The sequence below is a fragment of the Talpa occidentalis genome, unplaced genomic scaffold (assembly GCF_014898055.3).
Source record: "Talpa occidentalis isolate TD23 unplaced genomic scaffold, MPIMG_talOcc4v2.1, whole genome shotgun sequence".
Taxonomy (NCBI): Eukaryota; Metazoa; Chordata; class Mammalia; order Eulipotyphla; family Talpidae; genus Talpa; species Talpa occidentalis.
Window position 1 is genome coordinate 18985383 of NW_026555331.1, and position 72089 is coordinate 19057471.

The following is a 72089-nucleotide window of genomic DNA, read 5'->3' on the forward strand; positions in this document are numbered from 1 at the left end:
AAGGAAGTGAGCCTTGGTACCCATATTGTGCATTTGCCATGCAGATTGAGGTCCTATTATCATGACATGTCACTAAATTCAGAACCAAAACATCATCACTGTTTTCACCAAGTACTGTGAACTCTTGGAATACCTACTTTTCAGAACATTCTCGAACATTCCTAGCACAGTGGTTTCACTCCTCAATAAGACAGTGAAATATGATTCTTATAACCATGCCTCTAATGTCAATCTTTTGTCACTAAGTTACACGCCCCCAGGGCAAGTTATTTCACCTCAGTTCCTCATTTGTAAAATGAGGTTTTAATAAACCTACCTCATAGTAGTGTCTGTGAACAAAGAATATATAAGTGAGCAAAGAATATACTCATGGCCCAGAATCCAATGGTATACATTCCTTTTTCATTCAAATATTTGATTACCTATTATGTGCTATGAACTATTCTTACACCAGGAAAATACTCCCTTCCTGCTGAATGCAAAATGCTACATGAGAAAGATGTGTTGCCTGCAAGGCCTATTCCAAGTCTGCTCCCCAGCTCCTCCAAGTAGCTGCTGTTTCATCAGCAGTTTCCAACAGAAAGCACTGCCCTGGCTGAAGAAGGCAGTCCCCTCCCTCACACCAGGAGGTCAACTTCCTTCTCATTTTTTGCGCTCTGCAATCAAACCTGCTTGTGAGAACATTTCAAATCCTGCAGAGAGTCCTTGGAGCACAGGTCTCATTGAAGTTTTACATAACAGGCCCCATATGGTGAAGCACTGTGTTCAGCCAAAGCATCACTTTGATTTGCTAGATGCACTTGGTGTATGCCTTGGGTTGGCCTGGTGGCTTCTGAGCAAGAGTGTGTAACAAGAGAGAAGGGGAATAGAAGAAAAAAGGGTCAAAAGATATCTCAGGGCAAGGGATGTAAAAGATAATGTCAGCTCTGCTTTTTCCAGATACTGTGTTCTTTTTCCTTTCCATGACCTTCTTCTTTGAAAAAGTCCTTTATAACCCTGGAGGAGAAAATAAGATAAAGCATTCCAAATCCCCTTCTGTGAAAAATGACCCCAAGAAAACTAAGTACCATTTTTATGTCCTAGGGAACCATAGTTCTTAAGTGGTGCTGGTCATTCAACTACACCAGAAGGGAAAACAGCAGGTGCTGGGAGTACTTAACATCTACGAAGTGCTTGTACGAATGAGGCCCAGGCTAAGTGCTGAACAAATGTCACTATTTCTTCTTGGTTAGTGTCTTAGATAAGAGTTCAGCTGATTGATAACAGGATTTCAGGATGAGATGAGTCTAAATCTTCCAGAGGCTTTGAGATTTTAATATAAAATGCATCTATATTATACTCATGTTCTTGACTGGCTAAGAATGAGTACTCAAGCCAGGCTTGAGATTTTTTTTTAATTGAGGTAACACTGGTTTACAATACTACGTGTGATACAGAGATATAGGATCACAACTCCTGTTTACATGTCCCCATATCACACCCACCACCAAGGCAGCCACTGAGTTCTCCCATCGTCCTTTCTCTCCCCATCTTGTAGCCTCAATCTGGTTAGAATTCTAGGGTTTGTTATTGGTTTGATTTTGTCCAACCCTTTGTTTTGTTTCTCTATATTTCCACATGAGTGGATTTCATCCTCTTGGTGGCTGTGTAGTATTCCATTATATATATATATATATATACATTTTATGTGTATATATATATATATATATACAATGGAATATATATATATAAAAAATGGAATACTACACAAGAACAATGTGGGAGATATATATATGACCATCTGTATGTCTGTTTGGAGAACAGTCTACTCAGCTTTTCTTTTCACTTTTTTTTTTTTTAAATTGGGTTGGGCTACTTGTTTTCTTGAATTGTGTGAGTTCTTCATAGGTCTTGGGTATGAGCTCTTTGTCAGAGGTAAGATGTACAAATATCTTCTCCCATTTGCTAGGATGTCTTTCCATTTTAATGTTTTGCTGTGAAGAAGTTTTTAGTTTGAGGTAGTCTCTTTTGTTTATTCATATTCTTATCTTGCTGTAGGAAATAAATCCACAAGATATTACTGAAGCCAATATCATGGAGTTTATTGCCTATCTTTTCTCCTATATATTTTATGGCTTTGGACCATGTATCTTGTCTTTAATCAATTTTGACATAATTTTTGTGTAAAGTGTGAGATGATTGTCTGTTTCTTTTGAATGCACACCACCACTTATTGAAGATACTCTTAGCTCTTTTGACATAGAATAATTGTATATAAATATACAGACTTTCGATTCTACTTCATTGATCTGTTTCTTTTTTTTCATTGCAGTACCATACTGCTTTTGATCCCTGCAAATTTGTAGCATACCTTAAAGTCTGAGAGTATTCTTGTTTTGTTAGGATTGCTTTGGCTACCCAGGGTCTTTTTATTTGTATATGAATTTCATTAATCTTTGTTCATTAGTGTCAGAGGAATTGCATTGAATCTGTATATATTGCTCTGGAGAAGATGCCATTTTAACAATGTCATTGTTGATCCTTAGGACTGTCTTTTATTCCTATTTTGGTTATTTCTGCTCTAATTCTTATTTCCTTTTACTTGCTTTTGGTGGTGTTTGTTCTTTTCCCAGTACCTTAAGTAAGAGATGTTTACTTGGGCTCTTATTTCTTGATATGGGTCTGTACGGCTATATATTCCCCTCTTAGTACTGCTTTTGCTGTGTCCCATAGGTTCTGTAAGGGTGTTTTGTTTTTTTCATTTGTCTTAATGTATTTTTTAATTTCTTTTTTTATTAACTCAATAGTCAATTAGTGTATGTTCAGTCTCCAAATATTAAAGGCTGTTCCTGCTTTGTGAGCTAGCATATGGTTTATCCTGGAGAATGTTCCATGTGTTCTAATTCCTCACTTAAGGTTATTATCATTGGTGAAAATGAGGTATCCAAGTCTCCTATTGCTGTGTTGCTACCAGTGTCTGATTTTAATATGGTAATAGTTGCCTTATATTTTTTGATACTATTTTGTTTGGTGTCTATATACAGATGAGTATTATATCTACCTGATGGATTAATTTTGTATTATAGAATCTGCATCGTAACATTTTTAGTTGGAAGTCTATTTTGTCTGATGATGACTCTCCCTACCATTTAAGGGGTCCCATTTGCTTCTAGGTTTGCTTTCCAGTGTTTTACTTTGAATCTGTTTATCTCTGGAACTCAGATGGGTCTCCTGGAGACAGCAGAAAGTTGGGTTTTGTTTTCTGATATAATCAGCAGCTCTGTGCCTTTTGATTGTTGAATTCAATTCATTTGAATTTGGGTGATTAATAATATACAGGGATTTGTTATTGCCATTTTTCTCTTTAGTTTTTTGGTTCTATCTAAATCCTTGTTTAGTTTTTTGGGGAGATTTTATCATCTTTGATTTAGATAGAACAGCTTTCAATGTTTCTTGTAGGGAAGGCCTAATGTTGGCAAACTCCCATTCACAATCATCAAAATAATTAAATATCTTGGAGTAAACCTAACAAAAGAGATAAAGGACCTTCTTTTGCTATGCACAGAAAAAGAGAGAGAAATTTATTTTGAGTGCATAAGTATTTTTGCAGTCAAAATATTTGAATGCATCAAATGTATTTCTTGTATCAAATGTAATTTCAACAAAGAATAACTGCATTTATACAATGTAAGAAAGATCACCCCCTAATGGGTGGGAATTTATGAAGTAAAATAGGTTTTGAATCAAACAAATGACCACTAATAATTGAAAATCTGTGATGGTCATAGCATTGGACTGAATGAGGAAGAGGGGTAGTTAATCCCTACCCCTTATCAATCTGTGAGTCCCAGGAGCTCAGAGATAGTGGAATTCAGTGTGGAACCATCAAGGGCAGCTTTGGCATTTCAGATGAGCCTTGAAGAATTGTAAAGGATTTAGAGGAGGAAGCGAAGAGAGTGATCCAGGTGGAGGAAGCAGTTAAACTAACACTGGATTTGCCGACATGCAACATGGATAGCATAGAGGCAGAGCCTCCAGAAGGGCAGCCACTGTAGTTACCTGGGTGTGTCTCAGGCAGATGACCATTTAGTAAACAATTTTGGGATAAAAGATAACCAGAAATTGGAGACTGATGTGACTCAGTGAAGAATGTAAGAGGTGGGATTTAAAAAAAAAAAAAAAAAAACCTCAGGATAGGGTGAGGAGTTAGGGCTTTGCTAAGAGAAAATGGCAATGGTGACACCTCTAATTGAATTTTTGAAATTCCACTGAGTGTGAACTTTAGTGCTGCTTTGCTGCAGGCAGTTGGAAAAGCTGGAAAAGCTTGTTCAGGGGGGAGCTAAATGATGATGAATTTATTTTTCAAAATCTTTATCTTGAGCTGAAGTAGAGATAATGATTCTGACATCTATATATCCCCTTCTCTTCTCTGTGGGAGCACAGTGTGAATGTCTTATATCATCTTTATAAATGACTGAGTTTGTTAGCTAAGGGATTGGTAAATTTTAAGTATTTAGCTCCTTTCAATATAAGCTTTTATGTTTTCAGAGCTGCTTAAAAATAAAATCCATATGTGAGTATAGTATTTTTCCTTTTCTCAGAGTCATAAACAAATTGAAGTCTCAAAGGAACCAGCTAGTAAGCAGCAGAGCTGGGGTGTAGGCAATTTGTCTCCAGGGTGCAGACTACTTTTCAGGACAGTCACGTGAAATGGCACTTCTCTACAGCCAAAATATTACTATGACCATTTAATACAAGATCTTTCCCTACCCAGTCCCATCCCCCTCACCCAAATCGTGTGCTATAAACAATAACCCAATATTTGTTCCAAAAATCCTTCAACATTCCAGGGAAAATGGTGCTCCAAACAGGCTAGAGCTCCAGGACACACACCAGGACCTCACTAGGCCAACAGACTGGAGTGCTACAGCTTTGCATATTATCAAGAAAAAGCAGCATGTAGGAAAAAGCAACATGCTCATCTTGATGAGCATCCTAGGAAATAGCTTGCTACGACTTAATTCAAGTTCTGTTGCTACAAGTCTGTTTTATGCTCTAGTTATTTCTCACCTGGACTATTGTGGGTACCTTGGCAAGCCCTTTCTGTTCATCTGTCATGCTTTTACTGTCTACTCAAAACACAAAAACACATTTACTTTTTTCCCCACCAGCTGTAATTCTTAAACCACCCTTTTACTCAGGCAATTATAACAGTTTTCCGTTTCATCAGAGAATTCAATTTAGAATTTTAGTGCCAGTGGTTAAAATACTTACTTCATATATAACTTCAAGTTTGTATGGTTTTAATTCACATTTATGTTTCTGTTCACACTTTGCATTCTTTAATTGATTTGTTAGCAATGCCATCTGTAGATTTTAAGTACTGAGCTTCCACAATGACTTTTCTCCCCCTCCCAAAGTTGTTTGGGAAAACTATTTCCCTCACCTTATTGCAATTAAAACTGTGCTACATTCTCATCTTCCGGAGTTGGACATTTTTACAGTATTGCCTTCCTGTATCTTTATCCACAGTTAGATTGTTCTGGTCTGGGGCACACAATAGTAACTTTGAGCATGCGCATGAGACATCTAAATTGAACTCTGTGATCTCTTCTGTAAGGCACCATGAAAAGCTAACTCTTGGTGGAATAAAAGTGGTTCATTGGGTTGGCTGAATGTCCAGTTCACGACTGAAGTCTCCCAACCAGCTCAGAGTCTGACATGGATAGCTCTCTTCTAGCTTACATCCCAAACCCTTTCAGCCAAGGGTCCTTGCCATCTAGGTCTACAGCTTCTAGCCTACATAGTGCCTGGAGTTCATAGATGAATGATAAATGGCTGCTAGATGAGTAAGTTATAAATCTAGTAATTTTATCAGTCATGATATGTCAGTTATGACTGTGTTCAACATGAACTAGGGAATAAAGGCAAAGGTCTTCCTTTTCAGTTCGTTTCACCTCTAAGTTCACTTTGCAAGTACTATGTCCTTTAAGGATGGAAGACCACACAACAGTCCTCTTTTTTCCCTTTGACTATGAAAGTTGCTGACTGGATGGAATTATCTCTTCAGTGTTTTTCTGAGTGGTGTGACTGTGGACGGTGAGAGTGACAAGTCTCTGCTGTCCAAGAGTGCAGATGTTTGACTAAGTGGTCTTCAAAATATACATTTGGACATAGGTAAGTTTTAGGATTTTGTTGCCCTGAAGTTCTTTATTTGAAATACTTAACCATTGCTCTTAAAATAAATCCCTCAAGATTCTTTTCATGCCTATAAATCTTTGTAGAGTGATGGTTCTTATCCCAACTGCACATTGGAATCACCTGGGGAGCTTTAAAACACGTTGCTGCCTGGATCCCATCCCAGAATTCTGATTTAATTGGTCTGGGGTGTGGCTTCATCATAGGGGATTTTAACATTTCCCTGTTGATAATAATGTGCAGCCGCAGTGGATAACTGCTGTACACTGTGGTATTTTTATTTATTTATTTTTTGTGGGACCCTCGCCAGTGGCCGGGGATCGAACTGGCACTGCAGAGGCTGCGGGCAGCCTCGCAATCCAGCGCTCAACCGCCGCGCCACCAGGGGAGGCCCTGTAGTATTTTTAAATACTCAAAAGGTCAGAACTCTAAATATGGCATGCTATTATTTTATATCATTGCTATTTTTAAGTTTTTCATACTGACAAACAGTATCACTAAACTTAGAATATTTTTCAGTGTCAGTGAAAACTTATTGAATATGCAGACTTTTAGACCCAATTTCAGAAATTCTGATTTGATACATGTGTGCTAATTCCCAAAAAATATGCATTTTTCAAGGTGTACCAAATGTTTTGTATGCACGCTAAAGTTGAAAAGGTACACCCTATAAAGGTATCTGAAAACGGCAGCAGGATTAGTTCTAAGAGCACACTACTTGGTATGTTGTCATCACATGTCAGGGAAGATTAAGACCTCTGAAAAAAAAACAACAGGCTTATATTTGTGAATTTTCATTAGTTTTTGGAATTCAAATTATATATTTACAACAGTAAGAATTGCTGAATAACAAGTGTGAATCATCAATATGTCAGTATATTTACTGATGTGAATGCATTAGAGCCTAGTTGTCAACCTTACATAAAAACAAACAAAAAATACTTAACTGTCGAAATCTTTAAATATCTTTAGAGTTTAAGATTTTAACCGTGTTTACAAAAATACACCTACAATACTTGAAGCTTAAAACAATTCAGTCTGGGGGCCTCCCCAGTGGCACAGCGGTTGAGCGCTGGGTTGGGAAGCTGCCCACAGCCTCTGCAGTGCTGGTTCAATCCCCGGCCGCTGGGCGAGGGTCCCACATGGCACGCAGACCTCTCCTGCCACCCATTGCTCCCCTCAGCATTGTACTTCGGCACTCTGCCTGTTCTGCTCTCCACTCTGGCTCTGGTGAATTCTCTCACCCTCCCGCGCCTCTGACTATACCCAGTGCTTGTATGTATAAATAAATAGATCTTTATTAAAAAAAAAAAAAAATTCAGTCTGGGCTCTATGAATGTTCTAAAAAATAAAAAGAAATGTGAAGGTATCCAGTTATGTTGGACAAGGAATAAACAAAATTAAAACAATTCTTTTGAGCTTGAAGATCAGCACGCATTTTACTTTGGAAGACTCCTCGATCTAGCTTAAACTTCCTTGGGAATTTAAGGAAAGAAAATGAATTACTTAAACTGTAACTACATCAAAATGTCAAGTTAACACATTTTGGTTTGTAATGGTGCCAAGGGATCTTGTGTCTGCATGATCAGAGCCTTGGGTTTCCAAATTGTTTTAAAGATAATGTCATTACGGGATGCTGGTGCTTTCATTTTTGTTTTGCTTTTAGCTCTTTCCTATCTGTGTTTTAGGCCAGACTAACCAAAACTCGACAAAAATCATATTTTAATTAATTAAAACAGCTGCAAAGAAAGGAAACAGCTGCAAAGAAAAAATGCCCACACAAGTCCACAGTTTAAACAATTTTCTCAAGACAGTCACTGATGCATTTGTTATCCTGTAAACTTAACTAGGGCTTTTGAGAGTTGAATACTCCTATTACATCTGACAGTATCATAACCAAGGAAGAATGTATCAGTGAAGAGTGGTGGCTGACCACTGTTGACTTTTCTTGCGAATTTTCCCGGTTGCTGACCCCCTCTTTTTTTTTTTTCCCCTTTTTTAAATATTTCTCTCTCGCTCAGTAACTTCTCCATGAATTCCACACCCAATTCCTGGCCACAGGGAGGGCCTGTAACCTGGGTCAATCTCATCAAAGTGCTCATTTACACAGCTGGTCCAAAGGCTGGTTATATGACCCAAGCTGTGCTAATAAAGGTTCTTTTGAGTTAGCAATTTAGACTGGGAAAAGCAGCAGCCCCAACGCGGGGGAGAGAGCATGGAAAAGATGTAAGGGTAAGCCGGTGGCAGGTCATCTTTCCCCTCATTGAGGAAAGCCTTTGTGCAGTTATGAGTGGAAAGAAGCAAAATTAGGGGTGGGCACACAGAATCCTGGGACACTGACTCAGGCCCTGCAGCTCCCCTTGATTCTGTGCGCTCTTCTCTGGTATCCTTTCTTGCTCCAGGAACTAATCAACCCCCTTCTTGGGTAAAGCCATTTTGAATGGGTTTCTAACATCTGCAGTTAAAATTCTCACGTAGAATATCAGATCAACTAATCCCACTTCTCATTTTACAGACAAGCAAACTGAGATTTAACTTGCTCAAGGCCACACATTATTTGAATTACCTTTCTTTGCTCTTCAAGTTACTGGCATATTCTCCCTCAAGAAAAAGCTGGAAGTTTGAGTGTTAGTGGTGTCTGTGTTTAATAACCCCCACACATTCATAATTGGTCCCAGGTAGAATGTGAGTGACTAGGTAAACTGGTGTTGGCTTTCTGGGCTAAGAAAATATCCTCCCAGAATTTGGAAAATATCCTCCCCTTCTGTTAACCACAGTTCTGTAGTTGAGTGTTGCTGCTTCACAGGATAGATTCTCTCTAGGACAACAGCTCAAAGGATGCAATTTCCTCAAGCCCTCCAAGAACTGATTTTGTGGCACTTTGAATGATCTAAGGAGTTAAGTGGGAAAAGTAAAACCACACACAAAAAAAATGCTTAAAAGTTTTTAAATAACTTTCAGAATTAGAAATCAATAGTGAAGCACTAAATTCATAATAGTAACCAGGAACCTACCATGCAAAGAACATATTAATATGGAACACCTGTAAATATGCTGCTTGCTCACCTGGTGGTAGCTCAATAAACTACCACATTTGGAAGTTACAGAATACAGGGGCGGCTGAGTGTTAGGTCCTATTCTCCATTCCGGCTACATAAAGCTTCATATTCTGCTTTGTAACTTTAGGGCTGTCCATTGTGAACCAACTCAATCCCCATCCAACTAACATTGTCTTGTGCAGAACTTGCTTTTGCCTTACTGTTTGTTTTTTTTAATTGAAGTAACACTAACATGTTAGCTTCAGGTGTGCAACATTATAAATCATTGCCATAGACTACTTTAAATTCATAAAGTCACACTCTTATCCTTCACCATGAGTGACCCCTTTTACCCGACTGACCAACTTTCCTCCCCTTCTGGTAACCACCAGTTTCTTATAATCTAAAATTTTATTTTTTAACTTGGTTCCTTTCTTAGTTTTCTTTCTGTACCAATGAGTGAAATCATGGTATTTGTGTATCACCAAATATAATGAACGGTAGGTCCACTCTTGTTGCAAATGGCAGGATTCCATTGTGTAAAATAAGGGAATTTCTTTATCCAGTCATGTGTTGATGGATACTTTGGTTGTTTTCAACTCTTGGATATTGTAATTAATGCTGCAACGAATATCTGGGGTGACTATCTCTTCAAATTGGTGTATTCCTAATCTCTGGGTAAAAAGCGGACTAACTGGATTGTATGGTATTTCTATTTTTCATTTTTTGAGGAATTACCATACTGCTTTCTATAATGGCTGGACCCATGTACAAGGTTCCTTTCCACATCTCTCCAACACTGGCTCTTCTCCAAAAGAAAAATCTCACAGGTGTGAAGTGATAGTTTTTTGTTGTCTTGACTTGTGTTTCCCTAATCAGAGATGATCATCTTGTGTCTGCTGGCTCTCTGTATGTCGCCCCTGTCTATTCGGATTATCTGCTCATTTTTTGATTGTCTCTTATTGAGGAGTTGTGAATTCTCTACATATTTCGGACATGAACACCTTGAGATATATGATTTGTAAGTATCTTAGAACTTACCTTGACAAATTCAGTTAGCTCTAAAGATGCCCATATGGATTGGTGGATTTTATGCTTCTGCTAGTTCTAGGTGGGGATATTCATAACTTACAATGAAATGTTACCTATTTTTTGAATAGGCAGTATTTGCACATGCTATAAGATAAAAATACAGTGAAAAATAAGCACTTTATATTTGGAACCTCAACTTTGAACCTGGTCCCCACCCGGCCCCCCCAAAACTGATTACCAGTTTTTTGTGTAACCATATGAGAAGTCAAATAACTATTTTTTAAAAAATAGAACCCAGACCAGCTAGGGGATTCTGAATCAGGTTTAAAAATTCTTTCTTGAATTTAATTTTGATTTGAAAATCCATTATTTTATAATCCCAAGAGACCAGATACCGGCAGACCTATAAAGGACTTAACTGAAATCATTTGCCATACAGAACCATCTCATTTTAAATGCTTAAAAGCTTAACTGTTTGCAAGATGCATTCGTTTATTTTAGGGTACATGTGAAAAACCAGATAAAGACTTGCTTCTTGGATTACTGAAGTAGCAAGCAGTTATTTCAATTTGTTCTGTCCTCAAACTTTTTTAAAAAGGCAGATCATTCCGATTGAAGCCAAACACTTGAACATGATAAAATAATTTTCATCTACTTCAGCATTATAAAAATTAACTTTTCTTATTTTTAACTTGTTTGGGACACGGAGTTTAAAAAGTTCAAGTGCAATTGTTCATCTGTTTCATTTTTCACCCAAAAATATTTAAACCTTTCATTTTCTTGAGTGGTAATGAAATGAGCAAAACCAGCACTAACCAAGTTGAAAAATTTATTTACAACACTTAATTTTGCTTTTAAAAGACAATTTGTGAAGAATAACCAAAACCCCGTGAAAGTCTATTACAATAATCTTTCACAGAATCATTGGGAAAAAAAACTTGCAAATTAATTTTTATTTTAAAGTAAAAATAGGGAATTTAATTCCAGTGACTAGAACAAAAGCAGATAATCTTTTGCAAAGAGAAAAAAGTACTTGAGGGAGAAATTGGTGTAACATGTGGAAAGCACGAAATTTATATATCAGTTTAGTTCCTCATTGCCAACATGGCATTTATATCCCAGATGAGATTTCGTAATTGATCCATAATTTGCTTCAGCTGTTGATTCTTCTGTTTGAGTTTCTGTAGAAACAGAAAATTTTTTCAAAACTGTTTTATGAAATCTAGATCATGAAGTTAGAAGATTAAGCAAAAATCTTTCTTTAGGCAGAAGGGCTTACCTCTTTCCTGGCCACAAATGCTCGCTGAAAGGCATAAAGAATTCTAACTTGGCCCACTGAGGGGGCCTTTGGCTCCAGCCTCTGCTAAGCAGAGAGGCTTTCCAAGAAGTGGTGGAGCACAACTTCTGAAGCAGGTTTACTCAGTTCCTTCATTAACTAGAGGTTGGTCAAATTAACCTCTTTGCTTCAGTTTCCACATAAAGCATTAAAACTGGCTAGGCAGGGGCCTCACCCGGTGGCACAGCGGGTTGAGCGCAGCGCTAGTGAAGCTGTCGGCAGCCTCTGCCGCGCCGGTTCGATTCCCGGCAGGACAGAGAAGCTGTCGGCAGCCTCTACAGTGCCGGTTCTATTCCCTGCCGGCCAGGTTCCGTTCCTGGCCATGGAACCTGGCCGGCTGGGCCAGCCATACCCACATGGTGTGGCAGACCTCTCCTGTCTCTCCCGCTGCTCCCTTCAGCAGTGCATTTCAGCCTGCCTGCTCTGCTCCCCGCTCTATCTCAGGTGGATCCTCTCATCCTCCACAACTCTGGCCTGTACCCCACCTCTATAAAAAAAAAATCTACGAGGTAAATCAGCATTCAACAAATGTTACTGGTAGGCATGAAATGAACTGCCAATAGAGAATTACAATAAAAATGCAATTCCTGATGCAACTGGTCTTTCAACAATGGGGCAGATCTGAACACTGAAGACAAATGGCACAATCTCCACAACTAAGACTGGATATTTACATCCAGGTTTCTAAGGATGCTTATTTACTGAGTTTATAAACCATGCTCTTCAAATCATGTCTGGCAAATGTAAAACAAGACAAAAATAGAGAACCTCTGCTCAGTGTTTCCTAGCTATTATAGTAATCATTATTCAATAACCTTTGAAAACATACTTGAACTATTTAAGGATGCTATATTAAAATATCTCCACATAGAGCAGTACATGTTCATTATAGAGATGTGAACAGCCCAGATTCCTTTTAATGAAATAAAAAAGTTGTTCATTTTAGTTAGAGAAATAAAAGGGCTGCTTTAGAGACTATAATAATCTTAAATGTAATCCATACTTGAAAAGATTAACTATATAATACATAGGACATGAATCTAAAGCTTAGTTTTTATTGAGTAAAAGATACTGTTGGTACTTTAGTTATGCAATCTTCTTGTTCAGTTTTCCAAGTTCAGTTGTCACAGTTATTTAAGCAATTAAGTATCTAACCAAGTGGGCCCAGACAACTAAGGTGAGAAATGATAAAATACCAAAAATCCCATTTGGTATCATTTAGAAATCTAAGTTCTGACGTGTTAAAATTGGTCTCATTCTTAAATAGTGAGCTAAATTATAGAGTTTCAAGGTAACAGTCAGTTCTAGGCAATAGTAAAAAACTTTAATATAAGGCATTGGGCCTCCTCCGGAGGCGCAGGTGGTTGAGCGCAGCGCTGTGAAGCTGTCCGCAGGCTCTGCAGCGCTGAGTTCAATCCCGGCCGGCTGGCGAGAATCCCACATGGCACAGCAGACCTCTCCTGTCCCACCTGCTGCTCCCCTCAGCCGTGTATTTCATCAGTCTGCCTGTTCTGTTCCCTGCTCTGTCTTTGGTGAATCCTCTCACCATCCCACACATCTGGCCTGTACCCCGGTTCTTGCATAAATAATCTTAAAAAAATTATAGGGCATTTGGAGATTTTTCCTTCGTTTTTCAAAGTTAAATTATCTAAAGCCAAAACACATCATGAAAACTATCAACAGCAAAGCTGACAGTTATGCTTATGAGTGGTTAAATTGTAAATAAATTTTCATGACATGATACAAGACTTAATATATACAATCTTGCTACTGATTGATTTTAACAGAGGTTGACAGCTGCTATTATCAAAATCCATCAGCTGTGGCTGATTTGTTACATTAACAGGTGAATATGTAAGTAGATACTTTATTTATGCTAAGATATACCATGTAATTTAATATTCATATAAAGGCTGTAACAATTGGGTCAGAGTGCATAGACTCAATTATGTCAACCTTGTAAAAACTACCCATATACCTTTTTATTTCATGTCAACAGAATAATCTTAAGCAAAAAAGTCATTCTGATGTTCTCACAACATATCTCAAACGTTCATTCTTATGTATCAGGGTTATGCATTCCAAGATATGAAAAGTAGTTAAGTCAAAACTCTAAAACTTGGCTATTTTCTGTCATCTGATGATTTACATGAAATACTGTTAATACATTTTTATTGTTTTATATCCTTAATATTTTGACAGCATAGGATTTCTTCCCTCAGGTATGGTTACGTGGCTCTCCCACCACTATAACACCCGTAGTCTGCTTCCACAGTCCCGTATGTTCTTCCCCAACACCTCAGATCTATAGTCAATGTGCAAGGACTGAAGTTTCTCTGTCTGACCCTTTGTTTGGTTTCTCTATATTCCACATACAAGATCATCTGGTGTTTTCCTTTCTCCTTTTGACTTCACTTAGGATAAGCCCTTCCAGCTCCATCCATGTGATAAAACATTTTATGCCACTATGGTAGGTACTGGCTGTTCTGTACAATTTCCAAGTACATGAGATGGAAATGTTTTAGAAAAGACTAGGATAACTATTACTGATTATGTAAGTTCATAAAGCAATTTAATCACTTAATATAAGCACATGCTAATATATTTAAAAAGGCCTAATGGTTTTGTTTTCATTAGTCTTTTGTCCTCCAAGAAGAAACTAACCATGTGTGTGAAATGTGCATGATGGCAGACATACCTGCACTCAGTGTGTGGCACGGAGCTGGTACACAAATATCTGAATATTTTAATATTCTAAGAAAAAACAAGGCTTCCTAAAAGACTACAAAAGAAAAAAAAAATCTAACAATCCTTCTGAAGCTGTTGTGAACATTAAACACTCTTACCACCACCATACAAATGTATTTAAAAAAAAAAATTGTAAAATGAAACTCAAAATAGACAAAAGGAATATAAATTTAACAATCTTTTATATTTTTCCCAAACACCAGTGTATGTGTGTGCCACTAAGGTAGAAAACAGGGCCTCCCCTGGTGGCGCAGGCAGTTGAACGCCGCACTGCGAAGCTGTCCTCAGCCTCTGCAGTGCCGGTTCAATCCCGGCCGGCCAGCGAGGGTCCCACATGGCACGGCAGACCTCTCCTGTCGTGCCCACTGCTCCCCTCAGCAGTGTATTTCATCGGTCTGCCTGTTCTGTTCCCCACTCTGTCTCTGGTGGGTCCTCTCACCCTCCCATGCATCTGGCCTGTACCCTGATTCTTGTATAATTTTTTTTTTAAAGTAAAAAACAATGTCAATTGATCATATTATCCAATTTTGCACTTTCCATCTATAACTTAACAGTAACTGTTAGATAACTATTCTGCCCTCTTTCTAGGGGGATTTCAATTTGAGTTAACCATTGTTTACCTTACTAGTTCTGTAGACCTACCTTAAAATACAGTAACAATAGTTAAAAAGTGAAAGCAATGGGGCCATCAAATGGCTACTTCCCCTCTAGATGAAAAAAAAAAAAGAAAAAAAAAAAAAAAAAAAAAAACAATACAAAATTTCCATAGAAATACAAGCTAAGTTTTGAAATATTTTAAAAATCTAAATGAAGTCTTTCCTCTTGGGGTAAAATCTACTTTGGTTATGCCACAAAGTTAGTAACAGCAAAAAACTGAATAGATTTTATTAAATGGAAGCGTTCTCAAATGTCTGATTCTCAAAGATCTTAAAAAAAAAAAAAAAAAGCCTGGAGAGGGAAAAGGCTTAGAAAAACGATTAGCATGTAGCACAAAGCTGAGATGCAAGGTGGTAAACTTTTAAGATGAAAATTAGAAGGGGAGCAGTAATTGTCTTAGCAGGAGGAGTAAACCATCCCCAGGTGACTCTTGGATGCCACTGAGAACAGACCCGATTCTCCATGGAAATGAGCGGCGGGTACGAACTCAGGCAGCAGGGGAGGCCTGGAGAGGAAAACCAAGGAAGGGATAAGGGCCCTGAGCCATCACTCTCACTCCTCATGAATAGGTGACTAAGGAAGTGTCCTGTCTGTGTCCTGCCCCAAATCCCAGGGATACAGGCCAGATGCATGGGAGGGTGAGAGGACCCACCAGAGACAGAGCGGGGAACAGAACAGGCAGACTGATGAAATACACTTATTACAGAGAATTGAATGTGTCAATTTAGATCTGCAAGAATAATCAAGTTCCCAGTCCCCTGCTCATCCCCTACCAATTTCCTACTGTACATTTTTAATCATCCATAAAATTTGCTGTAAATATTCTTAGGTTTATGACTTTTAAATAAAAGTACAAATTATTTTATTTTGCAGGTATTTGAGAAGGTCATCAAGAGGATGCAATGGCTGGATGATCCAGACAATTGGAGGCTCCTCGCCCTTTGTCCTTGGAATGTGTATCCTGCTGAACTTTTTTGCTCCCAGAATCTGCTCTAAGGACTTGGCCTTGAAACAGTATTGTGGTAATGAGACTACCTGGGTAGTACATGTGACAGAACCCAGCTCTGGCCTCTGTTTTCTACTGTTTGGTGGGTGCAGAAAACTACTTGGTCTTGCCACTCACCAATCTGGAGTGGCTTACTAACTTTCTGGCCTCTCCCTGCATTTTGTGTTACATTTCACATAATACCTAGGAAGCTGCAACTCCAATATCAGCTCTTATTTTTCAACTCTGAAATTCATTTCAATACATTGTGTAATGTAAAAGAATAATTCTCCATAACTCCTCTTCTATAGTATTAAATTCTCATGACTGGAAGACCATTTTTGTGATTTTACTCACCTGCTTTAGAAAGTAAAAGTAGTGGTTCTTGATATTTTAGCATATTTTCAATATTTTTTTTTTTTAAAGATTTATTTATTTATTTATTTATACAAGCACTGGGTACAGTCAGAAGCGCGGGAGGGTGAGAGAATTCACCAGAGCCAGAGCGGGGAGCAGAGCAGGCAGAAGGACGGAAGTACACTGCTGAGGGGAGCAGCGGACGACAGGAGAGGTCTGAGCGCCATGTGGGACCCTCCTGCGGTGGCCAGGGAGCGAACCGGCGCTGCAGAGGCTGCGGGCAGCTTCACAACCCAGCGCTCAACCGCTGCGCCACCAGGGAGGCCCATATTTTCAATATTCTTTAGATTAGTATTGCATTACACTATGTGTATTTTCAAGAGAATTACTATTCAGACTTAGTCTTGTAGTACCAGTCTATCACCTTCATGAGAAGTTTATACATATATTCTTTCATCAGTTCCTACTATAATATTGCTGCAGTTATAAATAGGACCTTATAATGTAACTAATACCATTATCTTATACTATAAACCAATCCTGCATAATACCCTTTTAACTCTTAAAGACTGTCCTATCAGTTTGTACATAATTATCTGTTTTCTAAAGTTTATTTCTTGTTTGTCTTTTTTGTACTGGCTAGAACCTCTAAAATTAAACATAGTGGTGTAAGATATTTTATGCCTGTTACTATCTCATCAAATTTTAAGTGTGCTATTAAACGACTTCTATATTCATGAACTGAATTGCCCTCGTCTACTTCAGGACACCTTCTTTGGCTGGGGTGGACTGTGAGTACCTGTTTTTATGAGAAATATCTAAACATCTTGTAAGTTTCTTTTCTTTTTTTTTAATTTATTTTATTTATTTTTTTTTGTGGGACCCTCGCCGGTGGCCAGGGAACGAACCGGCGCTGCAGAGGCTGCGGGCAGCCTTGCAGCCCAGCGCTCAACCGCTGCACCACCAGGGGAGGCCCTTAAGTTAATTTCTTATTCAGGTACCGAAACATTCATGTTTCCTATTTATAAATTTTTTCACTTGCTGCCCCAACTATGCTATGGGCTAGAAATCTGTCTAGGAAAAGAAAATAAATGGATTATGACTGAACGCCTGTGAAGTTTTACTGTATGGGTTCTGTGAGCTCCCTTCTGACTATCCACAGGGCATTTCTACTCACATTTTAGTTCAATGTTCATACATTTGCTACAGAAACAACCTCGTGTAATTCTATACCTCCAGTTAAGATTTGCTTATAACTTATCAGTATTTTTGATATAAAGATGTACAACTAACTCACCTTATTTACTTCAGCAATTTCTCGCCTTTCTTCACTTGCAAAACGAGGTGGGCCACCCCGGTCATCATTCTTTGAGCCATCTTCTTCCACATATGGAATAAGTTGCTGGGAGCAACAAACAAAAGTTAAATCATAAAAATCAACCATATTTAATTCAGGTGATCTGAAATGACAGCATTAGAAGTTTATTTTTTCAATGCACTGCATGCATTAGCTGCTGAAATTTCTTGTGCAAAATAATCCTTTAGTTGTCTCATACAACTAAGTAATATCCTACTCACTCAAATATTTAATTGCCAGAAAATGGGTGAGATACCACAAAAGTCCTGCCCCAACAAGTTTTAGTTTGTTGAGACAGAACAGGCTTTTTTTCATCTTTCCTAGAACGATGAATGTGCATTATATAAAGGTCATTTATTTGCCATCTAGAACTGTAATGGACACGAAAACTTCTAAATTGTCTTTTTAGTTAGGAAAAGGTTTTGTAGGAGAAAGACTTCAATTGATATAGTAATGAAAGTTTCAGCACAATTATATGTGCAGTTATTAATGAAATTTGAAGTTTCCTTTTTTTTTTTTTTTAAGATTTATTTATACAAGCACTGGGTATAGTCAGAAGCGTGGGAGGGTGAGAGAATTCACCAGAGCCAGAGCGGGGAGCAGAACAGGCAGAAGGACCGAGGTACACTGCTGAGGGGAGCAGCGGCCGTGGCAGGAGAGGTCTGCGCGTTTGATTATGACAGACTTCAAGAATCATCTAATCTCTACCATTTTTATTACAGTGCAGGAATAGGACAGAGGTAAACCAAGAGGTAGCTGACCAAACTTCAAGTGCATGGAACAAATATAAATTTACTGATTTCCACACCCACCCTTGCTTTCTTTCCTCTGTTGGTGCAGAACTGTCCTTCCTCCTGGTCTCCTTTTCTGTGTGATTCTTTGACCTCCTGACTGCATTATTTATCTCCTCTTCCCCCAATCTCTGCCTACTTTTTTTCTAAACATGTTTTGTTTTTTTTCCAATTGGAAGGAAAAAACAATAGCCGCCACTTTTCTGATCTTTCTCCCACATCTTTCTGGTTTTGCAGTTTACTCTTTCTGTTCATACCCTTACATGTTGATCAAATAGGATGCCTTGATCACATGAAGCTGTTCTTTATATGCAGTGAGAGAACATTTTTCTAGATACTCTTGGTAGCAAAAATATATCTTGTCAACAGCAGAAAAGGGCCACCTATAAAAATATATACCTAGTTGATTAATCTTATGTGTAAAGTGTCTTACTACTCTTAAAACTCCTACACTGACTTAATGACAAGGACACTGGCAGATATAGCAAAAAATTGCCATAGGAAACCCCCTTTCTCCTCCCAACAATAATCATTAGGAATCTGGATGATAAAGTATATAAATATTAACAGGATAAAACCCAGCTACCCAACTAATTTTGTGTTTGTGTGTATGTATTCCTCTTCATTAGCCAAAGAAAAATTAAGAATGTAAAATGGGAGGGAATCACAAATCGATTGAGATATATCTTATATTCATCTGCCACCTCCCATTAACTTGCCTCTACTGGAATGGGATCCATCCCACCACAGTTTTCGTTACATTTGTCATACACCAATCTCAGCTTCCTGAAGAGAATAGAAAGTTGGCGAAGATGATCCTGTAGCTTGGCTAACCGGTCTTGATATGTTCCAGTATGGTAAGTGACACCATTTGGCAGCTATCAAACAAAACAAAATAAATCAAGATTTTCCATAAGTAACGCTAGCCAAAAACAAAGCACCTTTTTTAAAAAGCACTGCATAAAAGCAGACTGTTTTTACCAACCAAGCACAATTTTTAAAATTTCAGAGTAGTACCTACTCATTTATTAGTTCTTTGGCATGCTATTCCAGTTTGCAAAACAGACCTAGAGCAAAGGGTTCCTCTGACAAGTTGAAATTCTTTTCCCCTCTAATTTTGAGGGACACTATAACTTCAAAGAACGCACAAATATACTATTACTTAAAACTATAAAAGGCTGCAAGCTAATTTCAACCAGGAAGTTAAAAATGCAATTAAAAAAAAGCAAAAATCAGGACTTTTCAGCAACAGAAAAGTATGCTTCTGCTACTGCAAACTAATTCAAAATACCTTAGCAATACAATAATTAAGATGTACAAGGCATTAGGATGTAACCAAAATTTTACTTTAAAAAGAAAACAGGAGTAAGTCAATCTCTACTTGAACACCATTATTTATAAGTAACAGCTATGATCATACCTATCTCAGAAGCTTACATGTTTTTAACTTAGTTTTATTAAGAGAAGCCAAAATTACATATTGACATGATAAAATCAGATAAATAGAAATGGACTTTTTAGAACTTATATACCTTTTGTGACTTGCTGACATTTTTATTCCTACACTTCAAGTATAATACTAGGATGATTTTAGATTCAATGTTTACACTGTTTCCTTTCATTATAAGACATCACCTGTCTGCTTATCTTGGGGACCAAGACACTACTTTTTAGATTAGTCCAATTTTTCTAAACCTCATTTCATACCTTTTTCCTTTCCTAAACAGATGAGAGAGGAATGTAAACAAAAACTGCATGTATAATGTTCAAAGAAAGTAGGACATACTATCATTACAAGTAGATAAAACCATAAACATGAGGAAAAGACTGGAAAAGCTTAAACATAATTGATGAAAGATGTAATGGAATATAAGCTTAAATAATTCATTTTCTCCTTTACTCGCACTTCCAAATTTCCTGTATGTAATGGTTTACAAATTAAGGAGATATCTTATTTCAACTAATCTCAGAAGATTTATTAGGATTTTCAGAAATTCTCAAACATTAAAGCATCTAAGGCCAATCCCTCAAGAAATGTGATAAGAAAGGTTGAATTAGTCAGAACAGATTTAAGGAGTAAGGCATTAAGAGTTCACCCCTGCCTCCAATACAATTTCTCTTTACAAACCTTCACAATTTATGGAATTTCAGACTAAGTAGAGAAAAATTTCAAGGGATCCCTACTTTCTTGTCTAGGTGATAAGTATAATGAATATATATTTCATACAGAAACACTGTATCTTTAAAAAGGCATTTACTAAGGTTTAATACTTTGTCCATACTTTCTATGAAGTGAAAAATGGACTTATTCATGTGTTGCCATATTTAATACAATATACAAAAAAGAGTTTTTAATTCTCTTCAGTGATTTATTTTACCTGTAAATCTATACTTAAAATTCACTAAGAAGTGTGTGTCATATGAAAGAACTCGATGAAACCTTTTATAACGGAAAACAAAATTTAATAAAATGCAAAGAATCACCCTCCTGAAATTCACCTTTTTAGTAAGTCTGGGTATTATATTTTCATATCAACATCAGCTTCTCAAAGAAAGGAAAGACTGAAAAAAAATTACTGCACACTTTTCACATGCCAGGCACTGTTCTAGAAGCTGCAGTGAATGCCAAAGACAAGGTTCCTATACTACAGAGAATAAGTTATAATAGTGCCGAAGATCCTTGATTTTTGTATATATAAAAATCATAATCACTCATGAATAATAATCTAGAAATATATCATCACACCCCCTAGACACTAACAAGGCATTCAACTAAATTCAGTATCCTCAAAATAAGTATGAAATGCTTGAAAATTACCCAACATGACAAAATACATTTTTCTCAGTAAAAAAGTCAGTGCAATGGTTAGTGTGAAAACACTGATAGCATTCTCTATACTAAGACCCCTAATATCAACAAACACTGTTCTGGAAGCACAGGCCAATGCAATTAGAGAAGGGAGGAAAGATGGAACATTAAAAAGGAAGTGATGTGATAAAATGCTGCTATCAATAAAAGAAGTCAAAGAGATGAGTACAAAATATATAGGTGACCATCACCAAGAAAGCAACAAAGGAGGTTTCATGCTCTGTTCTTCCTCATAAAAGGAACAACTATTAAGGAACAATATCACCCTTGCTGGGGTGTGGCTGAAGCATGCTCTACACCTCGGAAACCAACACAGACTACACCAGAACGGATATCATGGAGATCCAGGCATCTGTAAGTGCAAGGTGATGGAGTGGGGGTGTTGGCAGTCTGGGTGGTGGTGGGTGGGGGACAAAGATGGCAGTGCTGTCCAAAGGCCCTGAGGGAGGGAGAACTTCAGAGTGCCTCCTCTCTAAAGGGAAGGGTAACAGTGGGGGCCACAGACTTGAACCAGCACATCCACAATAGGAGCTGGCCCCCTCCAAATTCCTTCCTCCCCCATGGGCACAACAGCAGCTTATCCACCATCTCCAGGTTTCCCAAAGCAGATACAGAAGCCAGCAGTAACCAAAAAAAAATCAAATAAAGCCATAGCACCACCTGCTGGAAAAGAAAAATACATGCAGCTCAAGTTTTAAGTTACTGATCTAGATTTTATTACCGAAAAAAGCAAGAAATTCTCTCAGAGATTGTACTCTAGTTTAATGGGAAGGCAGAGGAATATGTCACCAATCTGACACTTCAATGTAAAATGACATGACAGGAGAAAACGTTCTCTAGAAACAAAACCTAGACTACTATGATCCAATGGATAATGAATTCTAGACACCACAAAGAAACTCAGAGACACACAAGAAAACTCAGAAAAACAATGAGCTCAGTAATTAGCTTAATGAAAAGTAGGTAGAGACTAAAGTTGTAAATAAACTAACAGATTCAGAATGTGAAGAACTCAACAAATGAGATCGAGAGTACTACAGAAAATTGCGGGAGTAACAGAGACCTAACAAACAAATTAACGAGTTTGAAGATAAAAGCTAGGAGTGATTCAGGTGGAAGAAGAGTGAAATGTAAGTTTAAAAAGACGAAGAAATATTACAATTATCCAAACCTATTAGGAAAGGTGCCATAATGGTTATCCCAGGAGAGACGGAAAGGTGAACAGAGACCTTAATCATAGAAATAATAACTGGGACCTGCCCACGCCTGAAGAAGGACCTGAATATACAAGTCAAAGCTGCTAATACAACAGGTAATTACTTAAATGAAAAGAGACCCACAACAAGACATTAGGGAAATTATCAAAAGTCCAAGCCCAAGAATGAATAGTGAAGGCAGCTAAGAAGGAAAAGCAAGTAACAAAAGTACCACCTTCAGATTACCATCAGATCACTCAGGAAAAAAAAATCTCCAGGCCAGGAGAAGTGGCAGGACATTCAAAATCCTTAAGGATAAAAACTACCAGTCAAGAATGCTCTATCTGGCAAAATTCTCTTTCAAATATGGTGGCGAAATAAACACCTCCCCAGAAAAATAAAAGCCGAAGGAGTTCACCACCACTAAACCCCCCTTAGAAGAAATTCTGAAAGGAAAATTCACAAAAATATTGAACAAAGTGATAAACAGAAGCAGAAAGCAAACCAGAAATGGGCAGTAGTGAGTACCTGAGTATCAAATGATCATGTTACATGTAAAAGGGCTGAATCCACCAATCAAAAGGCAAATTGGTTGGAAAGATTAGAAACAGAAAACCCAGCTAAGAGTCTCATGTAAGCACGGAATACAATATAGACTTAACGTGAAGGGGAGGAAAAAAGTCCAACACAACGGTGCAGCACAACGGCAGCAACCACAATAAAAAGAGGTTAACAAGAAAATGATGGCAATGATAAGCAAATTGATACAACAGAAAGACAAGCATGCATGCACACACACACACACACACACACACACACACACACACACACACACACACCCAACACAGCACAAGAAAATATAATGCAAATGTTAGCAGACCTAAAGGAAGACCTTGACAGCAACACAATAGTAGAGAACTTTACCGCCCCATTGACAGACGTGGACAGGCCAAGCACACAGAAAAACAAGGCAACAATGTCCTTAACTAACAAATTAGGTGAGCTGGACCTAATGGATATTTACAAAGAATTACACCGAAAACAACGTTATTTTCAAGTGTTCATGGAACATTTTCAAGGATAGCCCGTGTGCTGATATACAAAACAAGTTTCAATAAACTTATGAGAGTTGAGATGTCAGGTCGAGGGGTATTCACTTCTTGACTAAGCCAAGAAAAAATTCAAAGCCACATCCAGGTGAGGCAAGACGGCAATTTATTTAGCAATAGTGCACTAGGGAGGGGTCTGAGAAGGCAGTTTCCATGGCAGAACAACTGCACAGAATAGGGAGGGATCCTTGGAATATATGGGGTGCAGGGGCCATCCAATCTGAATCCATGCCCCGCCCCTTGGTTGGAGAGGGAAGATGTAGTCCTTATTCGGCAGTCAGTGGAACTGTTGTGGCGTGGCTGCCATTTCCCTGCAAGGGGGTTTAAGACGACAATGCTAATGAGGTGCCAGTATCTGCCTGGGGGATTTGAAAGTCAATCTCCTCCTCCACCTACAGTCCACAGTGCAGGCTCTCCCCTGCTGTTGTTTTATTGGCCCCCTGCAGGTGTTTCCTGGTGTCCTGGATATCATGGGTCCTCAATTAATCTTAGGAACCAATTACCTACTAAACAGAAATCATATCAAACATCATTTTGTTAGGGGAAAAAGGATGTCCTAAAGCTAATTCCTTGCAGGCTTTGTGGACCCCACCCCTACTCCAGACCAAAGCCATCAGGACATTGGGAAAGACGAATCCCATCACCACCAAAGGGAAGGTTGCTGGGACCTGAGGGTGGCGTTAAGCAGCCAGGTTTGGTAGAAAACCAGACACGTGGGCTTTGGGGGGCGCCCTTTTGGCTCTCCGCCAGCTCGGCAAGGCCAGCTCTGAGAGTGCCATTGGGTTTCCAGGTCAGGGGATCGGGTAGGACGCATTAAAGACTTCATTTCCCTATTTTCTCCCTGAGTTGTACATTTCCTCATTTCCCTTTCCCTTGTAAATAAACCTTTTATTAACCTTTCGCATGTGCCTGCAGTAGAGTATTGATAAGTCCTTTTAAGCGCGTGGGTGAGGACCCACAGTCAGGCACCCCGTTTTATATAGGGGCTGCTCTGTAACAATTTCAGACTACAGTGGTAAAAAATGAGAAATCAACCCAAAGGAGGAGGAGGAAACCAACAACTCTGTGGAGGCTCAACAACATATTGCTGAACAAGTACTGGGTCCACAGGACATCAAACATGAAATAAAAAATTCTTGAAGACAAATTAAAATGAAGACATCATTTATCAGAATCTGAGGGATACAGCAAAAATGATACCAAGAGGGACATTTTTATCAATAGAGGCCTACTTCATAAAATAAAAAGAATCACACACACAAAAATATGAGGTTACACCTAAAAAAATGAGAAAAAGGAAGGGGAAGCCAATACCCTGTAGAAGGAAATGCAAAAATTAGAGACGATACAGCAGAGTGACAATTCAAACAATCAATGAAACCAAGAGCTGGTGTAACAGGGTGGTCCCCAGGAAAGGGGGAGGTTCCAGGTTCCCTGCCCCACCCAAGGGAGGGTGGAGCTGAGCAGGGAGAGAAGAAGCTGCAGAGGAGACTGAGGAAGAAAGCAGGATGGAGCCAGAAGGAGACCTGGAGGAGGCGCATGGAGACTGGAGACACGTGAAGAAACTGCGCTTGTCTTTTGGTTGGGGACTGGGTGACACAGATGTGGGTGAGACCCGTGGGGAGGTGACAGTGGCAGCTTTTATTTTGATTTTGCTCTTTTCCTTCCAGGCTTTTCTGGTTGTTTCTGACCCTTTTCTGTGGGTCCCCACTGGAAGATACCTTAGACTTGTGACAGGCTTTGGGGCCTTGCTCTGGGCCAATCCCATTTGGATGGAGTTTTACCCACGAGGGGACGGGTAACTTTGGGTGCTTGATTTAGAATCTAGATTCTTTGCCTTTCCTGTATTGTTTACTAGTTGTATTAAAGTTCCTTCCCATTAAAGTCTCATATGTTTTGTGCTGATGCAGCGGATGGCAGAACCCATTTAGAAGAGGCAGGTTTGCAGGGTCTGGGCTGCCCCTCTCCTTGCCCTGTAACATTTATATTGGGGCTGCTCCGTAACACTGGTACTTTGAGAAGACAAATAAAATATACCTTTAGCCCAATTCACTAAGAAGTGAGAAAAATCAACAAAAATCAGAAACAAAAGATGTTACAACAGCTACTAAATACAGAGATCATAAAAATTATTAAGGTTTACATAGCAAAAAAAATCTAGAAGAAAATGGACACGTTCTTAGAAAGAGACATCACAAGCATGAATGAGGAAGAAACAGAAATCTGAACAGACCATCGCAAATATAGGCACTGCAACAAATGAGCCCAAGACCAGAAGTTTTCATTAATAAATTCAACTAAACTTTCAAAGCTAACATGCATCCTTCTCAAATTCTTACCAAAAAACTGAAAAGAAAAAATTCTGAACACATTTTATGCTGTCATTATGTTACAGGGCAACTCCTATGTGAAATGGGTTGGCCTGGCTGTGGGTCCTCACCGTGTGCTTAAAACAGAGTTGAAATGAGACTCAGCTGCAGGCACACACAAAAGGCTAATAAGAGGTTTATTTACAAAAAGGGGAAATGAAGAAAGGAAGAACTCAAGGAGAAAGAGAGATAAATTGGTGATTAAGTCCTACCAGTTCCACTGAGCTGGAACCCCAATAGCAGGTGAAAGCTGGCAAAAAGCCAAAGACGCCCAAGGCCCACTTGTCTGGGTACACACCAACCTGGCTGCGTAACTCCACCCTCAGCTCCCAGCAACCCTCCCTTCAGAGGTGATGACATTATGGGATTTGTAGTTCTTGGTATCTTGGATCCTTTTGGTCTGGGGTCCGAAAAACCTCGTTGTGGAGTTTGTTCAGGAAATCCTGTCCCCCAACAATTACTGACACAAAAACACATAAAATTTAAAAATATAAAATTACAGACATCTCTGATGACCACAGGTGCAACATCCTTAACAAAATACTAGTGAAATTCAGCATCACAAGAATCACACCCCATGATTAGTGGGATTTATTCCACAGATGGACGGATGGTTCAACATATCCAAATCAATGTATAAGATATCCCACATCAACAAAAGCAAGGACAATGATCATTTCAATAGAAGAAAAAACATATAACAAGATGTGAAGTCCACTTTTAAAAAATCCCTCAACAATATGGGTAGAGAAGGAAAGACTTTACCACAACATAATAAAGGTCACAAACCCACATCTAACCAGCATCATACTGAAAAACTGAAAGCCTTTTCACTAAGACCAAGAGCAAGACAAGGATATCTACTCTCAACATTATTATCCAACATAGTATTGAAGTTTTGTTTTTTTTTTTTAAGATCTTATTTTTGCATAAAGCTGGGGTGCAGGTCAGAGGTATGGGCAGGGGGAGAGGATTCACCAAATACAGAGTGGAACAGAACAAGCAGATCTACTGAAATACACTGGTAAGGGGAGCAGTGGGCAAGACAGGCAAGGTCTGCTACACTATGTGGGTTAGCTCCCTGGCCGAGGAATGAACCCAGGCCATGAGACTTAACCCTTAGACCACCAGGGAGGCCCAGTATTGAAGTTCTAAACACAGTAGCAGGGCAAGAAAAGTAATGAAGAGTATCCAAAAAAGGAAGAAAAAAATAAGGCTATCATTATTTGCATATGACATAATAATACGCATAGAAAATCCCAAAGACCCAAGTAAAAAATAAGTATTTGCAATAATAAATGAGTGAAGTGGCAGGTTACAAAATCATATAAATCATACAGAAAAATATACAAAATTAATACACACAAAAAAGGCAGCATTTCCGTACATGAATAATGAGTTGGCAGAAAGAGAAATTAGGACAATCACATTTACAATCACATCAAAACAGATTAAATATCTAGGAATAAATTTAAGGAAGTGAGGGCTACCCCTGGTGGCACAGCGGATGAGCGCTAGGCTGCGAGGCTGCCCGGAGCCTCTGCAGCACCGTTCGTTCCCCGGCCGCAGGGGAAGGTCCCACAAAAAAATAAATAAATAAATAAATAAAATTAAGGAAGTGAAGACTTGTACAAAATATACAGATCCAATGCAATCCATATTAACATCCCAAAATTCTTCATAGAAACAGATCAAAATCCATATTCTTTTGGAACTGCAAAATACCCTGAATGTCAAAAATAAGTTAGAGAAAAAAAGAACCAAAATGGAGTTTCATGCTAACTTCAAACTGTACCTTAAGCAATAGTAATCAAAACAGCATTAGATTGGAATAAAAACAGATAAACAGATTAACAGACCAGAACTGAGAGCCAAGAAATAAACTCGCATATAGATGGACAATTAATTTATGACAAAGAGCCAAGAAAATGCAATGAAGCAAGGCAAGACTCTGCCATAGATAGTATTGGGAAAGCTAGACAGCCACATGCAAATGAGTGAAAGTACTGTGTACTAACATCGTACACAAAATTAATCAAAATGGCTTGAAGACGTCATGTAAGACCTGAAACCATAAAACATGTAACAGAAAACAGGTGAGACAAAAGCAAAAATAAAGAAAAGGGACTATATTAAACTAAAAAGCTTCTTCACAGCTGAAGAAATTATCATCAAAAAGAAAAGTCATCCCCATGAAATAGAAGTGATCTGCAAATTATATATCTGACAAGGGGCATACATCCAAACTATATAAAGAACTCAAAACTCAACAAGCAACCTGACTAAAAAATAGGCAGATGATCTGAATAGATCTTTCTCCAAAGAAGACAGAGCCAATAGGAAATGCAAGTCAAAACTATGATAGAAAATAGCCATTATTAAAATCAACCAAAAAAAAAAAAAAAAGAGAGAGAAACAAGTATTGGTAAGCGTGTGGAGAGAAAGGAATCATTGTACTGCTGGTGGGGATGTAATCTGGTGCAGGCACTGGAAAGCATATGCAGAGTCCTCAAAAAAACAAAACTAGAAATGCCATCTGCTCTACCTATCCCACCTCTAAGTAATTAACCTGGAAAACATAAAAATACTAATTTGAAGATCTATGTATAGCTATCTCCAGCTTCCCCACAGCATTATTTAGCAAACTTGGTAGAAGCAGGTACTCTCTCCGGGGAACGGTTCAGTCATGACCAATCCTCCATGGATTTGGAAGTTCAAATTCACTCAGGATTGTGACCACCCTTGCAGGATATAATCCTTCAGAAGAGGTGTGATTCCTAAGTGACATGTTTTCCTGACTTGATGTAACAAAAGCTAAGTGAGGAGTATGATAAGAAACCTAACTAAAATTGTTAGTGAAAACTATTGCTAACTCCATGGGCAGTATTAGTTGAGCTTAAAATCCAGCCTGTAATGACTCTTTATCCAGCAATCCTTTGTTATACCCATTTCCAACTTCATTGCTCTTTCAAATTTCACTGTAACCAGACAGCGCCATCTGATCTAACCTACCACATAGGGCTACCTCCTGGAAAAGGAAGTCCTTCTTGTTTTACCCTGACCCCCACCAAATAACTGAGAAGACTTCTGTTCATATACTTGTTATCCAGGAATTGCCAGCCTCTTTCTAAACTGTCAGGGTTTTATTTTCTCATCTTGCCCTTCTATGCACCCTTCTGGCTGCAAAACTCCCCTCTGTAAAAAAAAGAACCCTTTCAACTGAATTCTGATGTAGAGAGAATCTTCCTGTGTGCTCACACATGATAGAGGTTTGGTTTTTTCCTACTCTGACTTCTGACATCCACACCTCTAAACAGATCCGGACGGCCGGACTCTAAAAGGGGCACTTTGTGCTTCCTTAGGATGCCATTGTTTGTGCCTGTATGAGTAACCTGGCCATCTGCCAGTCTCAATAGCTGGAGATGCTGGTCAGTGTCTTTTAGACGTCCAACTTCCCCTCTTAAAATCCTCACAATCCGCAATTAGTAAAGCTTCTGAAGACCCCAACATCCTTTATGGACCAAAGCAAGCCTTAGCAATAATACATGACCATCCAGACGAGAATCCTTCTAAATATGAGGACAATAGTTGTGGACACTCAGGATTGTGACCACCCTTGCAGGATATAATCCTTCAGAAGAGGTGTGATTCCTAAGTGTCATGTTTTCCTAACTTGATGTAACAAAAGCTAAGTGAGAACGTGATAAGAAACAACTAAAATTGTTAGTGAAAGCTATAGCTAACTCCATGGGCAGTTAGTTGAGCTCAAAATCCAGCCCTTAATGACTCTTTATCCAGAAATCCTTGATAACCACAGAGCAGTGCTTGTTTGCGTCCCAAGGCTGGATGTGCACCGCTGCTAATATATCTTGCTCCAAGTGGATAAATTCCTCTCAGCAAGTGGAGCTGGAAATGACTATAACTTTTAACTTGACTAAATCACTGAAAATTGTCTCTTGTACAAATTCACTGAATTTTAAGGTTTATTTTTTAAAAGATTTATTTACTTATACATACAAGAACCGGGGTGTAGGCAGGAGTTGCGGAGTGAGAGAGGATTCACGAGAGACAGAGTGGGGAACAGAACAGGCAGATTGACTGAAATACACTGCTGAAGGGGAGCAGCGGGTGAGTCAGGAGAGGTCTGCGGCACCATGTGGGGTAGCTCCCTGACCAGGGATCGAAATCATGCTGCAGTGGCTGCGGTGAGCTTCATAGGTTGAGTCTTAACCCCTTGCGCCACCAGGGAGGCCCTGAATTTTAAGTTTTTTGATATTCTCAGTTTCCATCAGGAACAGAAGCCATTCCTCACTCTTGTCTACAAATTCTATCACTAATATCAATCTGTATTGTTTACATTGTGTTCAAATTATCTCATATTTGTTTTAATCCATATCATAATTTCCATGAAAATAATCAGCACCCAACAAGTGGAACTAACAACATATAATAACTTGACACTGAATTAGTCCCTGACCCTTGCTCGTTGCTCAAATGGGCCTTAAACCACAAGCATAATTTACACTTTCCTATCCCGTTTCCTCCCTTCATGAGATAGGCAACCTGGGATAGGACAACACCAACCTGGAGGGGCAAATGATACCAAATTAAATTTTTTTTTTAAATCACCAATGCATTCCCTAAGAAATTTTTGATATAAAGGGGAAAATGTGACACCTATTCTCTAAATGGAGTCATTTGACATGAAGGGCATTTAAAACATCCTCAGGAAACCACTAGAAAAGTGTCACACACATACGTTGCACCTGTCTTCATGCTGCAGGAACTTAAGTGGACAGTAAAACCAGGAACATACTGCTGATCACCAACTACAAGCTTTCTGCTTAAAGGTTACTTGCATGGCAATTAATCATGTACAGTCAAATAAGTTACCAACCCTATTCTTTCAAAACACATTCTGTCATCTCCCTTTCTTTCTGCCCTTTTATACGGACCTGTGAGAAGGGGGATCTGGGAGCACTCCAACAACACATTGGTATTGTGTTTCCTGAAATGCAGCCCCTGACAGTGAATAAAGTTTGTCTCACTTTGCGGTTATGCCTCTTTTTGCCTGACAAAGATAATTTTGGGGGCAGGGTGGAGACTGTGCTGGCCCCAGGCACCCACAACTAAATTGCAGTAAAACAAAGCTAAAAAACCAAGAGAAAACTGGACAACCAGAGACACTTTAGAAGCAAAGGTCTGGTAGAAGGGCAGAGGAAAAGCTTTACGTGAACTCCACTGTTAAGTGTTAACCAGGCACTACAAATCACAGGAGGGAGGGGTGACTGCTGTGCAGAGCCCCCTATGGCTGTTGACTTGGGCACACATCAACATAGGGGACTCCTGAGACCTGGCACTGCTTTGGATAAGGGGTGTGTGAGTTGGCACACAGGACAGAGGGTGCACTGTTGAGAGCTGCAGGGGTGGGGGAGCAGAGTGAGGAATGCCTGCTTGAGTCTCGGGCTCTCAATATAGAACAGGTGGAGCCTGAATAAGCAGGGAGAAGCAGATCAGAACACCTGGAACTCCTCGTGGACGAGGTTTCCTAGGTTGAAATAGCCAAAACACCTGCCTCCACTCCCCAGGGCTCAAATCAAACCAAAGGAACCCAGAACAAACTAGAGTTCGAGAACCTGTTAACAACACACAAGCATCCCAGGATAAAGCTCTGTACTGGACAAGAAGAGAACAACGCCAGGCCTGTGACTCCGTTTCAACCACAAGCCCGGTGCAGCACAGCATCTAGTGTTCCAAAAGAGGTTATTCAGGAGGCCAAACAAAACACATAAAAAAAGGTTCATCATTTCTTCTAACAAGAGGTGCCATTCTCACCAGCATGAGGTGGTATCTCATTATGGCTTTAACCTCGTGAGAATGGCACCAATTAAGAAGACCTCCAACAGGAGTGCAGGAGAAGGTGTGGACAAAAAAGGAACCCTACTCAAGGTAAATCAAACACATGCTCACACAAAAATTTGTCGGCAAACATTTATAGCAGCACTAGTTAGGATGGCTTCAAAGAGTAAACAACTCAAATGTCCACAAGCAGATAACAAATACACAAATTGTGATACATGCACACAGCGGAACACTATTCAGCAACAGAAAAGAACTAAGGACAGACGATGAGTCGAAGGAGCGAAACAAACAATAAGGACTACACATGAAATTCAAGAAAATGCAAACTAAATCTACGGAGCCAGAAGGCAAATCGAAGGCTTCTTGGAGTACGGAAGGTCAAAAGTAAAGATTGCAAAGGGTCTGAGGAAACATTTTCAGGTTGTGGACGACGGTTTCACAAGTATATACCTAAAACAAAACTTTAAATAAACGCTTTCTAGTGCACGTGAATTATGCCAAGATTAGGTTTAAAGTAAGTGGTAGTAGAATCTGAATTATTCAACTCCTTGGAGCCTTTCTGCTGTCAAAAGATTGGATGAAAATTAAAGTCCCCTAAAGAGGGAAAGGTGGAAAAGTCTGCCGAATAGAGACCTCGGTCAAATCTAGAAAATGCGGGTTCCATCTTGCAGAAAGTCTGGTGCCTGCATGCAAACATCACCCTCACATCACAACCCAGACTCTTGGGGACAGACACATCTTTGGGGCACACTTTTGAATGTAAGCGGGGGCAGCCCTACACTTGGGGCTCGCCCAGGAGCCCAGCGTAACGATTAAAGCAGTCACCCTCTCCCCCAAACCCCGCTTTCTGCACGCCGCCCGCCCGCCCCCCTTCCCAGGCCCACCTGCATGTTCCTCAGGAGCTGGAAGATCTCCATGGTGCGGTACACGATGTCCTGCACCGTCTCCTGGCCGATGCGGCACAGCGATGCTGTGTTGACCTCCCGGGCGGCCTGCTGCGCCTGGGGCCCGGCGAAGGGCCCGGGCGCCATGCCCGGCGCCGCCAACGGAGGGGTGGACATGGAGCCACCGCCGCCGCAGGCCCACAGGGCCCAGGAGCTGACTTTGGGGGGCCCAGCCGGGCGTGGCCCGCAGCCAGGCGTGCCGTGGGCCCCGGCGAGTAAGCCCGGGGCGGCCCAAATTCAAAACAGCGGCGGCGACTTCCGCCCGCCCTGACGTAATACGTCATCAAACGTCATCAAATGTGAGCCGCCCATACGCCGGCACCCTGAGCTCCTTCTAGGCCCTCGGCTGACGGATTGACGGACAGACTATTCAACCAATCATCGGTTACGTTCCAGCCAGAGTGGGCGGTGCGAGTGTTGGGAGCGGGTGGGCGTTCCCAGAGCTGGTTTCCCCGGCGTGAGCTGGTTTTATTTTAGGTTAGGATCCCTGCTGAGCGCTTTTCTCATAGGAAATTAGTGAGATTTGTAGTATTAGTGTCCTTTTGCAGCTCAGAGGTAGGCTTAGAGGAGTTAATGTACTTGTTTAATCTATTCAGCTTGCCACTGGTCACCTGTGAGTCCTTACTCAATTTATTTACTCATATTTTCCCTGTCCTCCTAAGTAGAAAATTACCCTCCTCCCAATACTCCCCTAGAAGCGAAAATATATTATTGAGCAATGAATGTAATAAAGATTCCAGCAGAACTTCCAGCCTAGGTGCAATGAACACTCCCATGCAGGCATAATCAACAAGTTTGCTTACTTGCAGCTCCTTCCCTTGCAAGATTCATGGCCAGGGCCTCAGCGCTCTTATCTACAAGGTGGGGCAGCTGGTCAAGGTGGTCTGTCTCTCCAACCATCCCCGAATGCCTGCATCTTTCCCCCCTTGTCTCGACCCCCACCACCTTGTCTGGGGACTTTCCTGCAAAAGGTTGTGCCTTCTGAAAAATGATGCTATCAATTTAGCAGACATGGAGACAGTTGTGTATAAAAAGAACCCTTGGTCTTTAAACAGGTGCTCAGACCTTATGGGGCCCCCAGGTCTGGGACCTCATGCATGAGTAATAAAGCTTTTCTTGAGCTCACCATTCCTGAAGTACGTTTGTTTTTCCTCTGCCTGGGTAAAAAGTAGAATTTATTTTTGCAACACCCTGAGTGACTCGACAACTACAGTCTGATGTTCTCTATAAGTTTTGGGGTTTATTTACTGACTTTCCCTCATACTGTACACAAGCTAGGATGCAAATGTTTAAAAAAAAAACAACACTATGTCTGTTCTATTCACTTACTGTGTTCTTAGCATTCAGCCTTTGGCACATAGAATGTGCTAAACAAATGTGGAATGATGGCTGGATGATTTACATTACAAACTTACATGGTAAATGTATACATTTACATTAGAAATGTAAGAAAAATAAAACAAAAACCATTCTCTCCCCTACATCTTACTGCCCATTTACAAAAGGCAAGTTAGTCAAGACAGTGAGAATGAGTGATAGGCACAAAATTATTGCATTTAGAACACTCCAATGGAAAGTTACAGGAGTTACTAAAAACAATGTGAACCATTATACAGCTTTTTAAAACAGTAATTAACTCCTTATGTTTTAAAACATAAGTAACTCCTTAGTGAGTAACTACCAGTAACAAATAATGAGCACCTGTGTGCTGAGTACTAGGAATTGAGATAGCATAGTAAACAAATCCTATAAAAGCCCTGGTCTCATGGAGATAGAATACTAATTTTGTGTTGAGGGTCTTGAAACAAACATTCAAGACCCTAATATCAAGATCCTAAGGATTTAGGGATCAGGGACAATCTGCAGGAAGTTGGGACCTGGAAGTAGTGAGTGGGAAGGGTACTGAACTTTGGACTCTTTTCTATGAGGGAATCATGGGGCAAGGAAGACCAGTGCCAAATCCTGAAGAGGTCTGCAAATGTTTTCCAGGATTTGATGTTTTATATTGGTATAGGGCAGGGTGAGGAGCACCCCAGAACCCCCAAACCTGCCCTTTTTAAATAGGTTCTGCCATCCGCTACATCAAGACAAAACATACTCTACTGTGTAAGACCTTTAATGGAAAGGAACTTTAATGCAATGAGTGTGCAACAAAGAGAAGGGAAGGAATAAAGTTTCCAAATCAAACACCCTAAGTCACCCGCCCCCTCGTGGGTAAATGTCCAACTGAGACCAGAAAGCCCGCCACAGTCTGAGGCACCTCCTGGTGGAGACTCACAGGAATGGGGCAGAAATGGCAAGACAATTCTGGAATGAAAAGAGCAAAATCAAAATCAAGATAAAAGCTGTAATAGCTACTATTTTTAACTTCCCCATGGGTCTCTCACCCACATCTGCTTCAACCCATCCAAGACCAAGTGGCAAGCGCAGCTTCTTCACGTGTCTCTTCGCTCATATGCCTCCTCCAGGTCTCCTGGCTCTCCATCCTTTTCCTTCCTTCTCCAGTCTCCTCTCCAGCTTCTCCTCTTTCCTCCTCAGCTCCACCCTTCCTTAGTAGGGGCAGGGACCCTAGAACCTCCCCTTTTCCTGGAGACCGCCTTATTACAAAATGATTTCTCTATACAAGGCAAAAGAGCAAAATATATGGAAGTAGATATTATATGTTGGCCCCTAGGTGCTAGGATTGTAAAGGATCTGTTTTTCAATGAGTAAAATTACATTTCACAAAATGAGTAAGTTTCAGATCTGTTGGACAACATAAAGCCTATAGTTATAAATATTGTATATTAAAATTTTGTTAAAAGAGCTGATCTCAAGTGTGCATAACACACACTCAAAAGCAAAGGGACACAAGGAAACTTCTGAGGGTGATGGACATGTTTATCACCCTGATTGTCCTGATGATAACCTATTATATACATCTGTCCAAACTCAACAAATTGTATCTATTAATTATGTACAGTTTTTTGTATATCGTTTACACTTCACCAAATTTGGGCAGGAGGGCGGAGGCCCTCCAACTTCTCCCTAGCTAGCTGGCATGTAGATATGGCAACAGCTCAAAAAATCTAATTTGGGGATTTTCTGTTCATTGCAGCAAAATCTAATACTAACTGCTGAAGAGGCACATTGGGAATTTGCCCTAAGCTCCATGTGGTTCTTTCTGTAGTTCTCCTAACACAAAAATTCGTGCCTCTGCTTTCAGTTGCTCAAAAGGCCAACTGCAGTTTCCCTGACTGGTCCACTACCTCCAGCAGTGCCTCAGGCTCCTGTGCAATTGCAGGACTAGAGCTGACTTTTGTTTCCATTGTCATGGAAAGAATGCTACCTTGGCATCTTTTAGTGCCTGGGAGAGGTGAACGATTCTGTGACGGTTTTTGTAGAGGCAGAACATGGTGCTGATTGAATCACAGCTTTTAGTCTGAACCTAAAAATCAATTATTTGAGAATATACTGAGTGGGAAAGCAGTGGGCTTTGGGGATAGGAAAGGTAGCGGTATAGATTACAGAAAGATATAATGGACTATAATGGAAGAAAGACTCAAGTCAACACGATGGGTACCAGACTCACTTTGTCTTTAAATAGTTTGGTGAGCCTTGGCTTACAATCCAAGTGTTTCTCTCTAAGGCTTGTATTTTGCATTCTATTATTCAGCCCATGGAAAAACTTCAAAATAATAGAGATGTGTTGGATATATCTCTGCATAGGATCTAGCAAAAGACAGGGACAATCACAAACCGTCACTGCTGTGACCTCGGCCTTCTAGGAGTTGTGTGAAAATGCCCTCTTTTATGTGCAATTTATTCATGACTAATAGCCTATATTTTTTCATTCAGCCACTCATGTCAGGAATATTCCCTCTGGACATAGAATTATTGAACTTAAACAAACACTTATTGGGCACCTATAATTGGTCAAACTAACAAGCATTTAGGTTGATTTAGACTATTGCCTACACCTAATTAGCATTCCAATTTAACAAACTGTGCTAACTGGTCCCTGAAGGTTCATTAGTAAAGGTTTCCTTTGCTTCACAAATGCTCACTTAGAATTCCATACTTAAGAGATACATGATTTAAATCACAACTTCACCTTCAAGAATAGTTCTTCCTCCAAGTTCAGAGAATTTTTAGGCCCTGGTTAGCTGTTTTGACTATTTAAGTATTTAATTCCTTCTTTTCATAATGTCACAGCTGCCATCAAACAAAGACCAGTATTCAGAAACAATGGCAAGGATCAGGATATAACTGACCATTAAGACGGCATGAGATTTTTAAGTCGACAAACATGGTTTGGGATGACAGGAAACAAGTTATATATGAATTTGCTTATTGTGTGTGGTTGATTGTTTCATGTCCTAATGATGGATGTTCTTCCTTGTGCTAGAATATTCCACTCCTTCTGATGAAGTTATAGTCACCACACAAACTCCAAAAAACTTAGAAGGCCTTTGTGATTCTTGATACTTCAAGGTGACTAGTGAGGCAGAATAAAATTATTCAACTGCCAGAATTCCCAGTACCTCACTGTGCAATACATTCTCTTGAAGTTATTAGTTTTTCAAACATTTTCACATAGTACTGCATGGAAGTATCTTCTGCATTATTGTTAATGGCCTGAAAAGTGTCTTTTACTTTTGTAATATGTTAGAGAGATGGGATACTTGTTGAAAATACCAATATTGACTATGCTTCCCTTGTCCCAAATGACACAGAATCTACTACTTCAATTATTTATTTTTTTAAAGATTTATTTTATTTATTTATGCATATAAGAACTGGGGTGTAGGCCAGAGGTGTGGGGAGGGGGACGGTGAGAGGATTCACCAGAGACAGAGTGGGGAGCAGAACAGGCAGATCTACTGAAATGCTGCTGAAGGAAGCAGCAGGTGAGACAGGAGAGGTCTGCTGCACCATGTGGGTTAACTCCCTGGCCAGGGATCAAACCATGCCACAGTGGCTGGCTATAGCTTGATAGGGCTGAGGCATTAACCCCTGCACCACCAGGGAGGCCCTACTTCTTCAATTTTAATGGAAATCTATTTTAAATTATATACCTTCTCTCTCCTCTTCATCCTTTCTTCCTTTAGCCACTTAATTATATATATATATCCTGGTATAATTTCTTTCCTAATCTGCCACATCTCCTTATTGAAACTGAAAAAGAAAGTCTCTGTCTGAAAAAAGTATGACTACTTTAGAAATAATCATCTTACAACCTATTTTATTGAGATAGTGCGATGATGTACAATGAGAAGTACCAATATTATAAAATACACATATTCCAAGGATAAAATAATAAAAATTCCTTAATTTTCTCAAAACAAAAAGAAAGACCTAACAGGGACAGAAAAATGTGGGTAAGGGGGTGGAGGTATAGTTGGAGGGTAAACCAAAGTTTTTGTTTTTTTTAAGATTTATTTTTTATGTTCCCCATACAATAGCACCCCCCTTATTTTGACCCGAATCCCTCCTCTCCCTCCCCCCCCATAGTGAGTCTCTGGTTTATAGTTGTTTGTTGATTTTGATTTTTTCTTTCATAAGTTATTCTTTTTCCTGGTCCCTTATTTAGGTTTTCTAGATTCCTGCTATGAGTGAGACCATCCGGTATTTTTCTTTTTCTTTCTGGCTTATTTCACTGAGCATGATCCCTTCCAGTTCCATCCATGTTACTGCAAATTGCATGTGTTTATCTTTTTTGAATGCTGAGTAATATTCCATGGTATATATGTACCACATCTTCTTGATCCAGTCATCTATTTTTGGGCATTTGGGTTGTTTCCAAAGCTTAGCTATTGTAAATAGTCTGCTATAAACAAAGTGCAGGTGCTCTTTGGAATTAATGTTTCTGTGTCCTTTGGGTAAATGCCAAGGAGTGGAATTGCTGGATCATATGGAAGCTCTATCTTTAGTAGGTTGAGGAATCTCTACACAGCTTTCCATAGTGGTTGGACCAGTTTGCACTCCCACCAGCAGTGCAGGAGAGTTCCTTTTTCTCCACATCCTCACCATAATTTGTCGTTACTAGTTTTGTTAATATGTGGCATTCTCACTGGTGTAAGATGGAATCTCATTGTTGTTTTGATTTGCATTTCCCTGATTACAAGTGATGTTGAACATTTTTTCATATGCCCCTTGGCCATTTGCATTTCCTCTTTGGAGAAGTATCTTTTTAGCGCTTCTGCCCATTTTTTGACTGGATTATTTTCTTTGTTTTTGTTGAGTCTCATCAGCTCTTTGTAGATTTTTGTGATCAGTCCTTTATCATTAGTGTTGTGTGCAAAAATGTTCTCCCAGTCGGTGGGGTTTCTCTTTGTTTTGGTTATTGTCTCTTTTGCTGTGCAGAAGCTCTTTAATTTGATGTAGTCCCAGCTGTTGATCTTTGCCTTCACTATCACTGCTTTGGGTGATGTGTCTGTAAAGATGTCTTTGAGGTGCATGTCATGTAGTGTTTTGCCTATATTTCCTTCTATATATTTTATGGTTTCAGGTCTTATGTCTAGTTCATTAATCCATTTTGAGTTGGTTTTTGTGCATGGTGTGAGGTACTAGTCAAGTTTCATTCTTTTGCATGTAGCGACCCAGTTTTCCCAGCACCATTTATTGAACAAACTTTCTTTGCTCCAGCTCATATTCTTTGATCCTTTGTCAAAGATTAGTTGGCCATAAATCTTTGGGTTTATTTCTGAGTTTTCTATTTGGTTCCATTGGTCTGTGTGTCTGTTCTTGTTCCAATACCATGCAGTTTTGATGATTATGGCTTTGTAGTAATGTTTGAAGTCTGGGAGTGTGATGCCACCATTCCCTTCTTTTTTTTTCAGGAGGATTTTGGCTATTCAGGGTTTTTGGTGGCTCCATATGAATTTCATCAATATTTTTTCTATTTCTTTTTCTATTTCATTGAAATTTTTATTGGAATAGCATTGAATCTGAACATTGCTTTTGGTAGGATGGCCATTTTGATAATGTTAATTCTTCTGATCCATGAGCAGAGGATGTCTTTCCATTTCTTTGCGTCTTCTTCTATTTCTTTTAACAGCGTTTTATAGTTTTCTTTGTATAGGTCCTTTACTTCTTTTGTTAGGTTTATTCCCAAGTATTTGATTTTTTTTGTTTCAATAATAAAAGGAATGGTTTTCTTGATTTCTTCTTCTTCAAATTTATTGTTTGTGCAGAGGAAAGCTACTGATTTTTGTGTGTTGATTTTGTATCCTGCCACTTTACTAAACTGATTGATTAGTTTAATTAGTCTTTCTGTGGAGTTTTTGGGGTTGAGAGATCCAAAATTTTAAAGCTTATCCCACAGTAGATATTTTGGGTCGTAAGTGGGTTGCCAATAAATGTGCTACAGACAATATTTTTCTGCCTGTTTCTAATACCCATCATTAATGAACATCTACTGTGTGCCAGACATTGAACTTGGTGCTTTATACACATTATCTTTAATCCATATGTCTACAAGGAGCAAAGATTATTTTCAATTAGAATTTCCTTTGTTAGGGAATGGGTCTCAGGAAAGTTAAACACATTTGCAGCATCACATAGTTTGTAAGTAGTAAAACTGGGAGCAAAAACCCTTTTCTTTTTGACACCAATGCCCTTTTTGTTAACCTATCTCTCAGGCTCCAATGCTGCATGACTGTCTCTGTATTATTTTGACATGGGTATCATTTATGTCTGTTGACTGAGGGGACAACTGTTTCCTCTCTAAGAGGTTGCCATCTGCACAACATATTTCTAGATCAGCACAAAAACTGGGGCTTGAAGAATTTTATTTGTATTGCAAAGGGAAGCCCAGTCTCATTTCCCTAGGTAGTTCTTTTCTTTTATGAAAAAGTACACACCAGGTATTTGCTCACAAGACTTCAATAAATGCTTGTTGAAATGAATTGAGTCCTTGGGAAAATGTTTAGTGAGATCAAATGAATCTTTGAAATAGCCATGACAGTTTGAAATCATATAGAACTTAAAAGATCTATTAGCATCTTCAATTGTACCTTAACATATATATTGTAACAACTTGAAATTCATTAACAGCTTGTTCTCTGTCTTGAATGATCAATGGCTTGCTATTACTTACAAGCTTTCCTTCTTGTTCTGCTTCACAGAAGAGATGTGGACTAGTGGATAAATATACTCAAGTTGGTGAAAAAAAAATTTTAAGGATTCATTTTATTTATACCAGAGCTGGGGTACAGGACAGCGGTGTGGGAGGGTGAGAGAATTCACCAGAGACAGAGCAGTGGGCAGAACAGGCAGATGGACCGAATACACTGCTGAGGGGAGCAGTGGGTGAGACAGGAGAGGTCTGCCCCACCGTTTGGGTTGCTCCCTGGCCGGCCAGGGAATCGAACCATGCTGCAGAGGCTGCGGACAGATTCACAGTGCTGCACTCAACCCCCTGAGCCACCGGAGAGGCCCAAGTTGGTGAAACTTTGCACATTCTTAAGACCACCTTTCAGACTCAAAAACATGGATTTTTAGTTCATGAATGCTTTTCCATCCATAGCATTATTGTTCTATTTATATCTATAAACTTGGTTATTCTGAAAAGGCTAGGTCTTTTTTTTTTAATGTATAAATCAATGCTCATTTAGCATTCATTTATTTGGCACCTACAATGTGCAAACACTCTTCAGCCCTGGGGCTTAAGAAGTGAAGAAAATAAAGGAAATTTGCTGCCCACTTGAGTTTCCCTTCTACTGAGGGAGGTAGACAATAGACAATTAATAAAACAATAAACAAAAATATAAAATAATACTATATCACTGGTAATAAGAGCTATGGGGGAATATAAGCAGAGTAAGGAGATGGATGGTGCTGTTTTAAATAAGATAGAAAAGACCTGATATGGTAGATAATCTTTGAGTTGCGATCTTAAAGGAGATGAGGGAGAAGGCTGTGGGATATGTGAGTAAAAGCATTCCTGGCAGCTCGTGGGTCATTCATAGTTTGTTCTCTCTCTTATATGACCAATGGGTACGGGCCCTGGGTAAGGGGCTCTGAGGAAGGAGCTGCCTGGGCAGTGGGCCAAGCATATCCTAGCAAGGGGGCTGCAGAGGTGGGTAGAGTAATGTAGAGCACTTACTCTGAATAACACACAGGGGGAGAGGGATGTTTTGAGCAGAGGTCAAGAAAAGAAAAGGCCTTTTATTTTAGCAGAATGTCTTTGAATAGAATATACTGTCTGAGACCAAAAATCAGAAGAAAAACACAATCGAGGTGATTAAAATAATTCTGATGCAACATCCTAAAGGCGCAAACCAATAATAACAGGGGAGGGCCTCCTCGGTGGCGCAGCGGTTGAGTGCTGGGTTGCGAAGCTGCCCGCAGCCTCTGCTGCATCGGTTCGATCCCCGGCTGCTCCCCAGCCACCGGAGGAGGGTCCCACATGGCGCGCAGACCTCTCCTGCCGCCCGCTGCTCCCCTCAGCAGTGTACTTCGGTCCTTCTGCCTGCTCTGCGCCCCGCTCTGGCTCTGGTGAATTCTCTCACCCTCCCGCGCTTCTGACTGTACCCAGTGCATGTATAAACAAAAAAAGACAAACAAACAAATAAATAAATAAAACATGCCTCTATAAAAAAAATAAAATAAAAATAATAACAGGGGAATAGGTGAGAAGGGAGTCACACTGATATATTTAGGAGGGAGCCAAAACATATCCGTTGGCTATTTGGTGAGCAGAATGAGAGAAAAATCAAAGATGAAAATTGCAGTCTGAGGAACAGAATATGGTTGCCATTTACTAAGATGGAGGTCTTGAGAACAGTAAACAGTACATTGGAGAAGAAAGAACAGGAATCTAGTTCTTTTCTCATGTGAAGTGAATGTCTATTAGATACCCAGGTCTAAAAATATAAGATCTAAATAGAAAATGCTACTGGCCTATTTGCTTTGAATAAAGTGTGAAACTGAGAGAACTGTTTGAATTCAACTTCCTTTTCCACCCAATGGCTATCCCATTTAATAAAACCTAAGGTGACTTCTTATTTTGGGAGGTGTCCCTTTTCATAGGTTTGAAAACATACCTGTGTTTGTCTTCTTCTTTTTTCTTAACTTGCTGGGAAGAAAAATTCTGTGTTTGCTAAGGACAGATAGAAAAAATCATTACAGGTTTGTGCCCTTGTCTGACAATGTCAGGCTGGACCTAGACATCAGGAGAGAGCACAAAAGTGATACAGAAAGTTTAGGAATTAAACACCTTTGGTTCAAACTGTGAGGTATGAACCATGCTCGATAGACTACATTTCATGTGAAATCCTTGATGTTGACAATCCCTAGAAAATAAATCTAAGCCTTATAGTTATGACTCTGAAGAGTAAGACAAACAAATAGGGGAGCATTTGGTGGGGGCAGAACATACAAACCTGACACCAAACTCATTATCTGAAGAATATACCTTTCTTCCCAAGAACAGATTAATAAAGAAAATAAGTCAAATATTGTGCTAAAACAGTCATGTGTACACACACACACACACATACACACACACTTATATCCCATACACTGAAAACTCAACACTACTGGGGTAAATAATGATTTGATTTTTAAAAGACCCCCAGTTATGGCACTGTGCAATTACAATTTTAACAAGTAATTACAAACTTTAATTAACTAAGCTGTGAAATGCAAGCTGTCCTAAGCTACATAAGCATTTTGTGTTAAACACAACTTCAGAATGGAACCAGCCAACTTAATTCTAGTAATCAAGTTAATATATAAGAGATTCATAGAGTATTGTCCTTTTCTGTATTTAGTTAATGGTTTGTGTGAAACTCAGCCACATAAATTGTAGCATTGCTTCAAAATTATAGGCTACACTCCTAATTGAATCAAGGGAATAGAAATATCAATGCAAGACAGGCCCTGGGAAACAGTGATTCAAACATGGTTGCTTGAACTGCATTTTAATCATGTACTTTCTTCTTTATGTTTACCTTGATTTCTGTGCTTATTTTGAAAGCCAAAAATTTATATTCTGGGGATAGGATACTTAGGATGGTGAATCTGAATTTAATGACTCAATAATTCAGATTTTTTCTTTAGAATGTAATCTATATATTAATACTTCGGTATAAATCATGACACCACATTTATTATGGTGCCAAGAATACAGTAGCCATTCAAAAAATGTTTGTGAAGCTAAACTCAATCCTGCTTATTGTCATCTAAGTGATGATTGTTCTCTTTTCTTTTCTCTTCCCTGATTGTCAAGTTAAAACCACACCAAATTATATTTACAATGTATTATAGGATATTCAAAAGTCAACATATTCAAGAGAAAATTCACTCTTTGTAATTCATCTATGATTTTTATCATCATCTACCTAGTCATGCAAGTCAGAAATTGCAAAGCCTTTCTTCATTTACTCTCTTTCACCTCCTGATCAATCTGTCATATTTGCTTCCCTTCTCCATATACATGATCACTGCCTTAGGTCAGCGTTTCATAGCTTGTCTACATTGGCACAACATGTTCCTGCATGGTCTACTTGACTTCGTTTTTCCCTGCTCCCAATCCTTCTGAACACTGTTTCTAGAGTTATTTTTCTAAGATGTGATTTTCCTCTTTCCTTTTGGTAATTTACTCAAGTGTGTAAGATGGACTCTAAACTCCTGAGCAAAATAGATGAAAAATTCCATGGTTTGCAATAGTCTATCTGCTTTTCTCTTCTCTAAAGTCACTTTCTCCAAAACTTCTTCAAGTTTATTGGAATTCTTGCGCCCCAGAAACACACCATAAACATCTATCCATACTTTGCCCACTGAATTTCTCTTCTTTTTTCAAGTCTTAATGCAAATGTCACTTTTTTTTCTCTGCTTCAGATAGACATAAATATTTTAGGTTATCTGCTTTTAAAAACATTATTCTTCCTATTTGGTTGTTTAGTTGTCTGAATCTTTACTAGATAGGAGAACTTGGCTCTAAGAAGGCATCCAGTGGTCCTCACCTCCAGATATTCAAGCCTGTGTAACTCCTCTCCTGGAGGTCTGGACATCTGACTCTGGACATCTAACTCATTTCTAACGAATAGTATGGGAATTAATGGGATATCATTTCCACGTGTCCTATAAGAAAGATTAATTTGCAGTCTCTTATCATGAGCTACCCAGGCACCAAGCTAGACAGTGGCTCAATAATCAAAAAGATAAAGACCCTTTGTTCTTTTCCTGTCTTTCTTTCCAAAGCTTCTTCATGTCTGTCTACAAGCATGCACTCCTGTTCTCTATCCTATACAAATGAAAATAAAAATCCCTAAAAACCCATCCCTCAACATTTGTTACCATCTCCAAGTTCTATCCTCATTCTTTTATACCTATGATGGGTCTTTAAAACAAAAAGACGGCCATTATGGCTTGGACATAGTGAAAAAGGGAAGTGTATGAGGAGGGGCCAGAAGAGAAGACATAGAAAAATCTGTGCATAATAGAAAATAATAGGTCATAATGCAAAACTTGGTTTTTTTTTTTTGTTTTTGTTGTTTAACCAAACATAATGAAAAGGCAGCATCATTTGTGGCATGTGACAGCAGCTTTATCTATTAGGAGCTACACGCTTAGTGTCTAGACTAGTCTATCAGCTTGTCAATGACATCTCTTAAATCTGGGAAAAAATTCATTGGCTTGAAAATGAAAAAAAAAAACAAACCCAAAAATCACAAACACAGAAGATCAGAATCAATGGAAGTATCATCAAATGTCTATGGACTATAATATGACGGCAAATAGTTAAGCAAAACTGAATATTTAATGTAAACACAATACCTTTAACTTATTAGACAAAAGAAATGATCATTTGAACAGTCAAATTTATAAAAATTATAAAACTCTTTCCAAAAATTTTTAGAAAAGTTATATTTTGCATCTGACATGCATGCATTTTTATGTTTAAAATGGTATGAGGTGGCAACATCTAACCTTCTCAATGTGAGGATTGAGAAGGACTTCTAACAACCATGGATCTGCATGCTAATATCGAAAAAGAGTATGGTGTGTCGGGGGAGAAAAATGAATCAAAGGATGAGTAATCACTGTTAGTAAGGAACATTCTACAGTTCTCTGGACTAGAAAAGAGGCATCCGCATATATTGTATAAGATATTAAATATATGTATTTTAGTCAACTGTTATTTATGTATTATTTCTATACAAGAAGTATGCAATCAAGATTTCAGCTGTAATATATGTCACTAGAATATAATCCTGTCCCTTGAGTAAAGATCAAGTATATTTTTTCAATGTCATAACAAGATGTATCTGGCAATTCTTAAAACTAGACCCGAAAATGTTTACTTGATATTTCCCTTGACAAATATCTGAGAATTTATTTCCTAGTAGACTGGGTTAGTTTTACCCTTTGTTAATTTTTATATCATATGGACTAGATCAACACAAAAATACACACTGATATGCGCAAACACACACAAGGATATATATAAACACACAATTATAAAGATCAGGCATCTCATATCTCCAAAGAAAATTAAAGGAAGATTTTTGCTTTTTCTTTATGTTTTCAATATAACCTGGAACTCTGCCAGCTACACCAGAATTGGATGCCATCTGTGAAATTAATTTGAAATTCACTAAGTTTAATTTGCTTGCCTCTAAATCAGCCATGGCATCCCTCCAAATTTATTTTCCCAAGTTTAGACTTTAATTTTATTCCAAGATCTTTCTCCTGAGAATATTTTGGTCCCTTTCAGAAGGGAATTGTCCATTTTAACCATTAACCATTCATATTTTCTGTCTACACAATATTTGAGTTAGTAGTTTGTGTCTCAGACTAAGCCTCAATATAGTTAAAAAAGAACAATGCTGTTGGTTTAGCAAAATATGAAGGAAATAATTTCCAAGTCATTAAAAAAGTAAACCTTAGGTTGTTGTTTTTAGAATTTTCCAAGCTGACTTAGGAGTTGTATATGACAGGGGAAAGGAAGCGTGAGAAAGAATGGAGAGAATTGAAATATGTTTAACTCAAGAACTCTTGCATTATTTTTCAGGTCTTGAAAAATCCCTTCATAAAATTACTTTATCTGAAGCTCTCTATACATTAATATGACCATTAAGTGGCACATATAATAATCCAACTATCAATGCTTTTTTTGAGTGTAGAAATATATATTCCATTGATTGACTTATTTGGCCAAGTTTTGAGATACGGCTTGGCTCTCTCTTCTCACACTGTAATGCTAGTCAATAGTGAATGTTGAGGAGACATCAATTCTTTTGGTTTTTAAATTCCTGTTGATTTTATTTTTAATATCATACAAATAGGTGTGTAAGTTTTATCACTAAATTCTGCCACATAGTTGCTAAGGAACCATTGGATGTGGTAGATGACATGTATAAGAGGAGTTCTGGTCTCTATTTAAGGCTGAAAAAACCTTTGTACCCAAAATTTCTTTTAAAAAATTCTGAACAATCGTGTTACCTTTACTTTCCTAGGCAACTAGTCCTACTAGTAAATAACTTGGCTCCTGTGTTTTGTCACTTAATGTTGGTTTTCTTTTTCCCAACAAAAGCTTTTTTTTGTTGTTGTTGGAAATCTCAAAACCTGTTTTGAGATTCCAATATCTCTTTAAAATAATCATCTCTTTTTCTATTTAAATCAGGAAAGGGCATCTGAAACGATTCCCCTTGACATAGTACAGCCAAGAGTATTTACTGTTTTCCCCTAAACAAAACTCAGGCAGTAACAGAAGCACTCCGGCCTTTCTGGCCATCTTGCCGAACACCTTCATCCACCACATCCACACCTTCATCCACCACATCTGATAAGGCAGAATGAGCAGGAGGGGGCCAGCCTCATGGAGGCCTTGGAATGTCACCTGCATTCCAGAGGTGGGGGAGAGTAATATTTGGAGAATTCAAGCACCTCCCATTCACTGAAGATTTTAGGAGTCCAGGGATCAATGGGAGTGCAGGGTCATCTCCTTCCAAGTAAATTGCCATAACTGGTGTCCATCTTCTGTCAAAGGAAGCATAATGCCAGGTCTGCCACTTCAGGATTTGAAGGCAACACATTCTGCAGCTAGGAACACTGTCCTGACGCTGACAGTGAAGATCAAGAAAGGCTGTCCACCTCAAAGGATGTCTGTAGTAGGGAAAGTCATGGTTGTGGACACTTGGGAAGCAGACGCTTTGGTAGGAATACAGAGAGCCCATGGATGAGGAAGGTGGACGAGGCAGGAGAAGCGGATGACCCAAAGCCAGTGGTAAGGGCCTTTAATGCTTCTCTAAAGAATATATTTGTTCTCTTGTAGGCAATAGGGAATCATTTGTTGTTGTTTTGCAAAAAAAAAGCTTCATTTGGCAATAGTTTTTTTGTTTTTTTTTTTTTAAGAAACTTCAATAAGGTCCCATGTCCAGGATGAGCCCAGGGATGCTGAGTGCTGTAAAGAACATAATTTAGCCTTTCACATTTTCTTGTTCCTTCTCTATCTCACCTCAAACAGGCTCATTCAAAACATTTATCTAAACTAGGGCTTTGAAAGAGAAGAGGAATGAGGTGAGATGGGCACGAGGCATTCCATTTTGTCCCTGCTCGATTTCAGAGCTAATTTTTTTTCTTCTCACTTGTTAGTTTGCTATGGAGTAGCTGTTTCATTCCCTGCTTCAGGAGACCGGGAAAGTCATTTCTATCTATGCCTTCATTACTACACAGATTCGCTACAAGCAAATTGCATGTCTTGGGGAATTCATTACAATGAGCTTTTACCTGTATAGTGTAAGTACTACATTGCCTCTTGAGTTCCTGGGAGAATAATGTTATTTATTCTTTGCAATCTCTTAAAAGTATTTGATTTCCAACAGGCTGAAAATATTTCCTAACAGGAAAAGTAGTTGAAACTGTTTCTTGACATAAAATGGTGAAAATACTTGTAATAATCAAGACTGCCAATGAGAAAGAAAATTTTGTCTTTTAGTATTAAATTTGGCTTCCATGATAAAGATCCTTGAGTTAATTCTTTAGTTCATTTGTAATAGTAGATATTTATGGAATGGATATATTAGTCATAGAATTCATGTTAGAACCTGGTAACAGTTTGCTAAATATGCTTTAATTAAGCCACTCCCCAAATTATACTGCTCTCCCAACTCATCTTTTAGTGAACTCTTGTATTGAACAATAAGCACAGGCTTAGAGGCAAGCTTATAGGTTGCTGCTACTTGCATTTTTCTTAAGTTGAGGTAACTGGAGTCAGCATTTCCTTATAGGTTTCAGTGTATTTCTTCCACATAAGGCCAAGTTAGCACTTGAGTAAGAGCTCCCTCCACTGGAGCATACACTTTAAAACACTTTTTTGCCTACTATTTACCTTCCTTCAAGGAGCTCCCCTTCTGGCACCCAATCTAGTGCTGGAAGATTAAACCAACAGAACATTGAATAATGTTGCTCGGCAAAGCTGCAAGTGAGGCCATTTATCAATCCAAGAAGGCTGAACTGGAAAGAAAAAGAAAAACTCATACTGCTCCTCCTGTCATTCTTGAATCACTTTGGCTGCACAGAAATGTTCTTGGAAGCTCAGAGCATAAACTCACTGTAATCACAAGCCTTCAAGGTCTCAGCCCAGTTTTTCATCAAATGCACTTTTTCATGAATTATTGCTTTCAAGGAAAAGTTGGAGATTTACATCCTCAAAGTCCCACCCCAGGGTCATTCTGCTTTCTTTATGAAGGTTTACAAATTTAGGCTATATTTCTAAAATATGAAAGGTTAGGGTATTTAATATTATTTTAGGGCATTTGGGTTAATCAAATATTCTGGTTAATCCTGAGTGACCCATTTTAGCATACTCGAATTACATATTTTCAATGAATTGGAATGAAATAAGAGCAGATAATTACCATCAACTATATAGCTCATGTTCAACCATTCTTGTGAGGTCAAGGGTTCACCATTATGAATATTCATTATTAGCTGTGTAACCTTTATTAACTTCTACAAGCATTTTGAAAATTTTTCTTCATCTTAAAATGAGGCTATTAACACTTTACCCACCTAAAAGTTTTATTACAAATGTCAAATGCAATAATGAATGTGAAAGTATTTTGCAAACTATAAAAAGTATTATAGCAGATAGGATTACAAAGTAGTGAGATAGATACTTTCAGAGTGACTGGCTGATTCATTCTGGAATGAATGTTATATGTGGAGCTAATATATTACCATAGAAATATACTACAGGCCACAGTACAAGTACCGGTTAATAGAGACAGCTGACTAACCAAATAACATTTTGTCCAAAGGAGAATAATATCTTTTTATAGAAATATCTATATTATTTAACGATATTATTTTGTTGATATTATTAACGATCCAGTTCTTTTCCATTTGAAAAGAAAAAGAAGTGACATTTTATTCTTAAAGGGTTTATTGTGGAGTTTTGTTTTTTTGTTTTTTTTGAGTGAGCAAATATTTCTACCTCATCCTAGTTCAATAGGGTCAGTGAACATTGAGTATTTTTGCATAAATTGAAGTGTCAAAGTAACATAAACCAATTGCGCTAATCAGTCCCCCCCAATTTAAATTACATTGTGTGATCACAGTGTTGTGTGTACACATTGTCTACGCCCAACCATCCTTTTCCTTTCCCCGTGTCACAATTCCAGTCACATCAGAAGGAACTCAATAAATCTCGGTTGAAGGTAATTGTACTCATATGTCATAGAACTCTATGTATATAAAATTGTATTTTAAGTACACAGCATCTAATTTTGAATTCAGTCTAAAACTACATTTTTTTACCCTATGTGTTTGACATCACAAATGTGTTTTGACATCACATTTTTCATTCTTTTTTGCTGAATATCCTTAACAAATTATCATATATTTATTTAATACTACTACTCTAGTCTTTTAAATATTGTGCTCTCTTTATAAGTATCAATAGTTAATCCACTACCTTTATTGTATATTTACTTCTACCAGTGATATTTTTTCTTTCATCCATTTTCTTATTTTTTTCAGCTTATAGAAGACCCTTTAATATTTCTTGTAGATCTAGTTTAGTGTTGATATACTGCTTTAGTTTATGTTTAGCCAGAAAACACTTTATCTATCCTTCCTTTCTAAATGTGATAAACTTGCTGGCTAAAGTATTCTGGTTGGAAATTTATTCCTTTCCATGCTTTGAATATATCATGCCACCCCCTTTTAGTCTGTAAAGTTTCTCATAAGAAACATGCTGATAATCTTATAGGAGAAGGTTCCCTTGTATGTAACATGCTATTTTCTCTTGCTACCTTTAAGGTCTTTTCTTTTTATCTATAACACTTGACATTTGATTATAGTATGTCGTGGCATGGACCTCATCTTACTTGTAACTGTCTATACTTCCTGTACCTTGGATGTCTGTTCCCTTCCCCAGGTTGGGCAAATTTTCTACCATTGTCTTGAAATAAATTTTCTAGCCCCTTGTCTCTCTCTTATCCTCTGTCATTCTTACAATGTGAATGTTATTCAGGTGAACATTGTCCCATAGATGCCCTTAAGCTATTTTCATTAAAAAATATTTTTTTTCTCTTTGTTGGACTGTTGGGTGAACTTCATTGCCCTGCTTTGAGCATGCTTATATGTTCTTCTGCTTCATCAATTCTCCTGCTGAACCTTTGTTTTACTTTCAGTTTGGTTATTGTAATCTTCAACTATGAGATTTCTGTTTGTAAGTTTTTATATTTTTTCTCTCTTTTTTGGAGTCGGAGTCATCACTGTATTCACTCATTCCTCTGAGTTTTGTGAACATCTTTATAAACATTACTTTGAATTCTTTATTTGTTGATTGCTCATCTATGTTTCATTAAGGTATTTTTATGAAGTTGTACCTTATTCTTTTGTTTGTGACATGTTCTTCTATTTCTTTATTTTGCTTGATTTTGTGTTCATTACTCTGTGTTAAGTGAAACAGCTGTTCTCCCACTCTTGAAAAAAGTGGCCTTATAAAGGTGTCGAAACTTACTGTTCAACTTTGCCCTATTTTTTTTATGGTTGTCTCCATAACATTTGTTATTATCTAGGAAGCTTGGTTTATTCTTGTTATCTCCCCATTATCGATGGTGTGACAAGATCTGTCAATGTTGCAAGAGGGAGGGATAGCATTAAGCCCAGTTGTAGGCTGATTGGAAGCGAGACCCTCAGATTTCTGCCAATACATATGGTCTTATTGGATTTCAGTTTAAACCTTACTGGCCCCAGATCATGTGATATGGAGCTATCCCCTTGGGGGATAATTGTAAGAATCAGAGTTTTAGACAGGTGTAAAATCTCCTTTCTGGGATGTACTAGTGACAACAATTGAGTCTGAGGGCAATCACAAATACACCATCCCTTGGCTTACATCCCCTGAGACTTCTTTGACTTCACCAGTGTAAAGGGGAATCTGCTTGGAGGGGAAGCATGACGAGTTTGGTCACATTGAGCTTGCAGCAATGAGTGATATGACACTGACCAGTGCAGCTTTGCATAGTGCTGCTGTGGGGTTGCATGAGGATAGTGGGGTGGGAGGGCAGTGAATGACAAATCTGGTGCCTGCCAGTGTCTTCATACCTGAAGAAAGTTCCAGCAGACTCTTGATCCCCTTGAAGATGCTTTAAGATTAATGATCCTCCTTCACACATATGGGTTAGGTGCTTTTCTAGTTGCTAGATTAGGACCAAGTTTTGAGATGAATGAGTTTCCTTTATGAGCAGACTCTGCAGTCTCCATCAACTCTTGGGTCTCCTGGTCAAAAATCCTATTGGCTTTCAAAACTCCATATTTTAGGTAGCCTGCCTCTTTGGTGCAGATCCCAAGGGTTGGAGTGTCTTTGTGGGGCACAAACCCCTCATTCATCCATTTATGAGAACCTTCCAGATTGTGGGTTGCTGTGTGAGAAGTGATGTTTCTTGGTGAGACAGGACTGCCTCTCATATCCATTTTGATATAGTTCTTTGTTAATTGTTGTGCACAAGCTGCTCATCTCATCTTTAGAGAGAACTGTCCCTTGTATAACAGTATATTCGGTGTATCCATGGGAGGAGGTGAGTTCAGGATTTTTCTATATTGCCATCTTCAGCTCCTTCTCAGGAAAATATCTTTAAGCTTACTTGATGTAACAATTTGCCTACAAAGTTTACTAAAAAATCTCAATTTCCCAGGGGACAGAAGTAAATGATAATTTGTTGTTGTTTTTAGGGCTTTGAAGTGAGCAGCTGGGACTCTAGCCTCCTTGCACTTTGTTCATCCATAAGGAAAAATGAAAATTCTGAAAAAACATCTGTATTGTAAATCAAAATACATTGCTGAAATCAATGTTCAGTTGACATTCTGCTTGCAAATATTCTTTTGAGATTGGTTCTTGTAAATCTCTTTCCCATCTGGTTTTTATGTCTGCTCTGGGACTTGTATGCACAGAGTTGTCTAGGATCTGCTCAGAATGTTGAAATAAAGTGTGTAGTTTTTAATAAAAGGTTAGCCAGGAGGGGAAGATACTGTCTTGGTCATAGCTAAACTGCTTATATATCTTGTAGCTTGGCTTGACTTTTGGAAACTTTGGAAAGTGTTTTCTTGCAGTAAGAAATCCTATTTGAAGTCATGAAATAACTCTATCTTGAAACTTATATCTTTATAAAGAATATTTGTTGGAAGGGTAATTTTTTATTTTTAAACACAGGAAGAGTAAGCAGCAGAGAAAAGTTAGTGCAATTTCCTCTTACCATAATTACATAATTTTCATTAAATTAATGATAGAGAGGAACAGTTGTTTATATAAAAATTTCCTTCCTTTTTGAGAGTTAATTTGGGAATGTTTACTTCTTAAAAGACAAATTCATTGATGACAAAGAAAAAAATAATCTGAATTGTGCCATGACAAAAAAAAAGTCCATGTCTATAATTTAACATCTGGAATTGGTATCCCTCCTTGAGTTTTACGAGGGAATGGTGTCCTGAATACACTCTTACAATGAGAACATATTCACCATCATCATCACATAACATATACTCAACTCTAGGTTCCAATTTCATTTTGTTGATTAATTTTTAAATAGCACCAATCTTGGATCTCACAAGGAGAAAGAGGCATCATTTTACCCCTTAGAAGCATGAAGTTGGCCTTTGCTTGACCCTTCTGTGATGTGTGAGTGTGTGTGTATGAGTGTGTGTCTGTCTGTCTGCGTGGGTTGGGGTCCTCTCCTCTGTTGTGAGTGTGAGTATGTGTAATGTGGCATCCCAGAAGCAGAGGGGAAGAAAAGAAATCACTGATAAGGTTCTACATAATCCCAAATCTCCTACCCACTGAGGAAATAAACAGGGATCTAGGATCTGCCCCTTCAAGGATGAGGATAAGGCTATCAACTTCAATTTGGTTATTTGGGGAGGGGGTCTTTTGATCTCAAGTGCTATAGAAAAAGAAATCTTGGAAGGAATAAAAAGAATTAAAACTTCATCATTTATAGACTTTTGGGAACTGTTGTTTTGTCCATTGGAGAAATAAGGAAGGATATTAAGTCAATCTCAGCATCTTACCCCCTTCAGTACAGTCACTCACACTTGGATCTAATATCCATTCTCTCCTCCCCTTCAACTCTTCAAAGCAATGACAAACCCACAGATCTACTATCATATATCAAGGGGTTGTAGACTTATTTTTAAAACAGAATGGGAGAATTAGTTTAGCAAAGTGGAATATTTTAAAATCGCCTCTGATCTCTCACCACTAGGGATTTCACAATTATCTTAAAAACAGAATGTCTTGGCATCTGAATTTAGGTATTCCTTTGTTCTTTCTTCAAACTTTTATGTCTATAAGAAATGTATTTTCCAATGGTAATTTTTTCTACATAGGCCTTGTACTTTTCTTGTTAAAACTCTCACCTCTGCTTAAACTGTAACTCTCCTCAAGCTCCCCCAGAGCCAGTTTAACAGGATACCTGCTCCGTGTTGGTCTTCAGAAAAGATTTTATGGTTGACCTCCCAGGTGAGGTCCTATATAAGGTTGACCTCCCAGCTGAGGTCTCATTCCCGTGTAAGGATACAGTATTTTTTTTTTAGTTACAACTTCCACATAATTAATATCAGACTCCCACGCTCAGAAGTAAGCTTAAAAACAATAATTTCACCACATACATCATATCTCACACTTAAGTTACAAGTCATCAATAACACCTCAACCTTATAAAGCATAACTGTCAGATTACAAATGCTTAAAATAGAACTCCCCAGCACTATATAATATCAGACTGAATGTCAGTGTGGGGCTTTCCTTCCTAATTTATAACCACTCATCCAGGTCTCTTGTGAACTGAATGTTTCCTTGTATTAGAGCTGCATTCTAATCCCCGTGTGTTTGTTTGTGATTCTATATCTTTGGATACTACTTACCTTATCTGGCTCCTTTGCTTTCACCCTCAGTCAGGGCTTTTGTTAACTTCCTCTTATCCATCACCAGAGAGTCATCTGCTTATTGCCCAATAACCTGTAACTAAATATGGTGACACCTGCTGCTATTGTCTCGCAGAATGAGTGCTCATGAATTTGTGCTGTAATGAGAGAACGATTGTGTGTATGTGTGGTGTGTGCACATTATGCTGTACTGTGGCTTTGTTGGTTTTATTAATGATGTTCTGGGCTAGATTCTGTGTCTATTGGACTTAGGGGTTGTTTGGGATGGAGTTTATACAAGTCATTTTAATACCAGCCACTTTTTCTTCATATTACCCTATGACATAGCCCCATGACGACAGCTCTAAAGACAAAAAAGAACAACCTAATATAGGCCATGTCACTTCTGAAGTGGTTTTTATTCAAGACACCTGAAGCCTCTCTAGCCCATTGGTAAGAACCATCACGTAGTATAAATGGTATTGTGGTTTACTACACTTCAGAAACTGATTTATTCAGATTTGCTTTATATATGCAACAGAAACTATCCTCAAGTTACATGATAGAAAGATTTGTTTGTAAACTGGATCCCATATGATCCTATAACCTGAGTAAATAGGTAAATGCTTCAGGTAAACATCTGGGAAAACGGGCAGATTCATGAGAGGCATTAAAGGTAAGCATGAGGGAAGTTTTTCTGCCCAACAGTTAGCATCAAAGGTCAGAGATACCCATCCAGTGAATGATATGGCTATCATAGTATTTATTTTGAGACAAACAGAATAATGGAGTGGAAAGGGACAATGGTGAGAATTTATGGGTGGTTCATCAGAAACACAAACACCAAGCAAAACAGCATAAATGCAAGGCAACATTTTACACATGCTTGATTAGCAGATGTGGCTGCTTCTATCAAGTTTCTATTGGTGAAGACAGAAAGGACATCCTCCCGTCCCCAAGATTGATCTGTATATCAAGGAATAGTGGAGCCCAGACCTCCTCTGTAATAACTTCTGGATGGGCTCATTTGTCTCATGTCATAGAGCATGGTTTATGTGAGAGAAACAAAGCGGAGAGAGGGGAGTGTAGGAAAAGAAATACTTTGGTATTGTCTAGCATCATGGCCTATTGAGAAGCTTAAGTCTTTCTGTTTTGTGAAGTTTTTTTTTTTTACAAATTTATTTATACATACAAGAATTGGGGTATAGGCCAGAGGTGTGGTGGGGGGAGAAGGTTCATCAGAGACAGAGTGGGGAGCAGAACAGGTGGATCTACTGAAATACACTGCTGAGCGGATCAGCAGGTAAGACAGGAGAGGTCTGCTGTGCCATGTGGGTTAGCAACCTGGTCAGGGATCAAACTCATGTTGCAGTGGTGATAGTGCTGTGACTTTAATCTCTGTGCCACCAGGAAGGCCCTTTTTGTGAAGTTTTTAAATTCTTACTCAAACACATGTTAAGAGCTAAAATAAAGACACACAATATGTAAATAAAGGAATTTTAAAAGGTTTGGGGGCCTCCCTGGTATTACAAAGGGTTAAGTCTCAGTACTATGAAGCTATCAGCAGCCACTGCAGCATGAGTTTGATCTGTAGCCAGGGAGCTGACCCACAGGGCACAGCAGACCTCCCCTGTCTCCCCGCTGCTCCCCTCAGCAGTGTATTTCAGTAGATCTGCCTGTTCTGCTCCCGACTCTGTCTCTGGTGAATCCTCTTACCCCCTGCATCTCTGGCCTACACCACAGCTCTTGTATGCATAAATAAGTAAAATAAATCTTTGGGGAAAAAAAGATGGTTTGGGCTCAAGCTGCAATTTGTGTGTGACTTGTGTTCATATGTGTGCATATGAGTGAGTGTGTATGTGTATATAGTGACCACCCCAAGGATTTCTAAAACTCTTAAGGTTGAAAGAGAATATTGTTTATCAGTTTCCTATACAAAAACATACATATAACAGGTTTACTAAATTTAGTAAGTTAGATTGTTTGGTTCTTTAAGAATCACATTTAGTACTTTGGTCTTCAAATATGCTATATCTTTTAAGTGTTAAGTAGGGGGCTCTGCCCACCTATGTCTATGTAGGCACCACTTCTTTTCTTTCTCCTTTTCCTAATAAACCTGTCCTTAAAAATATAAAAAAAAAATAAAAATAGTGTTAAGTAGGTATATAAGATGATCAGATATTAATTTTAGTCTATACTCTGGCAGCTGAGTAGAAAGTATTAGAAAAGGATAAGTGTCCATGAGGTAGAACCATTAGGAAGTATTTGGAGATAGTGGTGGCTTATCTTGAGTGATAGAAGTGCAGATATTAAGAGGTGGAGTGATGTGAGATGCCTTAAGAGGTAAAATGGACAAGACTTAGTGATGGGTTTGGAAATGGAAGATAAGTGACAGGAAGATGCCCACATTTCTGGAATGAGCAACTGGGAAAAAGATGTTGCTCATGGAGGAGGAGCATATTTGAAATGGGGAATGGGTATTTCAAAACCAAAGATCATATTGGACACATTCAATTTGAAATATGTATGAGATAGTTGGGCAGAGAGCTAGAATGGAAGGTTGATTTTATTTGTCTAGAGCCCAGAAGTTCTCAAAAGCAAACAAATTAAATGGCATTTAAAGTCATGGGACTGGGTGTAAAGAGTAATGAAAGACAAAAGAAGTGATCATGAGGCAGAATGAAGACAGAGAGAGGACTCAGTAATTTGTTGATCAGAAAGGGCCTCCCTGGTGGCCTATGGGTTAAGTTCTAGTGCTGTCACCTCTGTGGCCCAAGTTTGATTCCTGGCCAGGAAGCTAATCCACATGTGGCACAGCAGACCTCTCCTCTTTTGCCCACTGCTCCCCTCAGCAATGTATTTCAGTAAATCTACCTGTTCTGTTCCCCACTCTGTCTCCGGTGAAATGTGCTCACACACACTGCTCCCCCATCCCCTGGCCTACACTCCTGTTCATCTATGCGAAAATAAAAATTCACAAAAAATCACACAGAAAGAGAAAACGAGAAGCTGGTTTTCCAGAAGTTTTCTTCTTTTATTATATCATTACTGAATGAAAATCAGGGGTTTTATTATATTGATGGGTGTGTGTGTGTCAATTGGGCAGGAAACAATCTCTGGGAGGAAACCCAACTAACAGTTTTAATGCCATATTTACATAAGTTGGCATAAATTCACTCCTGGATAATTTGGCTTAACAGTAGGGGGAAAAAAACAAGTCTTCAAGTGAACAAATGTCTATGCACAGATATCTCTGTGAGGTAAGATCAGGGCACACCTAGTATGCAAAATTCCTATGAGAGGTGCATATAGATATATGTGAATATTTAAAAAGTGAGAGAGGACAGTGGGGTGAAACAGAGAATGGAACTAAATGATCTGACGCCAGGGGCCATGGTGTCATTAGGATTGTAATTCTAGAAGGAGGAGGGAATCATGCAGGTTTGAGGAAAAGATTTGTTATTAGACAGAACCAAATATGGAATTTGAGGGATGGGCCATACTGTCCCTAATAAGATGCATGGAGATGCTCAGAAAGTATTTCCTGCTGATCACAAAACAAACAAAAACTTAACCTTCATTTAAAGCCGAAAGTAACCCCATGTTTCCACCTGACTACTCTCTATAGAAGACAGTTGCAATATTGAAACAATACATATTTTTCTCATTTTCAAATTTTCCCAACATAACTAGGTAGCCTGACAAAATCTTAGTTGTTTTCACCAGAGACAGCGGCATAAAACAGAGATGGGTGTTGCTGTAAAGTACCCGTGTCGGCACTATTGAAAATCCTTGCATTCTGCAAAATCGAACACTAAAAGTAACAGGGCCCATGGGGAAAATAAAATGAGGGGAGACCACTCAAAGCTGGAATTTGGAGAGCAGAGCTCTAAAAACCCACAACAATTACTATTGAAAAATATCTCCTGGCATCGTTAACCCGCTAATGGCAATTGCATCTGGCTTCAAAGTAAGTTGATCAGTAGCAGCCTAAGTCCTGGAGCTGCTGCTTGTTCCTGTGAGATTCAGGCTTTCCAGTAGGAAAGGTTTTTATCAAAACTAAAAATATTATCTAACATGTAGCCTTTTTCATTAATCCATTGTTTAAATACAGGGATTAATGTCTTTGCAGCATCTTAATCTGCGCTAGCAGCTTCACCAGCAAGTTGAACAGAGCTGCTCATGTAGAGACACTCTTGAAGCATTAAGGAAAAGTGCTTTTGTAGATTTTTAAAGCTTCTTTTCTAAAGATCTTCAGGAGATGTGTAGGGGCAGGAATGGACACAGTGCAGGTTTCCTGATCCAGCAGACAGGGTAAAGGAGGAGTCAGAATCCTTAGTGGCTTTTTGCAGGTCTTTTTATTGGGATTACCAGATACACAGCAGGCAGGGGTGCTGTGGGGCCGAGAGGCTGGCAGGCCTCCCAGCCCCTAGCAAGTCTTCATTCTATCTAGGCTCTCCGGCCTTCTCTGCTTCGCTCTCGGCTTCTGTGCGCTCTCGGCTTCTTGGCTTCTGCTGGCGTCCCCGTGACACCGCCCTTAAAAGCCCAGTCTCAGCCCAGGTGAATCCCATCTACCTAGGCCCACACCCTATTCCGGGTGCCCACCATCAGGCATGCATTCAGGACCGCAAGGATCCATCATCTATCCTGATGGTGGGAGGGCAGAAAAGCCTGATACTTTTTTCCTTACCCTACAGTCCACCCCCTCAGGGTTTTCTGCCATACAGTCTGTATATATATACAATTTTCTTAGCAAACATAAACAATGCAGCCATGACCCACAAAAGCAAATATATCACAATATAACAACAAAATACAACAGAACACAAATAAGTCCAGGCAGGGCACCAACCTAGTGCAAAAGACAATTATTGGTACCAGCAGATGAGCCACCAAATCTGCTGCCGAAGGCACTGCTCATACAAGGAAGGGGAACCACTCACGGCATCTACTGTAACACGCCAGGAGCCGTCAGGCTTCCTGGCCTTCTCTGGCTGTAGTCTCGGCTACAAGCCACACACCGCATCTACCCCCAGGATGCACTTGCTCTGGGATTGGCGATTCTATTCTGTCGGGGGTAATCGCCAACCCTCAGGGTTTCTGTCTGCAGTCGCTCCAACACTCGGCCTTCATAGCCACCCATGCGACTCGCAGACCCCTGCACTCAAGCCAACCAAATGAATAAGCACATGGGTCGGGGATCCAAACTTTACATGCGGCTTGGGCTCCACCCCAAGCCATGTTCCCCACCCGTCCCCCAAGGACGGGTTCCTCAGCTCCTCATCCTCACTCAAGAATGAGCAGGGCATCACCCACAGGTGATTTTACGAGACTCACAGGTCTTCAGCATACTCAGGCTGCTTAACAGCCGCTCAGGGCTTCCCAAAGTTAGCACCAGCTTTTGCCTTCTCAGTTGGCTTTTCTCTTCTGCCTGGCTGCTGGGCACACACAGGCTGCTTTTGGCCATCAAAGCCCACTGGCCACCCCCAGATTCTCAAAAAAAACCATAACCTGCCAAGGTCCTCCGCCTTCTGGAGGGATTGTCAGTCCAAGTCCATCAGTCCATGTCCATCAGTCGAAGTCCATTGGCCTCTCCCTGCATCAGCACTGGCGAGCTCTGAATCGTGGTCCTCTCCTCCCCAACAATTCTGCTGCCTCAGGGGTCGTTAGCTGGTCCTTTCGGGTGTCATTGGCTGGTCCTCTTGGGCGTCTCCTCCTCCAGGCGTGGTCTCCTCCCGCAGCTCTAGGACCTTGTCCATCTCCTGTGCTGTCATGATGCCTCCATCATCGTCACAGGGAAACACAATCTGTTACTCCTCAGTCCCTCCAGGTCTTTGGAGGGCTCCATACCCGTCTGCATGGATCATCTTGCCGACTTACACCAATTGTAGGGGCAGGAATGGACACAGTGCAGGTTTCCTGATCCAGCAGACCGGGTAAAGGAGGAGACAGAATCCTTAGTGGCTTTTCACAGGTCTTTTTATTGGGATTACCAGATACACGGCAGGCACAGGTGCTGGGGGCCGGGAGGCTGGCAGGCCTCTCAGCCCCTAGCAAGTCTTCACTCTATCTGGGCTCTCACGGCTTCTGTTCTTTCTCAGCTTCTTGGCTTCTGCTGGCGTCAGTCTTAGCCCAGGTGAATCCCATCTACCTATGCCCACACCCTACTCCAGGTGCCTGCCATCAGGCATACATTCAAGACCTCAAGGATCCATCATCTATCCTGATGGCGGGAGGGCAGAAAAGCCTGATACTTTTTTCCTTACCCTACAAGATGCATTGGATTTTCTTTAATTGTGACAAAGCTTGCTCTGGATAACTTTAAAATGTTAAGCCAGTGGGAAACTATATATGGGCCAACATTACTTTTATGTTATAAGAACATCTTTCTCTAGTTGCCAATCACTATATGGGGCTGTAGGATAAAGAAAATGTCAGGCTTTTCTGCCCTCCCGCCATCAGGATAGATGATGGATCCTTGTGGTCCTGAATGCATGCCTGATGGCGGGCACCTGGAGTGGGGTGTGGGCATAGGTAGATGGGATTCACCTGGGCTAAGACTGGGCTTTTAAGGTCGGCGTCACGGGGACGCCAGTGGAAGCCAAGAAGCTGAGAGGGAAGTGAGAGAAACAGTAGCGGAGAAGAAGCCAAAAGAAGAAGCCGAGAGAAGGCCGGAGAGCCCAGGGGACTGCCAGCCTCCCGGCCCCCCAGCACCCTGCCTGCCATGTGCCTGGCAAATCTAAATAAAAGACCTGCAAAAACCATTGAGGACTCTGACTCCTCCTTTACCTGGTCTGCATGGGATTAGAAAACCTGCCCTGTGTCCTTCCTGGCCCTACAGGGGCAATTTACATCGAGGAATTGGCTGTTACAAGAACAGAATTTTCTAATTTGTGTGATGTGTAAGGTTCTGACATCACATAATGAGTACTAGATTCACCTATATAAAACTATCTCCTGAACTATTTTTAAAATTTGTTGCATCTCAATCCATGCCAGAGTCTTACAATAATAAAGCAGCAAACACAATTTTGCTTCTAGACTAGTAGTATAGAGCAGCTTTGCATGTTGAGATGAGTTTTAAGGATGGATGAGAAACTTCTGTGAACCTAGCAAGTAGTATTAACTATATAGTGTTAACTGTGCTGAGAGATTTTACATCCAATACTCATTAACTCCATGTTTCTTCTCCAATGAGATGTTTCTTCATGTTTTTTTTCCCCCAACTCACTTTCTCATCTTTGTGTTTTCATTCTTTCACTAATATTTCCTTTCATTTGTCTTTTTTTCTGCTTTAGCCACTGCATACTGAATATCTATTATGTGCCAGGAACACTGCACATGTGTAATGAGTTTTTGTGGGGCGATAGGCATAAAGCAGATAATCAGCCAAATAAATGTAAACAGGTGCTAACAGGTGTAGCCTACAAACAACTCACAGGGGATTGTATTACCAAGCAGAGGGGTTATAGAAGCATAGCTGAAGGGGATTACACCCCACTCAATGTGTCACCGAGGCTTCCCTGAGGAAATAGGCCCAGAAAAATGAGTAGGATTAACCAGGCGAAGAGAGAAGCGCATTCCCCACAGAGGGAATTGCTTGCCCAGTGACCTTGCAGCTCAGGTGACAACTGTGCTTATGAGGAGCTGAAGGAGAACCAGTGTGGCTGGATGACAGACTTAGGATGGGGGGGTGAGGTGGAACCAGATCATGCAGAGCCTGGCTGGCCTGGGCTGGATAAAGACTCATTTTTATCCCCAGAGAAATGAGAGTCATTGAAATGTCTCAAATTAGGAGATACAGGACGTGATCAGATTTGCACTTTGAAAATATATCTTTGATTATAAGATCAATACATAATTTTTATGCTTTTAGTAATTTTGTATCCTCAAACTATCCCTGTAAGAAAGAACAACCCAGGCGTTTGCATTTTGATTGCCATTTTGCAGATAGAGAGGATGAAGCTCAAAGGGGAAGTCATCCTTTCCTAAATTAAGCCTGTTTTGTTCCCCACATGCTTTTTAAGGGATAACAGTATCACTTGGGGTGATATCATAGCTGTGAAGCAAAGCAGACAAGTATAATCATTTGCTATTTCTTGGAACAGAGGACCCTGAGTCTCTCCTTTCCCAACTCTCAATCTGGAAAACAGCTTTGCTCCCACTTGAGCTCTCTTTTTACTGGAGGTGTTTGCAGGTTTCTCTGCCACACTAAACATGAATATCTTTAGGGATCTATCATCAAAGAGGAAAGTTTGAAAAAATTACCAGAATCAGCAAAAGAACAGTAAGAAGTTGGAGCTTGGGCAGTAAGCTCACTATCTCAGGCCACCTTGCCTCATTCCCTTGGCAACCAGGTTTGCTATTAACAGTTTCCATTAATAATTCAAGTCTCCCACTTACATGCTCCGTAATCCCTTTTAGAGAGGCAACAACACAGGGTGTCTATTGAGGCCTTTCTGGTTAAGCAAGTCATGCTCCTACCCCCCAACCTTGGCACACACATTTAGGAATAGTATTAAGAACTCAGCAGTGTACTAGGTATTGTGCAGAATCTAAAGACAACATTGAATACTTCCCAGTAAATTTTACATCCAATTTGCTACATAAGCCTCTGCCCTGTACCCCTTTTAATGACACAATCCTAGAAAAGGGACACCAACTTAACAACACTTTACTTGGCAAATCCTGCCTGCCAGCAATCCTGCTTGAGGTGAAATTATGAGAGGTGGATCCTGGGCCAGAGGTAACAAATTGAAGAAGAGGGTACCAGTTTCTAATTTTTCACTTGTCCAGGATATAACTAAACATTTATTTGCAGAAAATGAACTAGGAAAATGTGATCTATTCTTCAGACAAAATACTATCAATAGATGATCTAGACACTGGAATTAATAAATACTTGATGGCAGTTATTAAGACTATGTTCAGTAAAATAAAAGAATATATCCTCCTAATGAAAGGAAAGATTGCATTTCATTTTTCTCCCTGGAGAGAATGAAAACTATAAAACTAAATCTAATTCAAATATCTGAAATGAAAGTATAATACCCTGCATGAAAAAAAAAATTTGCTGGATGTGCTTAACAGCGGAAATGAAGATGACAGAGGGAGGAGTTAGCAAACAAAGAAGTCTAGCCGAGAAGCAGAGACAAATTAAAAATAGAGTTCTAAAAAGAAGTATTCAAATAAGCTGAACGTAGTCCAATGAAAGGAAACAAATACAAAAAAACAATGGAGACAAGCAGAAAACAAACAATAACTAGGTAGACAAAAGTCCAACAGCATCAATAATTGCATTAAATATTAATGAACTAACACCCTAATTAAAAGAGCAAGATAATTAGAATGGATGACAAAAACAAGGCCTAGCAATATTCTTTCTAAAAGAGACACTTTAATTATAAAAACAGATAATTTTAAGTATAAGATCAGAGTAGTTTAACAATATTAGCTAAATTAGATTTTCAAACCAGTAGTAGTACTAGAGATTAAAAAGGAAACACCACATTTATTAAAAAAGCTCAGTTCATTAGGAAGACAAAAAAATCATAAACAGAACTTCTAAATACATGAAGAATTAATAGAATAAGGGAAGTAGATAATTCCACAAAACAAAACAGGAGATCATATCCTTCTTCTCTCAGCAATTGATAGAACAAATAAATAGCAAAATAAAGGTATAGGTGATGGGAACATTATTACCTACTTTAGTCTAATCATGTTTATAGAACACTACATCAAAAACTGAAAAATTTAATTTTTTTCCAAGTGTATCTGCTATATTTAAGGAGATCTCTTGGGGCCATAAGATGTGATCGCAAAAATTTTAAAATATTGAAATAATGCAGAGTGTTTTCTCTGAACAAAATGAAATTAAGAAATAATACCCATAAAATGTATATGAATAGCGCAAATATTTAGAAATTAAATTACATACTACTAAGTTCTTCATGGAAGATATTTTGAACTGATTGACAGTGAAATTATCATATGTCAAAATTTGTGGGATGCAGCTAAGTAGTTTGTAGAAAAGAATGTAGAGCTTTAGAAACTTACATCTAAAACTAGTTATTTAAATTTCTACCATAATAAGCTAGATCAAAAAGAGCAAAGTTAAGCAAAGTAAGGAACTGGAGGGCAAAGAGTAGAAATCAATAAAATGAAAAAAAAAAAAAGAGCAGAAATCAATGAAATGAAAAGCAATGAATAGAGAAAATCAAAGTGAAGATTTGTTTTATTGAAACATCAATGCAATTGATAAGGTCTTAACTAGACTGATGATATTACCAATATGAGAGGTGAAAGGTTAACAAAATCAGATGTTAAAAATATTGTACATGTAAAATAAGATGATTTTTTGTATATTAACCCATTTGCTATCTTTAGTGAAATAGTTTTTCTTGAAAAATACAACTTGTAAACACATGATCTAAAACAGAAATTCTTAATAGTTCTTTATTAGAGGAATTAAATATGAGGTAATATTTAAAATCTATCATAGTTTTATATACTAGCAGGGAACATTTAGAAAAATAAGTTTAAAAGCTATTCCATTTATTTTAGCATAAAAACTATAAAATACTAAGGAATAAATTGCAGTAACAAGTTTAATGTCTTTTAACAAAAAGAACTCTATACTAAAAACTACCAAAATGTTCCCAAGAAATATTAAAGACCTAATTAAAGAGGTATATGCTCATAGATTAGAAGACCCAATCCATTTAAACTTTCATGTAGCCTATAGATTAAATGGAGTATCAATCACAATATAATACCAGCAATTTTCAAAATGATTCTAAAATTTATTTGTAAGTATAAACAATCTAAAATATCCAAAACATAATTTGAATAAAACAAAGTTTTCAGATTTATTCTACCTGACTTTAAGATGTACTATAAATCTATATTACTCACGAGATTATTAAAGTCAAGAGGATCTACCAATAGATCAGTAGGGCAGAATAGAGAGCTGAGGAACAGACCCCCCAATTATACAGTTATTTGATCTCTCTCTCTCTCTCTCTCTCTCTCTCTCTCTCTCTCTCTCTCTGTGTGTGTGTGTGTGTGTGTGTGTGTGTGTGTGTCTGTCTTTATTGTGGTAAGAACACATAACATGAGAGCTAACCTCAACATAAATTTAAGTGCTCAATACAGTATTGTTATCTACAAGCACAATGTGATTTGATTTTTGAGTACATTACCAACACTATCCAGTAGAGAGATTTTTTTTTCAATAAATGGGCTAGAATAACTAGACAGCTATATTGAAAACACGAACTTTGCCCCTTACTTCACACAATATACAAAAAAATTGAAATGTAAAAACTAAAGTCATAAAGCTCCTAGGGGAAAACATAGGATAATATCTTCATGATTTAAGTGTAGATAAAGGCTTCTAATTTAGTCACAGAAAGAAACAACCATAAAAGAAATATCAACGAGACCATCAACATTCAAAAGTTTTACAAGAAGAATGTAAGACAGCATTAAGAATATGAATAAGCAAATGACACAATGGAAGAAAATAATTATGAAATACCTGTTTGACAAGGGACTGGAATTTTAAGATCAATAAAGTAGACAACTCAATGTAAAATGCATAAAAGATTTGTCTTTGCCTGGCTGGAAGGCAGCTCTGATGCTGTATGTGGACGGGTGCAGAGGTGCTTTGAAACTACACAGCCCTATGTTAGGGCAACACTAGACTTCGTGGTTCCCCCCACCAACATTTGGGAACTAGTGACACCACTGTCCTCCTCAATTATAGAACTGAGGTCTCCCACACACGATTGTGGTTTGGAATAGCACTGTATTTGGATGATTGCTCTCTTATCAGAATGAATTTGCCCCAAATATGTGCAAGCAGTTGAACATTACAAGCCAATCGATGAGACCATCGGTTTTGTTCCCTTAGATGTAGGTGTTTATCTGTAGAAGACAATCATTTTAAGTATCCTGGTTTATTAATATTATATGTACTTATCGAGTGCTTTTCTTCCTCTGAATCTGTTTCCAAAAATAGCCATATGTTTGTGTAAAATCAAAATCCAAGGGGAAAATACCAGTTCACTTTGCTTCTATATCTGTTTTAATACTTACTTGCATAGATCAACTTACTTGCACAGCAATATTTTTTGCAGTTTTTGTGTGACCCAAGGCCTATGATCTTTGCCAAATATTTGGTCCTGTGAGCTGGGACCTTGTCTGGATTGTACAGAACTATTTCCTTAGTGGCTAGAATAGTGACTGGCAATAGATGTTTGTTGAATAAGTTAATAATAAAAGATCTATTTAAAAATATTAACTATATGTTGTCAGTATTCCATGTCCTCTCCTTCTAGAGAAGACAATTTAAAATCTGGCCAATATTTTTAGATGACAAGTTTGGAAAAGGTCTTTGATATCATAAATATATTTACATTGCTGAAAGGCCAAAAGTTAGTTCATAAACAATGTTCTTCTATTCTTGGCTGTCTATGGAATTTATTACATAAAAATTCCTGTGCAATAGAGCAAATGTTACTAGTTACTAGTTTAGAAAAAAATAGATGCTCTATAAAATAAGCCTTTTATAACAGTAGGAGATATAAAGAACGAACTTAACCAGGAGTTAGATTTTCAGCAATCTCAAAACTGTCATAAATTCCTAAAGTAAATGAAGTAGCCTGTGAATGAGAGGAAAAGAGAAGACATAAATCCAATGCACTTTATTCCAAGGAAGAAGCATAGAAGGATAAAACATTTGAATTACTTATATAACAAATCTGTACATCTATTTTCTTATAGGGATTCTTGGCTTGATCTATGTTACACCACAAGAGCAGGGAAACTAACACAAGAACAACAACTATAATTGATGGTGAAGGAGCAGGTAGAGAATCATTCTACAAAACCCAGAGCCTGGCAGCATTTAGTAGAAGGAGAAATTACCTTCAGTGAAGATAGCCCCTGTGAGCACAAGGCAGAGTATAATTCAAGTTAATAATAAAGAGCTTGAGTGATCAAAGAGTGACTGAGTTTAAAGATTAGGATTCATATTTTCTTCCTTTCTTCCTGGGTTTCCAGCTGCCTTTGTCCATGATACTGAATTCCAGTCAATGAGATGTTAGCAGAAGGGATTCTGATAGCTTGGATTTCAAATGACTATAATCAAACTTCCACTGCTCTGATCCTGAAGTTTTGTCTTGGTCTTGAGTGAGGGACAAACTTAAGGTTTTGTTACATCACAGTACACAGCCAAGCCCAAGAACACTAGCTGTTGTGTCTAATATGGGTGTCTAATAATTGCTTCAGATTTGGCCAGTGTAACGAAGGAGGTGACTTTTTTTATTTTATTACAGTTAAATTTAAACGTATATTTAACTTCATATATATTTATATCTGTTTTAATACTTGTTTGCATCTATCAACTTACTTGCATAGCAATTGCTTTTTTTGTAGTTGTTGTGTGACCCAAGGCCTATGATCTTTGCCAAATAATTGGTCTTATGAGCTGGGACCTTGCCTGGATTTTACAGAACTATTTCCTTAGTGGCTAGAATAGTTGCTGGCAATAGACGTGGTTCATGACTACTTTATTAGATGGTGTAATTGCAATAGAGATAGTCAGCATTTACTTCTCCATTGGAAGGACTGGCAGTTATCACCATCAGAATCAGAATCAGTGACTTCTACACAGCATAGAATACCTTCAATAATCTGTCCTCTCTGACCTTCCCCATAATCCCCTTTAATCCTGCTTTAGACACACACAGCCATATTCACTCCTAAATCACTGAAACTCCATTCTCCCTGGCTCTTCAGCCCACACTGCCTTTCTCCTTTATGACAATTGGCAAGTGGACTCTCTTCTTTTGAAATTTTAGAGATTATGTCACTCCCCTGTGAAAACTTGTTTGATGCACACCAGGATGAATTGCATATTTTCTCCTTTGTATCACACCTCAACCTTCTAGATGACTGTCACCTGCAATACTACATTGCATTTACTTATTATTGTGTTACTTATTATTGTATTTCTCTTTTCCTAATGTACTGTTAGTTTGGGCAAAGAACTATATTTAATATTTGTTTCTGTGTTACTTAGAATAGCATCAATTATAATGTAAATCATCAATAAATGAAACATGAATAAGTCATTTGAAAGATAGAATTCTATAATAATATTCAACTACTTTCCTTTTGTGATTTGCATTCTTTCCTAGGAAGTTATGAACTGATTAAGCCTGAACCAGTGTTTTCTGCTCTGTATTTATATTCAGAAGGAACTGCTTCTGATACTTTGCCCTCAGTAGGCATATAAACAATGCTTATGGTTACAGAATGAAACTACAATTGCACATTGCATTCTTTTTATGTTAATCTCAGACTACATGTCACACAATGTCTATTGTGAAAATATGCTGATTGTGTTAACAGTCTCTGATGTTAACTGAAATGGATACTGGAAATTAGCAGACCAAATTCTGACATAGAAGACATATCTTCAATATGTTGAGTCAATTTCATTGATCTATTTCATTCTGTTACTAATAAATGATCATAGTGAAAACAACATAGTTCATAGAGCTGAAATAAAATTCTGCCTATAATTCAGTAACATATCCCAAGTATTAGCAATAAAAGTAAATCTTTGAAAAACTTTTTCCAAAATAGTGGAAAAATTGTATTTTCAGAATAGCCCTTACGCTTTATGCATGATTGTAACTCCTCCAGGCTGACTCTTCCCTGGTCTTACCTGAAAGTCTGATATGTTCACAAAGGTCTCTTGACCCTGAATGGGCCTGAAATTCAACATTTTCTCAACATTCTGCACTTGCTGAACTCTCTGCTAAGCAATCTAGCCTCCCAGAGGTTTCTCTATGCTAGACATTTTGGAATCTTACCTTGTAAAAATGCAAATTGAGGAATTTGCTAAGAGTCCTAGGGGCAATGTTTAGATAGATTTGGTGTTTCTTACCCTTGGATCCTTCCTATGTAATAACCTCTCTGTAAACCCCAATGTCTTAGATCCAAACTTTACTTAAATTTCAGTCTATGTTTAAGCAATCCAGAAAGAGTTTAGAAAATGCTTTCAGGGAGAAAGCCAGGATATACACACACTTCCCTTCATGTCTCCCTAATAAGCAGGTCCCTGTGTGGATAATTAACACCATCCATAAACAGTTATTTCAAATGTTTTCCACTTCTTGTAGTTTCTTAGGGTGGGAGGTAAGTTTGACCCCAGAGGCTGCGCTACAACCCAAACAAGAGGCCCCAGCAATATTCCTGATTGGCTCAGCCGTTCCCTGCCTATGTCACAGTTCTCAAATTTCCTTGTATCTTGACTTTTCCTACTTCTTCAAAAGTCTTAATCACTTTTTCTCTAGAGCAAAAACCATTCTACCCATTTATACTCTGAACAGATAACCTTGGTCACATCACTGAAACTTCCTGATTCATCTAATTTCCCTACAACAATAGGCATACAATGGTCTAGGCAAAGGACATGGGTGCTCTGGTGGTGGCTGTGGTGTGGTGGCATACATTTGAGGGAGTGTGTTCCTATTCCCCTAAACCATGTATAGTGTTGCAAACCAATGTTATGGCAATAAAAATAATTAATTAGGGCCTCCCCTGGTGGTGCAGCAGTGAGCGCTGGACTGGGAAGCTGCCTGCAGCCTCTGCAGCACTGGTTCGATCCCTGGCCGTCGGCAAGGGTCCCATATGGCATGCAGACCTCTCCTGCCGCCCGCTGCTACCCTCAGCAGTGTGTTTCATCAGTCTGTCTGTTCTGCTCCCCTCTCTAGCTCTGGTGAATTCTCTCTCACCCTCCTGCTCTTCTGACTGTACCCAGTGCTTGTATAAATAAATAAACAAACAAACAAACAAATAAATAAATAAATCTTTTTAAAAAATAATTAATTAATAGAAGGAAGGAAGGAAATAATGGGCATTATATGCAATGTTTAATAAGCAATGTTTCTCACTGTTTTTGTGTGAACCTACATTGATGTCACCTAGGGAAGACTGTTAAAAGTATAGATCCCTGGGATCCTTTGAAATCTCCTGAAACAGAATCTGGGCTGAACAGACCCTGCTGGGGATTTGCCTTTTTATGAAACTGCATGCATTATCCTTAGCTACACTTAAGTTTGAGAACACTGAAATAAGGTCATTGTGATGATTAAAGAAGTCAGATTTTATGAAGCACCTGAAATGTAAGTGTTTAATAAATGCTAGTTTTCATCTCACTGTCCTCTACCCCATATGTTGTAGAAAAATATTTTAAGTGTATTTTAAGTGTATTCCAATATATGAAATATTTTGAAGGTGTTCAGAGAACAGAATTATATACTTTCAGAGTATTGCCACTATTAGCTAAAATACCCCATGACCTAGCTTTTTGTTTTGTTATCTACCTGAAGACTCAATGAAAGGGAAATTCAGCTCTAAACCTGATCTGAAATATACAAAAGGCTTCCAGTAGTCAAAGTCCATCAAAATATTTCGGCCTTTTAGACTAGGTGGAAAGGTTACTATTTCTCCTCTTCCCCAGAAAATGTGAAAGGGAAAATAAAATTCAACAGGAAAATACACAATGCATCAAAAAAGGGAGCCAAATACACTGCTGTTCTGTCTTTTATCAAAGTGAATTCTAGTAAAGGAAGAAAATATCAGACACTGGAAGAACAATTATCAGACACTGAAAGAACACAATAAGGTCCTACTTCATACCTCCATACAAAGCTAATTGTCTTAATTGTTGTAAGTGATTTAGAGGTTCTTAACATTCATTAAAGTAAAATAAAAATGAGCAATCTTCTAAGTAATATCCTCCTTAGCTTAATGACACATTAATTGTGTACAATGTTTAACATGTATTTTTAGAAAATTGGCTTCCTTTTTCGAAATGGCA

General features: G+C 38.8%; 1 protein-coding gene across 1 annotated transcript; it reads right to left on the reverse strand.

Moving 5' to 3' along the window:
• Window positions 1–11064: 11064 nt before the first annotated feature.
• Window positions 11065–32973, reverse strand: MED30 (mediator complex subunit 30). The gene is made up of 4 exons (XM_037502456.2): window positions 32768–32973; window positions 19198–19356; window positions 17628–17732; window positions 11065–11428 (listed from the first exon to the last, which is right to left on the reverse strand). Exons 1-4 carry the CDS (start codon window positions 32942–32944, stop codon window positions 11333–11335), a joined length of 537 nt encoding a protein of 178 aa, XP_037358353.1. The 5' UTR covers window positions 32945–32973; the 3' UTR covers window positions 11065–11332.
• Window positions 32974–72089: the final 39116 nt, after the last annotated feature.

What these genes read in the sequence shown, in the direction of transcription:
- MED30 (XM_037502456.2), bottom strand. Translation starts at nt 32,944, where the DNA reads ATGTCCACCCCTCCGTTGGCGGCGCCGGGCATGGCGCCCGGGCCCTTC. An exon ending in AGCTCCTGAGGAACATGCAG is followed by an intron (nt 19,357 to 32,767) that starts GTGGGCCTGGGA and finishes TTTGTTTGATAG; the next exon opens with CTGCCAAATGGTGTCACTTA. An exon ending in AAATTGCTGAAGTAAATAAG is followed by an intron (nt 11,429 to 17,627) that starts GTGAGTTAGTTG and finishes CTGTTTCTACAG; the next exon opens with AAACTCAAACAGAAGAATCA.